Below are 71,494 nucleotides of genomic sequence, written 5' to 3'. Positions count from 1 at the left end.
TAGCTGGGATGGGGTTGTCAAAGAGTGCAGCCCTAAGATCCCCCAGTGCCTGAGTGCTAGGATGGTTAGGGAGGCGGAGCTCACAGGGACATGGAGAAGGCCCATTGGATGTGACATAAAGGATAAGGTAACTGGGAGGTGTGCTGGAGGTACCAGGGCACATCCGAAGGGGTGAGAGGCTTGGGGTAGGTGAGTTGAGGGTTGGGAAGGGAACAAAACCCATTGGAGCGCTGGGGAGGAGACGGGATGACTGCGAGGGCATAGGGAAGAGACCAGGACACATTGGAGAATTTTTAAGTCCCTGGCTGATGCAGTATGGCTTATGGGGAAGGGGAAAGTGCCCTATAGAAATTCAGGGACTGGATTATTTTATATGCTGATATCTCAAAATCTGTAACATTTTGGTGGCAGATAAGGGTTTCTATCTGTTCAGAAAAACTAAGGAAAGTAAGTCCACCATTAACACAGGACTGAGCGCTGCTCACTAATAGGCTCCACTGACCAAGCTTTCTGTTTTCTGACAAGTCTGGGATTCGCCATCTGTAAGATCTGCCCAGGTAGTCAGGCTGGAGGCAGGAATGATGAGGTGAAATTCTCCAGCCTGTGCTATGCAGGAGCTCTGACCAGATAGTCACAATTCAGTGGTCCCTGGTAGCCTGATAATCTGAGTCCTATGAGTTATTAGAGCGAGAGGCAGCTGGCAAGGGGCCAGTAAAGGGACTGGTTTACACGGAAGGTGAGGAATGGCCAGGTGGCCAGCTGAGAAGGGGGTGGGGAACAGACCAGGAAAAGCTGGGGAGAGAGGCAGGGCAGTTCCCAGGGGGTGAGGGAGGAAGGGAGGGAAGGGGCAGCTGGTGAATGGTGAGGAAGGGACTGAAAATTACTATGATCTCGTTTCTTCGGGCTCCCCCCATCTGTCTGTCTGTCACCTGTTTCTCTTGTCTTATAGTTAGGCTTGGTCTATACTAGAGCTTATTTCTGTATAACTTACATTGCTCATGGGGTGTGAATAACAGCCCTGAGGGTACGTCTACACTACGAAATTAGTTCGAATTTATAGAAGCCGGTTTTATTGAAATCGGTTGTATACAGCCGATTGTGTGTGTCCACACAATAAAATGCTCTAGGTGCTCTAGTCGGCGGACCGCGTCCACAGTACAAGGCTAGCGTCGACTTCCAGAGCATTGCACTATGGGTAGCTATCCCACAGCTATCCCACAGTTCCCACAGTCTCCGCCGCCCATTGGAATTCTGGGTTGAGATCCCAATGCCCGGATGATGCAAAACAGTGTCGCGGGCAGTTCTGGGTACATGTCGTCAGGCCCCTCACCCCTCGTCACAGCAACGGCAGACAATAGATTCGCGCATTTTTACCTGGGTTACCTGTGCAGACAACATACCACGGCAAGCATGGAGCCCGCTCAGCTCAGCTGAGCTCACCGTCACCATATGTCCTCTGGGTGCCGGCAGACGTGGGACTACATTGCTACACAGCAGCAGCTGCTAACTGCCTTTTGGCGGTAGACGGTGTAGCATGAGTGATAGTCGTGGGGCTGGCAGCCGTAGGGCTGCATTGCACCAGCCCCTTGCAGGTGATGGTATATTATGATTGGTACCCATCGTCGTCATACTGGTATGGCTGTCAATCATGGCCACCTGGGCAGACATGCTACTGTTTTGATGATGTTGGTTACCAGTCGTAATATACTATTTTCTGCCAATTGCCCAGTATTGTCTGCTAAGCACCCAGAAGAGGGCGAGGGCGATGCTGGGTGCTGGCGGACGTGGGGCTGGCAGACGTGGGGCTGCATTGCTACACAGCAGCAGCCCCTTGCCTTTTGGCAGATGATGGTATTTTATGATTGGTAACCGTCATCGTCATACTGGAGAGGCTATCACTCATGCTGCACCGTCGGCTGCCACCTTAAGATGTAAAAAATAGATTTGTTCTGTATTCATTTGCTTCCCCTTCCTCCGTGAAATCAATGGCCTGCTAAGCCCAGGGTTTCCAGTTTAATCTTTGGGGGGACCATTCTGTGTGACAGTTGTTTGTGTTTCTCCCTGTTCCTGTACCTGTACGCCATGTCGTCACTCGGCCCTCCCTCCCTCCCGCCCGCCCTCCCTCCTTCTCCTGGTCCATCAGATACTACTTTCGCGCCTTTTTTCTGACCAGGCGCCATAGCTAGCACTGGGATCATGGAGCCCACTCAGATCACCGCGGCAATTATGAGCACTATGAACACCACGCGCATTGTCCTGGAGTATATGCAGAGCCAGGACATGCCAAGGCGAAACCCGGACCAGGCGAGGAGGCGATTGCAGCGCGGCGACGAGAGTGATGAGGAAATTGACATGGACATAGACCTCTCACAAGGCACAGGCCCCACCAATGTGGAAATCATGGTGTCACTGGGGCAGGTTGATGCCGTGGAACGCCGATTCTGGGCCCGGGAAACAAGCACAGACTGGTGGGACCGCATCGTGCTGCAGGTATGGGACGATTCCCAGTGGCTGCAAAACTTTCGCATGCGTAAGGGCACTTTCATGGAACTTTGTGACTTGCTTTCCCCTGCCCTGAAACGCCAGGATACCAAGATGAGAGCAGCCCTCACAGTTGAGAAGCGAGTGGCAATAGCTAGGGTTACTATTCGTCCGGATTTACCCGGACATGTCCTCCTTTTTGTTCTAAAAATAGCGTCCGGGGGGAATTTGTAAAGCACTCAAAATGTCCAGGATTTCCCCCCTCCCCGGCAGAGCAGAGCGAGCAGCTGGGAGGGCTGCAGGAAAGTCCCGGGCTGGACTCAGGAGCAGCTGTAGAGGAGCCGGATCCACCCTGCATTCTGAGCCGGCAGCTCTCCCCTGCAGCCCGGTCCAGCAGCACTGTGCAGGGCCAGGGACCAGGTTTTGTTGTGCTGGGGAGCGCAGCCACGTGTCCGGCTCGGCTCACACAGAGCCCAACACCCGGTCTGAGCAGCAGGGTAAGGGGGCCAGGGGGCAGGAGAAGGGGCAGGGAGGTTCTGGAGGGGGCAGTCAAGAAACGGGGGGGGCTTTTTGGGGGGAGTGGAGAAAGTTTTGGGCAGTCAGGGTACAGGTAGGGGGTAGGGTCCTGAGGGGCAGTTGGGGGGGGGTCTTAGGAGGAGGCAGTTAGGGGACAAGGAACAGGGAGTCTTAGGTAGGGGGTGGGGTTCTGGAGGGCAGTTAGGAGCAGGGGTCCCAGGAGGGGGCAGTCAGGGGACAAGGAGCGGGGGGGTGGGGGGCTGGGAGTTCTGGGGGGGAGCTGTCAGGGGGCAGGAGTGGGGAGAGGGATCGGAGCAGTCAGGGGACAGGGAGCAGAGGGGTTTAGATGGGTTGCGAGTTCTGGGGGGGGCTGTCAGGGGGCAGGAGTGCGGAGAGGGATCGGAGCAGTCAGGGGACAGGGAGCAGAGGGGTTTAGACGGGTTGGGAGTTCTGCGGGGGGGGCTGTCAGGGGGTGGGGAGTGGTTGGATGGGGCGTGGGAGTCCCAGGGGTCTGTCTGGGGGTGGGGGTGTGGATAAGGGTTGGGGCAGTCAGGGGACAAGAGGCAGCGAGGCTTAGATAGGGAGTGGAGTCCTGGGGGGCAGTTAGGGGCAGGGGTCCCAGGAGGGGGCAGTCAGGGGACAAGGAACGGGGGGAGGGTTGGGGGTTCTGGGGGGGCGGGAAGTGGGAGGGGCTATGGCGGGGCTCCTCCTGTCCTCTTTTTTGCTTGCTGAAATATGGTAACCCTACGATAGCCCTGTGGAAGCTTGCAACGCCAGACAGCTACCGGTCAGTCGGGAATCAATTTGGAGTGGGCAAATCTACGGTGGGGGCTGCTGTGATCCAATTTGCCAGGGCAATGAAAGACCTGGTGATAGCAAGGGTAGTGACTCTGGGCAACGTGCAGTCAATAGTGGATGGTTTTGCTGAAATGGGATTCCCAAACTGTGGTGGGGCCATAGACGGAACCCATATCCCTATCTTGTCACCGGAGCACCAAGCCACCGACTACATAAACCGCAAGGGGTACTTTTCAATGCTGCTGCAAGCCCTGGTGGATCACAAGGGACGTTTCACCAACATCAACGTGGGATGGCCGGGAAAGGTACATGATGCTCACGTCTTCAGGAACTCTGCTCTGTTTCGAAAGCTGGAGGAAGGGACTTTCTTCCCAGACCAGAAAGTGACCATTGGGGATGTTGAAATGCCTATCGTGATCCTTGGGGACCCAGCCTACCCCTTAATGCCATGACTCATGAAGCCGTACACAGGCAGCCTGGACAGGAGTCAGGACCTGTTCAATTACAGGCTGAGCAAGTGCCGAATGGTGGTGGAATGTGCATTTGGACGTTTAAAAGCGCGCTGGCGCAGCTTACTGACTCGCTCAGACCTCAGCGAAAAGAATATCCCCATTGTTATTGCTACTTGCTGTGCGCTCCACAATATCTGTGAGAGTAAGGGGGAGACCTTTATGGCGGGGTGGGAGGTTGAGGCAACTCGCCTGGCCGCTGATTACGCGCAGCCAGACACCAGGGCGGTTAGAGGAGCACAGCAGGGCGCGGTGCGCATCAGAGAAGCTTTGAAAACGAGTTTTGTGACTGGCCAGGCTACTGTGTGAAACTTCTGTTTGTTTCTCCTTGATGAACCCTCCAAACCCGCCCCCCCCGACCCGGTTCACTCTACTTCCCTGTAAACCAACCACCCCACCCCACCCTCCCCTCCCGCTTGCAGATGCAATAAAGTCATTTTTTTTTAACATTCATGCATTCTTTATTAGTTCCTTACAGAGGTAGGGGGATAATTGCCAAGGTAGCCTGGGATGGGTGTGGGAGGAGGGATGGAAAAGGACACACTGCATTTTAAAACTTTAACTCTTATTGAAGGCCAGCCTTCTGATGCTTGGGCGATCATCTGGGGTGGAGTGACTGGGTGGACAGAGGCCCCCCCACCGTGTTCTTGGGCGTCTGGGTGAGGAGGCTATGGAACTTGGGGAGGAGGGCTGTTGGTTACACAGGGGCTGTAGCGGCGGTCTCTGCTCCTGCTGCCTTTCCTGCAACTCAACCATATGCTCGAGCATATCAGTTTGATGCTCCAGCAGACGGAGCATTGCCTCTTGCCGTCTGTCTGCAAGCTGACGCCACCTATCGTCTTCAGCCCGCCACTTGCTCTGTTCTTCCCGCGATTCAGCCCGCCACCTCTCCTCTCGTTCATATTGGGCTTTTCTCATCTCCGACATTGACTGCCTCCACGCATTCTGCTATGCTCTATCAGCCTGGGCGGACATCTGCAGCTCCGTGAACATCTCGTCCCTCGTCCTACGTTTTCTCTTTCTAATGTTCACGAGCCTCTGCGAAGGAGAAACATTTGCAGCTGGCGGAGGAGAAGGGAGAGGTGGTTAAAAAAGACACATTTTAGAGAACAATGGGTACACTCTTTCATTACAAGGTCGCATATTTCGGCTTGCAGGCAGCCATCGTAGGCCACAGTGTTTTGGCTTTTTTAACCTTCTTAACATGCGGGAAAGGTTGCAAACAGCAGCGCATTTCCCATATCAAGGATGAATTGGGTTGTCCATTTAAAATGGGGTTTCAATGTAAAAGGAGGGGGCTGCGGTTTCCCGGTTAACATGCGGCACAAACACAAGTAAACCCCCCCCACACACACACACACGATTCTCTGGGATGATCACTTCACCCCTCCCCTCCACCGCGTGGTTAACAGCGGGTAACATTTCTGGTCAGAAGAGCAGGAACGGGCGCCTCCGAATGTGCCCTTAATAAAATCACCCCATTTCAACCAGGAGAGCTTTCTGGAGATGTCCCTGGAGGATTTCCGCTCCATCCCCATACATGTTAACAGACTTTTCCAGTAAATGTACTGGCCGCGATTGCCAGGGCAAAGTAATCATTAAACACGCTTGCTTTTTTTTTGTACTGTTTACAAATAGTTATAAAGTTACACTCACCAGAGGTCTCCTGTGTGCCCTGAGGGTCTTGGGTGAGTTCGGAGGTTACTGGTTCCAGGTCCAGGGTCACAAACATATCCTGGCTGTTGGGGAAACCGGTTTCTCCGCTTCCTTGCTGCTGTGAGCTACCTACAGTACCTCCATCGTCATCTTCCTCGTTCCCCGAACCGTCTTCCCTGTGTGTTTCTCCAGTGAGAGAGTCATAGCACACGGTTGGGGTAGTGGTGGCTGCACCCCCTAGAATGGCATGCAGCTCCGCGTAGTAGCGGCAAGTTTGCGGCTCTGCCCCGGATCTTCCGTTTGCTTCTCTGGCTTTGTGGTAAGCTTGCCGTAGCTCCTTAATTTTCACGCGGCACTGCTGTGTGTCCCTGTTATGGCCTCGGTCCTTCATGGCCTTGGAGATCTTTTCTAATACTTTTCCATTTCTTTTACTGCTACGGAGTTCAGCTATCACTGCTTCATCTCCCCATATGGCGAGCAGATCTCGTACCTCCCGTTCGGTCCATGCTGGAGCTCTTTTGCAATCCTGGGAGGACTCCATCACGGTTACCTGTGCTGATGAGCTCTGCGGGGTCACCTGTGCTCTCCACGCTGAGCAAACAGGAAATGAAATTCAAACCTTCGTGGGTCTTTTCCTGTCTACCTGGTCAGTGCATCTGAGTTGAGAGTGCTGTCCAGAGCGGTCACAATGAAGCACTGTGGGATAGCTCCCGGAGGCCAATAACGTCGAATTCCGTCCACACTACCCCAATTCCGACCCGCAAAGACCGGTTTTATCGCTAATCTCCTCGTCAGAGGTGGTGTAAAGAAACCGGTTTAAAGGACCCTTTAAGTCGAAAGAAAGGGCTTCGTTGTGTGGACGTGTCCATGCTTAATTCGGTTTAACCCTGCTAAAGTCGACCTAAACCCGTAGTGTAGACCAGGCCTGAGTGATGCAAGTTACACTGACCTAAGCACAAAGGTGGAGTTATTATGCTGACTGAAGCGCTCTCGCCCGTCAGCATAGAGCATCTTCACCAGACTCATTACACATTGGTGCAGCTCCACCACTGTAGACAATCCCTGAGACTGGAAGCTATTTGGGGCAGGGACTATCTTTTTGTTCTGTGTTTGCACAGCGCCTATCACAGTGGGGTCTTGGTCCGTGACTAGGGCTCCTGGGCACCACGGCAATACAAATAAACAATAAATAAGTTGTCGGAGAAAAACAGAGTTCTCACTATTTGTTTAGGTATAGCAAGTCAGATGCTTTATTAACTCTCACAATTGCGCAGAGGGAGAGAGCTAAGCTGGTCTCTCAACAGGTAAACAATTACAGCAAGCATTTATACCTTTTGTTACAGACAATAATGAGCAACAGTTGCATTTTGTTTATACATAGGTCATTCTGATATCTTGTTTTGCTCACTAATGTAGACTCTTAGTCTACATTCCATATTATCTACACAAGGTCGCAACAACTTCTCACACAGTTCTTTCCCACTCGCCTCACACATTCCTCGCTTCTACAAATCTCGCGTTATTAGGGTTACAGTTAGCCTAACTCTTGCTAATGAACTGTCATGCATTGCATCCCCTTCCTGTCAGTTCTTTCTCTGCTTCCACAAAGTAAATGAATAAAATATGACTACTACTACTGAGACACATTGGAGGAGTAGGAGGGAGAGGGCAACAGGAATGGGGTGCAGATAGGGCCAGGGTACATGAGATATAAAATTCCCCGTTTCCTTAGGACACTAGAAGTTACATTTTATCCGCAAGCGAATCAGTGGAGGCTGATGACATGTTCTTCCTATTCTTATTCTTGCGCAGTGGGGACAACATGGCTGCACAGACAATTACATTGATTTGTTATTCTCATGCCCATGACGTACTTCGCCCATTGATGTGGTGCCCTCCTTTCAGCATCTTCACCTTCGACTCCCAGAGAACGTACTGGCAGAATCTGTCGCTCTGCTCCAGGAACTCGGACTGTAGGGCGCTGTCAGAGAGCGTCTCCAGTTGCTTCATGTCCCTTTCACTGCCCGGCCTGATAAACACGAAGCACTTGCGTGTGGGGAAGTAATCACGGATGCACTGACGCGGGAGGTTGTAGTCCATCACCTCCCTGTTCCGGCCTGCACCAAGGGGGAAACAGAGTACACAGCAATGCAGAGGAGAGAGAGAGAGAAAAAAAAACTAGTGAATTCAAAAAATTCAAATCCCTGCTCACCCTCAGCAGCAAGATCTCTTCCATAATGATCTCATCTTGTGGAAAGTGTGGGGACAGGAATGATGATCAGGCCCACCGTACAGTGCTGGCTCTCCCCAAGTGCCCAAGTGCCACATGCCCAGTGTACAGCAGGGTCCGGGAACAGTGATTTACCCTGCCCCTGCGGCTACTCACCATTCTGGGGTCTTGTGGCATATGTGCGCTTTCCTGGGGTCAGCCAGTGAGTGACAGGTGTGTGAGTACTGGCTGTGTTTTAAAGCACTGAAACAGTGTTGTCTGTGTTGCAAACAATACTGCTTCTGTAAAATGTTGCATTTAAACTTCACAGAGATGACCTTGGGAGCCTCCCTCTTTGTTATTGGCAGCAGAACAGTTGCGAAGAATTAGGAAGCATCAAGAACTCAGGAGGACTTTATGCGTGAGGTTATGATGCACTCCGCTGCCGAGAAAAAGGAATTGAAGGAGTGTTGGGACAGTGAGAAGAGGGACCAAAAGGAGAACGCAGCACACCAGAAAGAAGCCAGAGAACAGCTCTTAACAGTTATGGAGCGCCAAGTGAACACGCTCCAGACTGTGCTAGCTCTTCAAACCGAGCAGCTCTGTGCCCACCCTCCTCTGCAGCCGCTGTTGCAAAACTCTTTCCCATGCGCCTCACACACACACTGCCAACACACTGTTATCAACCTCCTGGCTCCAGTCTGTACCCACAGCATTCCTCTCCTTCCTCCTCACAGTCCAGCACTGTGGACTCCCACTACCCACTGCACTCAACACCCATCCCTCTGCAGTTTGGCCCTGCTGAAGTACAGCATCCGCTGCATCGTACTCCAAAGGAGAAGGTTGGGTATGATCCCTGGACATACACAAACCTTTAGCCATCCCAGAACCCCTCCTCCTCTGTAGATCTTCCCTTCCCCCACCCCCCTCCCTGCTGATGAATTTTTTCATTTGACTCTCTCCTCCAATTGTTGTCTTTTAATAAAATAGTTGTGTTTGTTTGAAAACAATCTTTATTCTATTAATTGAAAGCAAAAAGAGCCCTGCAAAGCAACATAAAATTATGTTAAGGCCCCTTCTTGCATCACATGCACCAATCACCTCCTAGCATTACACGCACAGCAACAAATATTAGTAGCTTTCAGCTTCAAATTGCCTCCTTAAGGCACCCCGGTTCCTTATGACCCTGCACTGTGCCCCTCCAATAGCCCTGGTCTCTGGCTGTTCAAACTCAACCTCCAGGCACTGAGCCTCTGTGGTCCAGCCCTGAGTGAAGCTTTCACCCTTCCCTTCACAAATATTATGGAGCATACAGCACATGGCTATAAGCACAGGAATATTGTCATTGGCCATGTCCAGCTTCCCATACAGGCATCGCCAGCAGACTTTTAAATGGCCAAAAGTACACCCACAGTCATTCTGCACTTGCTCAGCATGTTCTTGAAGCTCTCCTTTCTGCTGTCAAGTTGTCCTGTGTATGACTTCATGAGCCATGGCATTAAGGGGTAGGCAGGGTCTCCCAGGATCACAGTGAGCATTTTGACTTCCCATACGGTGATCTTCTGGTCCGGGAAGAAAGTCCCTGCTTACAGCTTCTTGAATAGGCCAGTGTTCTGAAAGATGCGTGCGTCGGGCACCTTTCCAGACCAGCCTGTATTAATGTCTGTGAAACACCGACGGTGATCCACAAGTGTCTGGAGAACCATTGAGAAATACCCCTTGCGATTAATGTACTCAGTGGCTATGTGGTCTGGTGCCAGATTTGGAATGTGCGTGCCATCTATCATCCCTACGCAGTAAGGGAAGCCCATTTGTGCAAAGCCATCCACAACGTCACACATGTTGCCCAGAGTCATGGTCTTTCGGAACAGGATGCGATTAATGGCCCTGCACACTTCCATCAACATGACTCCAATGGTCGACTTTCCCACTCTGAACTGGTTAGCGACTGATCGGTAGCTGTCTCGAGTAGCCAGCTTCCACAGTGCAATCGCTACGCGCTCCTCCAGCGACAGGGCAGCTCTCATTCTCATATCCTTGCACCGCAGAGCTGGGGCTAGCTCATCACGCAGTCCCGGGGCAAGCTCATCACGCAGTCCCATGAATGTGGCTTTCCTCTTCTGAAAGTTCTGCAGCCCGTGCTCATCATCCCAGATGTGCATCATGATGTGATCCCACCACTCAGTGCTTGTTTTCTGAGCCCAAAAGCAGTGTTCCATTGTGATCAGCACCTCTGTGAATGCCACAAGCAATCTTGTGACGTAGCTAGTATGTGTGGCAAGATCAATGTCACACTCCTCTTGCCTTTACAGTTTAAGGAATAACTCCACTGCCACTCGTGACGTGTTGGTCAGTGCTAGCAGCATACTGGTCAACAGCTCAGGATCCGTTCCTGCAGCCATAAAGAGGCAGGGCAGGGCACACAGTACCCAAACCTTTGAAAGATGGCACCAAATGGCGACGGAAGTATAGTGATTGCTGGGATCCAAAGTAATGCATCACGGGGCATTGGGACAGGACCCAGGATGTCCCGTGACTCCCTCTGCCTTCCCACAAGTCTTAGTGGCAAAAGAGAAAGAGGTGCTCTGTGGGATAGCTGCCCAGAGGGCACCGCTCCGAAAAGCGCTGCAAGTGCCGCAAATGTGAACACGCTATTGCACAGGCAGCTGTCAGTGTGAACACAAAACCAGAAGTTTTCCTTCTGCACTCTCTGAGTGGCATTGTAACTGCTGGTGCTGTAACTTTGCAAGTGTAGACGTGCCCTTACTCTTGGTATAAGGGGCCATCTATCGCAAAGATTTGCTCACCTGGGTTGTAAGAGAGACTGGAGAATTCAAGGCAACTGTGACTCTGTTTTGGCTGTTAGAATGCCTGAGGAATTTGCACTTGGTGCAGTTGGTTGGTGAAATCTAAGTCTAGAATTCACAACCAATTACGGGTTAGTGCCCTGGTTATTAACAGTCTGCCCAGATGTTGGTTCTCATGCTCTTGCGTCACTGCTGGGAGCACCACAATATTGACAGAAATATATTAAAGGGAAGATAGACTCACAGTATCTGTGGTCTGTGGGGCTCTAGGGGTGTTCATGTAGTGTGTCTTAAACCCTGGATTCCAGCAAGGGTGCTACCTGGGACAAATCATGAGCAGAAGGTCCCTCTAGGACAGCATTCTCATGGAGAATTTCTGCATTTACTGTGGAGGAGAAAGGTCCCAAGGTACATGAGTCTATTAATTAAATAAATGCCATGCACTCACATGTCTGAAGCTAGAAAACTCAACTCTGTCCTGTTTTCTAGATCCAGACAAGACCTAAATATATTCCACATTAATCCAGAAGGGCATTTGTCCCCCTCTCATGGGTGATTCAAGTGAAGAAATGTATGAGTCTGCTACTGAGTCTGAATGGGATTATAGGATAAGGTTGCCTGAGATGGCCAGGGACTAGACTTGATGACCAAGACCTATGTTCTCTGTTCCTATGTACTGCCTCCAAACTAACAACCTGACCCTTGAGGTCAGACTACAAAGGCTCATGTGTCTAGACCTAGACATCCCAAATTCACTCCTTGCTGATGACCAGTCATCACACAAACATCAAGCTTGGTAACAACAAAAATTGCTCCAATAATTTTAAAGATATGGAAGCTTATTTTGGAAGTGATCTCAAAAGGTGTTTAACTACAGAAGGTTGAAATGCCTCTTTCAGTCACTTTAAATTGATGAAGGTTTAAATGCTGTAAGTTTTCACCACAGGTGTCTGAGTTTACAAATGAGGAGGTATCTTGGTAGGAAGTTAATCAGTATTGCATATACGTGTAACATCTGCCACAGCTACTCAGATATACAGATAAAAGGTATTACACCAGTTCAGAAATGGTTTAACACAGTGCACAGTCTACCTATGTGAGAGCTTCAAACACGCATGACACCATCATATGAAAACTATTTTTTCCCAATCTACAGCCCAGTTTTCAATGGGGACCATTTTTATACAGGATCTCAACTTTCACAACTGAACCATCTTTACTATAGCCCAATTATACAAACCATAGTTGTTCCCTGACCTGGTATAGGTGAAAGGATCATCAACTTTGAGTGGTTCCATCACCTCTCCCTCCCCTCTTGCAGAGCCTGTTGTACCGTGCCTTCTGATTCCCTTGCCAGCAGTTCTGTCCGGAGTCCTGTCAGAGCACTTACCCTTATCCAGCGTCAGCACTCTCTCCAGATACTCATCCTCCATCACCTCCTTCCCAGCAATCTCCAGGTCAAGGGTGAAGTCCCGCACGGTCCAGATGAAGTTTGGGAAGAAGCTGATGTACTCTGTGTCGAGAGCAGAGTCATCTTGCTCCTCCCCCTTATCAGCTTTCACCTTTATGTGCTCAGAGAGCTCAGACACGAAGCTGACCAGGCAGCTAAGGAATCCAGACAGGTTCAGATGGGATGGCTAGAGACAGAGGCCAGGAGTAAAGCAGCATGGCCAGTCCCAGCCGTGCATGGAGTGTGTGTTCCACCCTGTGCTTTGGAAAGCCTCCCATGAAGCCAGGGCAAGTCTGTCATTCCCTGTGCACCAATGACCCTTCCCCTTGCAGACTGGGCACCAGTGGCAGCTGCAACACACACACACTCCCCTTCCCCCCTACTACTTGGGCCCTGTGGTGGCATATACAAACCCCACACTGCATCCAGGCCAGGTCAGAAAGCCATTAATGATCTATCCTGAAGACACAAGATGACCCACCTCTAGAGACATAGAGGGAGCTGGGAAATCTCACGACCATCTAGTGAGACAAGGGGCTTCCTGAGGGAAGAGAAAGCTCCATCACAGATTGTTTGACTATTCAGAGAGTGGGAGAGACTGATTAGGACTCCCTGAGGGAAGATTAATCCCAACTATGAACTAGGAGTGAAATCCTGGCCCCATTGACACAAGTGGGAGTTTTGACATTGACGTCACTGGGGCCAGGATTTCCTCTAGATGTTTCTTCCCCCCTCGAGCTCACCCCTGACCATACCCAACTCAGACATGGACACTCAGTTTATTGCTTGACTTGTTTGCTTTGAGTAAAGAGGGGTATTTCCAGCATCACATAAACTTCTTTTTGACCTTAGCTGTGGCCAGTAGACACCCCACTGTTGTGTTACCTGAACAACAGGTCTCCAACACTCCTCTGCTGGGGTCAGTGCCTCACAACTGTCCTGGATCTGGTTAGTGATGGAAGAGAGGACTCTGAGACTGAGCCAGGAAATGGATCCCAGCTTCTCTCCTTATTTGACTGGATCCCACCAGCCAGTTTTCAATATTTATATTACATAGAAATAAATCTGCCCCCAAAGGGCAATATCCCATCACAGCCCCAATACAGATAACTGTCCAACAGGTCTTCAAAACAGTCTTGATGTGGGCAAGTCATTTAACATCTTCCCCTCTGTGATGGTCTTTGCAAACACCACACTGAGCAACGCAGAGTTAAAGGGCTAATGGGGGCTCAGGTGGTTCTGCACCATCACACCTGTGAGGGATAACAGGATTGGAGGGGGGAGCTGAAGAGAAAGAGAACTAGGGAGCAGAGCAAACCTCAGTTCTTGGAGAGAGACTGCCTGACTGAAGCTGGAGCTCCCAAGATGACCTCTGCCTGACAAGGGAAGGGAGGCCAGATGCTGATTGTTCTAGAAAGGGAACAATTCCCCTCTATTGCCTGTGAACTCAGTTTAGGGCCACAGCCTGACAGGAAGAGAGCCTTAACCCAACTTTGGAATGACTTGTTTGTGTTAATTCCCCTTGTTTCTGTTCACTGGCTGCCCTGGAAGGATGCCATCATGGAATGATGTCAGATTGGAGGGAGGTCACAAGTGGGGATCCATAGGGATTCGTTCTGGCTCCAGTGTTGTTTAACATCTTTATTAATGAACTGGATGTAGGTATAGAGAGCATACTGATCAAATTTGAAGATGACACAAACTAGAGGGGGGTTGACAACACCATGAAGGATAGAGCTAAAATACAGAGGGATCTTGATAAACTGGAGAACTGGGCTATAGTCAACGAAATGAAATTCAACAAAGACAAATGGAAGGTGCTACACTTAGGGAAGAAAAACCAAATGCACAAATACAGAATGGAGGATAACTGGCTTGGCAGCAGCACTCTTGAGAAGCATCTAGGAGTTGTGGTGGATCACAACCTCAACCTGAGTCAGCCATATGATGCTGTTGCAAAAAGAACAAACACAATTTTAGGTTGCATTAACAGAGACCCAGCATGCAAGTCAGGGGAAGTGATAGTACCAGTCTACTTGGCACTGGTGAGGCCTCAGCTGGAATAGTGTGTCCAATTTTGTTCACTGCTGTATAAAAAGGCTGTAGAGAAACTGGAAAGGATCCAGAGGCAAGCGACAAAGATGAACAAAGGGATGGAATGCAACCCTGTCACATCCCCTTAGAAAATTAAAAACATGTTCTGATTATTTCTGTTTGCAATTCAGACCTCTGTGGTTCCATGTCATGTTGCACTGATAAATGTTTTAAAAAGTATATAACTACAGGATACAAAGGTTCATCACATGATCTATCCTCCACCAGTCCATCAAATATCCCTCAGTGACCCCCTCCCTCCTATCTTGTAACCTCCCTCAACCTATTCTTATCCCCCTTTACACTCTTTTCCTCAACCTCTCACTCCCATTAGGTTTCTTCTCTTCCCAGTGAAAGCATGCTCTGGTCTTTCCCATCTTAACAAAGGCCACCTTCGATCCCACATTGCCCTCATTCCCAATCTCTCATCATCTCCAAACACATCAATGGCACCGTTTGTGCCTGCTGTCTAGAATTCCTTTCCTCCAGTTCCATTCTAGATCCCTCCTCTCTGCATTCTACCCCCAGTTCTCCATTGAAATCCCTCTCACCATAGGCACTGACTTCCCCTTTAGCTGGGGGGTACTCAACACCCCCCCTACACCCCTGGACCTGTCCCCAGTCTACCCCTTCCTCCAAGCCTCCGCCCCGCCCCCATTCCACTCCTTCCCCCAAGCCCCTGCCCCAGCTTCACCTCATCCTGCTCCTGCCCCACTTCTTCCCAGCTTCCTCCCCCAAGCACGACCCGTCCCTGCTCCTCCCACTCCCTCCTGGAGCATCCTGGAGACACTGGGAGGGAGGCGGGAGGAGTTGGTTAGCAGGGCTGCCGGTGGCCGAGAGGCGCTGTGTGAGTGGGGGCAGAAGGGGGAGCTTGGCTGCCGGTGGGTGCTGAGCACCTGCTAATTTTCCCCTGTTGGTGCTCCAGCCCCGGAGCACCCACCGATTCAGCGCCTATGACTCTCATTAAGGCTATGTCTACACATAAACCACTACAGCGGCACTGCTATAGCACTTCAGTGAAGACACTACCTACGCAAACAGGAGGCCTTCTCCTGTCGACCTAGCGCTTTCTACTCTGGGGATTAGGTTGGTTTGACTGTGTCGCTCAGGGGTGTGGATTTTTCACACAATTATACTTGCCTAATTTCCTAGTGTAGACCAGGCCTAAGATTTCTAATGATCCCTTCAGGACCTCTAGTTCACCCTCATCCTCCTCAACCTATCAGCTGCCTACAAGACCATCAACCATATGCTTCTTGAAATCTTGTCTTTTCTCCGCTTTCATGACTCTTGCCAGCGCTACACAAAATGTTGCACTGGTTTAACTAAATGCACGTTTTTAAACTAGTTTAGTTAAACTAGTGAAAGTAGACACTCAAATTGATTTAAACTTATACAAGACAGTTTTAAATCAATATAGGAGTGTCCATGCAGGAGTTTGCCCTGGTTTATATAAATTGTTTTTAAGCCATTTTTAATTAAATTAATGGAACATCTGTGTGTAGACCAGGCCTCTGTCCTCTCACATGTCTCTTCCTACATCTCTATCATACTTTCAAGTTTTGTTCAGTGAATCCACCTCATCATTCCTCTAGTTTTTGGTGGGGGTTGCAAGCCCCATCCTTGCCCCTCTTCTCCCTCTACATCCTATCTCTGGGTGATCTTTTCTGAACACATGACTTTAGCTATCATCTTTATGCTGGTGATTCATAGGTTCACTGCTGTGCTTCAGACCCATCTCCCTCTGTCCAAACTAAAATCTCAGCCTGTCTCTCTGACCTCTAGTGTGGATATCCAGTCTCAACTCAAACTCAACAGTCAGAGTGGAGTACTCAGTCTTTCCCTCCAGGCCCTCCCCGCTCTCCTCATTCTCTGTCACTGAGGACAATAGCACCATATTCCCAGTCATTCAGGTCCATATAACCTGTGCCTTATCTTTGACTCAGTCCTCTTTAGACTCATATATCCAGGCCATGTCCAAATCTCACTGCTATGTCCTACATAACATTTCTAATATCTGGCCTCTCCTCCAAATCCAAACCAACAAAACTTATCCAGGCCCTTAGGTTCTCATTCACATCTCCAACTCTTGGAGGGTCAAAGAAGAACATTGATGAGTTTGCTGCCCAGCAGAATCAGCACACTGCCCCCTCCTCTGAAACAGGATGATCCTCTCATCCACTGTTAGTGCATGTGGGCGTCCTGGTGCCAGCTGGGGCTCTGCGCTCTCTGCGGTGTCTGCTTCCCCTTCATCTCCTGCTTCCCTGTATTTTGCTCACTCCTAAGTTCTTCTTGACCCTCAACAAAATTACCAAGTGAGACAAACAAACAAAAACAATAAAACAGGACTGTGGCAGTAATTAAGGCCTGGTCTACACTTCGGGTTTAGGTCGACTTTAGCAGCGTTAAATCGAATTAAGCCTGGACACGTCCACACGACGAAGTCCTTTCTTTCGACTTAAAGGGTCCTTTAAACCGGTTTCTTTACACCACCTCCGACGAGGGGATTAGCGATAAAGCCGGCCTTTGCGGGTCGGAATTGGGGTAGTGTGGACGGAATTCGACGTTATTGGCCTCCGGGAGCTATCCCACAGTGCTTCATTGTGACCGCTCTGGACAGCACTCTCAACTCAGATGCACTGACCAGGTAGACAAGAAAAGACCCGCGAATGTTTGAATTTCATTTCCTGTTTGCTCAGCGTGGAGAGCACAGGTGACCACGCAGAGCTCATCAGCACAGGTAACCGTGATGGAGTCCCAGGATCGCAAAAGAGCTCCAGCATGGACCGAACGGGAGGTACGGGATCTGCTCGCCATATGGGGAGATGAAGCAGTGATAGCTGAACTCCGTAGCAGTAAAAGAAATGGAAAAGTATTAGAAAAGATCTCCAAGGCCATGAAGGACCGAGGCCATAACAGGGACACACAGCAGTGCCGCGTGAAAATTAAGGAGCTACGGCAAGCTTACCACAAAGCCAGAGAAGCAAAGGGAAGGTCTGGGGCAGAGCCACAAACTTGCCGCTACTATGCGGAGCTGCATGCGATCCTAGGGGGTGAAGCCACCACTACCCCAACCGTGTGCTATGACTCTCTCACTGGAGAAACACACAGGGAAGACGGTTCGGGGAACGAGGAAGATGAGGATGGAGGTACTGTAGGTAGCTCACAGCAGCAAGGAAGCAGAGAAACCGGTTTCCCCAACAGCCAGGATATGTTTGTGACCCTGGACCTGGAACCAGTAACCCCCGAACTCACCCAAGACCCTCAGGGCACACAGGAGACCTCTGGTGAGTGTACCTTTGTAAATATTTGTAAACATTACACATGGTTTAAAAGCAAGCGTGTTTAATGATTAATTTGCCCTGGCAATCGCGGCCAGTACATCTACTGGAAAAGTCTGTTAATGTGTATGGGGATGGAGCGGAAATCCTCCAGGGACATCTCCAGAAAGCTCTCCTTTATGTACTCCCAAAGCGTTTGCAAAAGGTTTCTGGGGAGGGCTGCCTTATCCCGTCCGCCATGGTAGGACACTTTACCACGCCAGGCCAGTAGCACGTAGTCTGGAATCATTGCATAACAAAGCATGGCAGCGTATGGTCCCGGTGTTTGCTGGCATGCAGACAATATCCATTCCTTATCTCTCTTTGTTATCCTCAGGAGAGTGATATCATTCACGGTCACCTGGTTGAAATGGGGTGATTTTATTAAGGGGACATTCAGAGGCGCCCGTTCCTGCTCTTCTGAACAGAAATGTTCCCCGCTGTTAACCACGCAGAGGAGGGGAGGGGTGAAGTGATCATCCCAGAGAATCGTGTGTGTGTGTGTGGGGGGGGTGGTTTACTTGTGTTTGTGCCGCATGTTAACCGGGAAACCGCAGCCCCTCCTTTTACATTGAAAACCCATTTTAAATGGACAACTCAATTCATCCTTGATATGGGAAATGCGCTGCTGTTTGCAACCTTTCCCGCATGTTAAGAAGGTTAAAAAAGCCAAAACACTGTGGCCTACCATGGCTGCCTGCAAGCCGAAATATGCGACCTTGTAATGAAAGAGTGTACCTGTGGAAGCAGAGAAAAGAACTGACAGAAGGAAACTGCAATGCATGACGTTTGTTAGCAAGAGTCAGGCTAACTGTAACCCTGATAACGCGAGATTTGTAGAAGCGAGGATTGTGTGAGGCGGGTGAGAAAGAACTGTGTAAGAAGTCATGATGACCTCAGTATAGATAAAGTGTAGAAGACCTTGTGTAGATAAGGTATAGAAAATAATTGTATGTTGGCAAGAGTCAAAACAAGTGAGGAAATGAGATATCAAGATGGCCTATGTATAAACAAAATGCTGCTGTCCCTCATTATTTCTGTAATGAAAGGTATAAATGCTTGCTGTAATTAGTTACCAGGGAGAGACCTGCTTTGCTCTCTCCTCTGCACATGTGAGAGTTAATAAAGCTTCTGACTTGCTGTACCTAAACAAAATAGTGAGAACTCAGTTTTTCTCCGACAATTTGGGGGCTCGTCCGGGATGGCAACGCCCACTGAGGCAACGGCAGCTGCTACAGATCGTTCCCCTTCGAACCCCATGGCGCCACAATAGAGGTAAGAGACCTTTTGAAATCTCTATTGGGGTGTCGGAGGAGGACTGTCCGTGGGGCCGTCTGTCCCTGTTGGGCTCATGCCATCCGAACTTATTGACTGTGCAGCAAGGTCAGATGCTGAGCGGCGTAATAGGGGAATTGTTTGCCGCCCCCTGTAAGCATATGCTAGGTGCATAGGGTTTGCACCTGTGTTGAGGGGTTGTTACCGCCTCAAGAGGGGTTTTTACCGCCTCAAGTGATGCATCGAGGTACTTGGGAATAGTACCTGGAGGTACTCAGGAGTAGTACCTGGTAGAAGGCCTTGGTATGTTGGTGTGTGTGTGGTCTGTGTGTGTGTGTGTACACAGTGTGAATTGAGTGTTACCGGAAGACGCCCAGAGTACTCTGCGAAGTCTTTTGGCTCGTGACCAGAACTACTCTAACGCAAGCCCGGTAACTAGAGGATCTTTAGGAGATCCGACCCATGTAGGTTGACTCGGCCTGGCATCGTCCGGCGAGGAGGCTACCTGGGTCTAGGAGTGTGTGCACCCATCTTCCCTCCCCTTTTCCTCTCCGTGTGAGCCACTGACAGTCTGACCATCTCACTGGATGCAACAGAGTAAGCGGCGCTTTCTCTCTGAGATTAGCCGACGCTCTTTGCTGAAGGGAGGTGTAGGGGGTCATGGCTATCCTCGTTAGTCACTCCTGTGTGAACACCCTGTAGGGAGAGTCCTTAGTTTTTGAGCCGCTAGCGCGGACAGGGCATCCTTCCCCTTTTGAGTGTGTGATTGGAAAATGGGTGGAGGACAGTCTAAGTCTTCCTTTTCACCCCCTAAGGGTACCCCAGCTTATTTCATGTACGTACATTATGGCCCGAAAACCTGCAGGTATTTAGACAGTTGGAATCTTTACACGCGTGCTAATCCATCTAAACAATGTCCACTAGAAGGTACCTTTGATTTAGACAAACTTAAATACCTTAAAGAAACTCTGGCTTCACCAAAAGCCTCTGATACACAGTGGGAGCAATTTGTCTGTTGGTGGGAGGAAGCAACAAAGAGACTCCATGAGTCTCGAGTGCGGAGTCTAAAGGACTCCCAGGAAAAGTTAAAAGCTCAAGTGCAACATTTACAGCTTAAATGCAAGGCATCCAGCTGTCTTCCCCCTAGGGTGATTCCTTCAGCTCCTGTGTATCCTCTTCCCGCTCGAGCAATTCCTTCTGCTCCCCTTTATCCCCAATTAGTTAGATCTGACAGTGAGGAGGAAACTGCTGAGGATATTTTAGATTTCTTCAGTAACATTCAGCAGCAGCAGCAGCCCGTGCTGCCTCCTCCCCCTGCACAGCCTGGGTCTGCTAACGAATCTCACCCGGCAGTGCCAGTTTCACCACCGCATGTATCAGCTGCACACATTGTTCTCTCTTCCCCTGGGAGAGAAGCCTTCTCTTCACCACAAAGAGATGATTCTGAGCCTCCCAGTAGCTCCCCTGATTCTAATCTTTCTGAGGAAAGTACCCGTTATTTTACTAGAAGTGTGGCACATGCACTCCAGGTTCCTTTAAGAGACCTGCCTGGGAATGCAGGACAGTTGGTTACAGTGCATGCCCCGTGTCACCAGGAGATTTGAGAAACTTGGTGAAGGAATTTCCTAATATCAGGAAGAAACCAGAAAAGTTTAGGGACGAACTCCGGACGGTGGTTCAGTGTTATAATCCATCTTGGGCAGACATTAATCAACTCTTGCGAATGATTATGCCAGCCGAAGTTCGACAACGGCTTACCAGACAGGCAGCCTGGCCAGCTGCCGACCCTGGAATTGATCATAATTTGAGAGAGGCTAGGGACCGTCTCGTAAATTCTGTCACGGAAGTCTGCCCTAAGAAGACAGTTTGGACAAAGATCACCTACTGTAAACAGAATAAAGGAGAGTCCGCTGCTGATTATCTAGATAGGCTGACTAAGGTTTTTGAACAGCATTCGGGAATTGCTCAGCCAGCTGAAAATGCCAGAGAAGCCGTAGGGGCTGCTTTTGTTCAGGGACTCTTACCAAAGATTCAGCAGCAGTTAAGAACTATCTGCATTGGCTGGCAAACTAAACCCTTTCTGAATTGGTGACAGTCGCCAATCATTGTGCAGCTTGCATAGAGCAGAAGAAAGAGAATACTGAAACAAAACTGTTGACCCTGCAGTTAGAAACTTATCAAAACCAGGGCCGTGGGGGAATGAGAGGAGGACGAGGACGAGGACGAGGTCGTGGGCGAGGAAGAGGGAAGGGTCCCTCGTATCCTGCCCAATCTAGGTACACTGCATGCCACATTTGTGGCCAAGAGGGTCACTGGAAAGATGCATGCCCAGCCCGATTATCACAGAACCCTCCACCTCCTTTCCCAAATCCTGAAGCATCTACCTTTACCCCACCAACTACCTCATACTAGGACAGCCTGAGGGAACGTAACTACATCATGAATCCTTTAATTCCCATTGATCAAGAAGGTCCTTTTGTAAACTGTGAAATTGAGGGACAAACTGTTACTTGTCTTGTGGATACTGGAGCTACTAGATCTGCTCTAAGATCCGAGGAGTTTCCCTCTGTTCCTTTGTCAACTTTGTCTGTAAATGCTGTGGGCATTTCAAATCAACCTGTTTCGCATCCTGTCACAAAACCCCTTGCTGTCTCACTAGGGCCCCTTGCTGACAAGCATGCATTCTTGCTCAGCCCCTCCTCTCCTGTGAATCTGCTGGGAAGGGATCTTTTGTGTAAATTAGGTTGTACTATCTATTGCACACCAGATGGCGTATTCTTACAGGTTCCTGATGAGAATACCAATCTAGTGTTGGCTACACTCCACATAAAGGAGCCAGCTAAATTACCAACAACTCGTAGCCCTGACCTTGTGCATTTGTTATCACAAGTTCCTCCTCATCTCTGGTCTCAGCATGCCAATGAAGTGGGACAGATTCGGACCGCTGAACCAGTTAAGATTTTTGTTGATCCTTCTAAAGCTTTGCCAAGAGTTCCCCAGTATCCTCTGCGTCCTGAGGCAGAGGAAGGTATAGCCCCAGTAATGGAGTCTTTATTACAGCAGGGTATTATTGTTGCTACCACCAGTTCTTGTAATACTCCTATCTTTCCTGTAAAGAAGCCAGGAAAGAACACTTATCGGTTTGTTCAAGATCTCCGCGCGATTAATGCTGTTGTTTTACCTTCCTTTCCTGTGGTTCCAAACCCAGCTACAATTCTTTCTTGTATTCCACCTTCAGCTACTTACTTTACTGTTGTGGACTTATGTTCAGCTTTCTTTTCTATCCCCATTCACCCTGAGAGTCAGTATCTGTTTGCCTTTACCTATAAAGGATGCCAGTACACCTGGACTCGGTTACCCCAAGGGTATACTGAATCCCCTTCCTTGTTTTCCCAGATCCTGAAGAAGGATCTGGATGATGTGGTTTTTCCAGGTAAATCAGTGCTTATACAGTATGTGGATGATCTTTTGTTGGCATCCCTCTCTTTTGAATCTTGTAAAACTGATACTTTGATTCTTTTGACTGCTTTAGCTGCTAAGGGTCATAAGGCATCCCGGGAAAAACTACAGCTGTGTCAGCCCAAGGTTCATTACCTTGGTCATGATATTTCTCCTGGTACTCGTCATTTATCAGATTCTCGGATTTCAGCTATTCTAAATATGCCTAGGCCTGGAACTATTTCTCAAATGCGTACTTTTCTTGGCATGACTGGGTACTGTAGACAATGGATTTTAGGCTATGCAACAGTGATTAAACCCTTACAGGATCTGACTAAGTCAGGTACCCCTGAGCCTCTTCCTTGGTCTCCAGAGGCTGAACAAGCTTTTGTTGCTATCAAGCAAAGTCTGTCCAGTGCACCAGCCCTGGGACTTCCTGATTATGCTAAACCATTCACTCTTTTCTGTCATGAGCGTAATGGGTTTGCTTTGGCTGTATTAACGCAAAGGCACGGAGACAAACACCGTCCCATTGCTTATTACAGTACTGCCCTAGACGCTGTGGCAGCTGGATTTCCCCCTTGCCTGCGTGCTGTAGCTGCAGCAGCTCTTGCTGTTCAGGTATCTGAATCTATTGTCTTAGGATCTCCTTTGATTGTTGCTGTTCCTCATGCTGTGGCTGCTCTCTTGTTAAAATCTAAGACACAGCATCTATCCACGTCTCGTCTTACAAAATATGAGCTTGTCTTGTTGTCTTCATCTCATATTACTTTGGCTCGTTGCCCTGTTCTAAATCCTGCCTCCTTGTTGCCTGGGCCCGAAGATGGAGACCCACATGACTGTGTGTCTGTGACATCGGTTCTCTCTCGTCCAAGAGATGATTTACTAGATGTGCCTTTGCAAAATCCTGATCTTATTTACTTTGTAGATGGTTCGTGCTTGCGAGATTCTAAGGGCAAATTGGTTGCTGGTTATGCTGTGTGTTCTGCACATGCTGTTATTGAAAGTGCTTTTCTTCCTTCTGTGTTTTCTGCTCAAGTGGCCGAACTTGTAGCTTTAACTCGAGCCTGCATTCTAGCACAGGATCAAGCAGTCACAATCTATACAGACTCTCGTTATGCTTTTGGAGTGGTACATGATTATGGTTTGCTCTGGAAGTATAGAGGTTTTCTTACATCCACAGGTTCTCCTATTAAGAACAGTCTATGTCTCTGCTCTTTTAGATGCTCTTTTATTGCCCAAAGCTATAGCTGTCGTGAAATGTACAGCTCACCAGACCCCTCATGATGAAGTTACCCGTGGAAATGCTTTGGCAGACTCTGCAGCCAAAGCCGCGGCCCTTTCTGCACCTCAGGCTGAATATACTTGTGCTTTGATTGAACAGCCTCCACTAGCCTCCCTTGAGGATCTGGCCAAGATCCAGGAAGCTGCACCGGCAGCTGAGAAACGTTTTTGGAGTGCTAATGGCTGTATTCTACACCCTGATCATCTTTGGCGTGCCCCAGCTGGTCGCCTGGTTGCACCGAAGATGCTAATGCCCTATCTTGCTCGTGTATACCACGGAATGGCTCACGTGAGCAAAGGGGGGATGGTTGCTGCAGTTAACCGAGATTGGTGTGCGTTCGGGTTCCCAGTCATTGCACATCACTACTGTCAACAATGTGTGATTTGTCAGCAGCATAACATTGGTAAAGCTGTTAAAGTTAGGCAGGCAGCTCACCCTCCCCCTTGGGGACCTTTTGTAAATATTCAGATTGATTTTATTCAACTGTCTAAATGTTGTGGCTATGAATATGTATTGGTTTTGGTGGATGTATTTTCAAATTGGGTTGAAGCTTTTCCCTGCAGGAAAGCGGATGCCAGGACTGTTGTGAAACTTCTGCTTAAAGATTTTCTACCACGATTTGGCATCCCTGTGAGTATCAACAGTGACCGTGGAACTCATTTTACTGGACAGATTGTAAAAGAGTTATGTGCAGCTTTGCAGACTCAACACAACCTTCACTGTCCCCACCATCCGCAGTCTGCTGGGACAGTGGAACGCCAGAATGGAATTCTGAAAAATAAACTGGCCAAGATTTGTGCTGAAACAAACTTGAAGTGGCCAGATGCCCTTCCTCTGGCACTAATGAGTATGAGGGCCACTCCCAATCGAAAGACTGGACTCAGCCCTCATGAGATTCTGACAGGGCGCCCGATGAGACTACCAACTGCGCCCCCACTGACCCTAGCTCAGATGGACATTCATTTAATGGATGACACAATGCTTAAGTATTGTCAGGCACTAATGAAATGTGTTAAGTCTTTCTATACACAGGTGAAAGAAGCACTACCCAAGGATCCTGTGCAGCCCTGCCACTCGCTGGAACCAGGAGACTGGGTCTACATAAAGGTCCATCAGCGAAAGACTGCCCTGGCTCCACGCTGGAAAGGCCCTTTCCAAGTCCTGCTAACTACCAACACTGCTGTGAAGTGCCAAGGACTGCCCACCTGGACCCATGCTTCGCACTGCAAAAAGACCCCTCCGCCTGGAGAGGATTCTCCAGCTACTGATCAGCCTGTTTCTCCTGCTAGCTCTGCTGTGCCTCCTGGACAGCAGGGAAAGAGGACAAGGTGAAGTGCTAGTAACCTCTCCCTTGTCCACTGACAGATCTACTGTGCCTTTGAATTCTTTTACAGGAACCACACCAGTACAGGGTGAAGTGCTAGTAACCTCTCCCCTGTATTATGGTGAATCACAACTGCTTTTGAAGAAGAAAAGAAGAAACACTCGCTCTGCTGAAACCACCAAAGTCCAGAACTTTCTAACTACAAAAGACATTAAGAACTGGCCCTGGTGGAAGAAACGAAGCATTGTTTATTGGCAAGGAGGGAACTGTGGGGAACGTTCCTGGGAATGTGGGGTCCAGTGGTGGGGTGGATTCTTTCCAGGATCAGGGCTTTGTGCTTATGGACAGGTACCTTCAGGATGCACTGCCCTCCCTAATTGGCTTTCAGATGATGAATATCAAAAACGCCTTGCCACTACAAAGACTACACCCACCACTAGTCCCTTGACCCTTGCCACCACCACTGTAACTTATCCAGATACAAACAGTACTACACATTCCAATGAAACTCATTGGCCAAGACTTTCACATCTCAGTGATTTACTGAAATTTTGCTCAGAGAAATTATTCTTTAAAGTTCAAGATAATGTATATGAGCAAACAATTGAATGGAGAACAAATGGATCAGTAGAGATAAAAGTACATGATATCACTACTAGTGAACCCCAAGAATTAATAACTGTAATTGATGGGTTCTATAGTGAAGTAGATATGATGATTGTTCCTGGAATTTGTACTGTGTTAAATGAAAGAGGCCCTTATTGTTATTTGATCACCCAATTAGTGAACAATCAGACAAGCACTCAAAAAGTTTGTTCTGCCACTGGAAATTTTACCTGCATAGAAATGATTCCAGTGACTGATAATGTGACTTGTACCTTACTGCAATACACTCCATCTTATACCATTAATGTTAATGCCTCCCGGAAATACATAAAGGTATTTGACCAACAGATGTGGTATAGCACTACACCAAAGAGAGATGTAGTAGGATATCGATGGACTGTGATTAACACTACACTGGGAACTGTTAAATTTTCATTGCCCTTATCCAGTTTCCAGATTACCTCTACATATCCGAACTGCTCACAAGGAGCTGCCATTAGATTAGCACAACAGAGAGCTTGGGTTATTTCTTCTAGAAAGAGAAGAGACTTGACCGGATCCCTGTGGGATGGGGCCAATAGTGCAGCAGCAGTTTGGAATATTTTTAAGAACCAGGAACATGATGAGAAATTGGGCCAACTAGAGAAGGCCATAGGCCTTGTTTCTGGAGCACAACTAACCCAGGTACAGGCTGGAGTTGGTGAGTTACATGTTATCTCCGCCCTTAGTTCTATGACCCAGAAGTTACTGACAGAGATGGTATTGAATATCACTGAGGCTGGGAAGGCATTGCAGTGGGATCTAGCATGCTCAGAGATTCAGGATTTTTTGAATGACCAGCTAATGGCCATTCGGGATGATCTAGAGCACCAGGCTTGGCCCACTGCCCTTACAGACACGTCAGGAGTACCATCTGACCTGTGGCCATGGAGACATACTTGAAAACTTTCTGGGTGGAAGTGTGGACGTTCTCAGTGCTCCTTCCAAGCATATGGACCGGTACAGGGGGTGTGGGCTCCCACATACCGTATCCTGCCGGGTCCATGGGGAGGATGCATATGGGATTGGGTAATTCATCGAGACATCTGGGAAATTAGACCACCTGGTATGCCCAATCGATTTTTAGTTAGTGCTCCTAGGATTACACCTGACATTTGGATGGGGTTAGATAACCTATGGACATTCTGGCCATTAGAACCCCCACAGCTTCAGTGTACACGTAAACTGAAGCCAGGAGAAGTTGTCACTGTCTATGACTACGTTTGCTGGGAGGGTAGGGGACAAGGAACTACCCTGACAGGACACTTACTCTTCCAAGCTAATGATAGCTGTGTGTATGTTAATGACATCATATCACAAGACATACATTTTAATCTCACTACCACTGCAGGCAATCATATCATTTACTGGCCTGCAGATAGAGTTTTTCAAGTAGCCCTTAGGTTCCAGATACCCTTTAATTGGACTAGTTTACTATCTGATAGATTTCAAAATTTGCTTTCATTGTTACCTGAGATTCAGAAAATCTCTGAGGTACAAGGGCAAATTCACATGCTTCAAAATGTATATCAAGTGGAAAAGTATGCCTTTCACATTGCTTATAGAGTATCTACCTTATGTACTAAATATGATGTATTGTGCTTTATGACAAAGGCTGTACAACAACCCCATTATAGTATTGCTATGGGAATGTTATTGCTTGTATTGTTATTAGTTAGCTTAGGATTATGTTATTGTTGTTGTAAAAGATGTAATAATAGTAATACCTTTCATGTTCATGCTAATCATGCATTGTCATTGCACCCAATCAAAACCCCTAAGGTTGAAGCATCTGATTTAGAATCAGAAGTCCAGGACTTGATGCAAATAGAGATTTAAGAATGTTTGTTGTACTAGAAGTACAAAAGGGGGGGTTGTGGAAGCAGAGAAAAGAACTGACAGAAGGAAACTGCAATGCATGACGTTTGTTAGCAAGAGTCAGGCTAACTGTAACCCTGATAACGCGAGATTTGTAGAAGCGAGGATTGTGTGAGGCGGGTGAGAAAGAACTGTGTAAGAAGTCATGATGACCTCAGTATAGATAAAGTGTAGAAGACCTTGTGTAGATAAGGTATAGAAAATAATTGTATGTTGGCAAGAGTCAAAACAAGTGAGGAAATGAGATATCAAGATGGCCTATGTATAAACAAAATGCTGCTGTCCCTCATTATTTCTGTAATGAAAGGTATAAATGCTTGCTGTAATTAGTTACCAGGGAGAGACCTGCTTTGCTCTCTCCTCTGCACATGTGAGAGTTAATAAAGCTTCTGACTTGCTGTACCTAAACAAAATAGTGAGAACTCAGTTTTTCTCCGACAATTTGGGGGCTCGTCCGGGATGGCAACGCCCACTGAGGCAACGGCAGCTGCTACAGATCGTTCCCCTTCGAACCCCATGGCGCCACAATAGAGGTAAGAGACCTTTTGAAATCTCTATTGGGGTGTCGGAGGAGGACTGTCCGTGGGGCCGTCTGTCCCTGTTGGGCTCATGCCATCCGAACTTATTGACTGTGCAGCAAGGTCAGATGCTGAGCGGCGTAATAGGGGAATTGTTTGCCGCCCCCTGTAAGCATATGCTAGGTGCATAGGGTTTGCACCTGTGTTGAGGGGTTGTTACCGCCTCAAGAGGGGTTTTTACCGCCTCAAGTGATGCATCGAGGTACTTGGGAATAGTACCTGGAGGTACTCAGGAGTAGTACCTGGTAGAAGGCCTTGGTATGTTGGTGTGTGTGTGGTCTGTGTGTGTGTGTGTACACAGTGTGAATTGAGTGTTACCGGAAGACGCCCAGAGTACTCTGCGAAGTCTTTTGGCTCGTGACCAGAACTACTCTAATGCAAGCCCGGTAACTAGAGGATCTTTAGGAGATCCGACCCATGTAGGTTGACTCGGCCTGGCATCGTCCGGCGAGGAGGCTACCTGGGTCTAGGAGTGTGTGCACCCATCTTCCCTCCCCTTTTCCTCTCCATGTGAGCCACTGACAGTCTGACCATCTCACTGGATGCAACAGAGTAAGCGGCGCTTTCTCTCTGAGATTAGCCGACGCTCTTTGCTGAAGGGAGGTGTAGGGGGTCATGGCTATCCTCGTTAGTCACTCCTGTGTGAACACCCTGTAGGGAGAGTCCTTAGTTTTTGAGCCGCTAGCGCGGACAGGGCATCCTTCCCCTTTTGAGTGTGTGATTGGAAAATGGGTGGAGGACAGTCTAAGTCTTCCCTTTCACCCCCTAAGGGTACCCCAGCTTATTTCATGTACGTACATTATGGCCCGAAAACCTGCAGGTATTTAGACAGTTGGAATCTTTACACGCGTGCTAATCCATCTAAACAATGTCCACTAGAAGGTACCTTTGATTTAGACAAACTTAAATACCTTAAAGAAACTCTGGCTTCACCAAAAGCCTCTGATACACAGTGGGAGCAATTTGTCTGTTGGTGGGAGGAAGCAACAAAGAGACTCCATGAGTCTCGAGTGCGGAGTCTAAAGGACTCCCAGGAAAAGTTAAAAGCTCAAGTGCAACATTTACAGCTTAAATGCAAGGCATCCAGCTGTCTTCCCCCTAGGGTGATTCCTTCAGCTCCTGTGTATCCTCTTCCCGCTCGAGCAATTCCTTCTGCTCCCCTTTATCCCCAATTAGTTAGATCTGACAGTGAGGAGGAAACTGCTGAGGATATTTTAGATTTCTTCAGTAACATTCAGCAGCAGCAGCAGCCCGTGCTGCCTCCTCCCCCTGCACAGCCTGGGTCTGCTAACGAATCTCACCCGGCTTCTGACTTGCTGTACCTAAACAAAATAGTGAGAACTCAGTTTTTCTCCGACATACCCATTGTTCTCTAAAATGTCTTTTTTAACCACCTCTCCCTTCTCCTCCACCAGCTGCAAATGTTTCTCCTTCGCAGAGGCTAGTGAACATTAGAAAGAGAAAACGTAGGACACGGGACGATATGTTCACGGACCTGCAGATGTCCTCCCACGCTGATAGAGCACAGCAGAATGCGTGGAGGCAGTCAATGTCGGAGATGAGAAAAGCACAATATGAAGGAGAGGAGAGGTGGCGGGCTGAATGGCGGGATGAAAAGAGCAAGTGGTGGGCTGAAGACGATAGGTGGCGTCAGCTTGCAGACAGACGGCAAGAGTCAATGCTCCGTCTGCTGGAGCATCAAACTGATATGCTCGAGCGTATGGTTGAGCTGCAGGAAAGGCAGCAGGAGCAGAGACCGCCGCTACAGCCCCTGTGTACCAACAGCCCTCCTCCCCAAGTTCCATAGCCTCCTCACCAAGACGCCCAAGAACACGGTGGGGGGGCCTCCTTCCACCCAGTCACTCCACCCCAGATGATCGCCCAAGCATCAGAAGGGTGGCCTTCAATAAGACTTAAAGTTTTAAAATGCAGTGTGTCCTTTTCCAACCCTCCTCCCCCACCCATCCCAGGCTACCTTGGCAATTATCCCCCTACTTCTGTGAGGAACTAATAAAGAATGCATGAATGTGAAAAAACAATGACTTTATTGCCTCTGCAAGCGGGAGGGGAGGGTGGGGTGGGGTGGTTGGTTTACAGGGAAGTAGAGTGAACCGGTTTGGGGGGGGGGCGGTTGGAGGGTTCATCAAGGATAAACAAACAGAAGTTTCACACAGTAACCTGGCCAGTCACAAAACTTGTTTTCAAAGCTTCTCTGATGCGCACCACGCCCTGCTGTGCTCCTCTAACCGCCCTGGTGTCTGGCTGCGCGTAATCAGCGGCCAGGCGAGTTGCCTCAACCTCCCACCCCGCCATAAAGGTCTCCCCCTTACTCTCACAGATATTGTGGAGCGCACAGCAAGCAGCAATAACAATGGGGATATTCTTTTCGCTGAGGTCTGAGCGAGTCAGTAAGCTGCGCCAGCGCGCTTTTAAACGTCCAAATGCACATTCCACCACCATTTGGCACTTGCTCAGCCTGTAGTTGAACAGGTCCTGACTCCTGTCCAGGCTGCCTGTGTACGGCTTCATGAGCCATGGCATTAAGGGGTAGGCTGGGTCCCCAAGGATCACGATAGGCATTTCAACATCCCCAACGGTTACTTTCTGGTCTGGGAAGAAAGTCCCTTCCTCCAGCTTTCGAAACAGAGTAGAGTTCCTGAAGACGCGAGCATCATGTACCTTTCCCGGCCATCCCACGTTGATGTTGGTGAAACGTCCCTTGTGATCCATCAGGGCTTGCAGCAGCATTGAAAAGTACCCCTTGCGGTTTACGTAGTCGGTGGCTTGGTGCTCCGGTGACAAGATAGGGATATGGGTTCCGTCTATGGCCCCACCACAGTTTGGGAATCCCATTTCAGCAAAACCATCCACTATTGACTGCACGTTTCCCAGAGTCACTACCCTTGCTATCACCAGGTCTTTCATTGCCCTGGCAAATTGGATCACAGCAGCCCCCACCGTAGATTTGCCCACTCCAAATTGATTCCCGACTGACCGGTAGCTGTCTGGCGTTGCAAGCTTCCACAGGGCTATCGCCACTCGCTTCTCAACTGTGAGGGCTGCTCTCATCTTGGTATCCTGGCGTTTCAGGGCAGGGGAAAGCAAGTCACAAAGTTCCATGAAAGTGCCCTTACGCATGCAAATGTTTCGCAGCCACTGGAAATCGTCCCATAGCTGCAGCACGATGCGGTCCCACCAGTCTGTGCTTGTTTCCCGGGCCCAGAATCGGCGTTCCACAGCATGAACCTGACCCAGTGACACCATGATTTCCACATTGCTGGGGCCTGTGCCTTGTGAGAGGTCTATGTCCATGTCAATTTCCTCATCACTCTCTTCGCCGCGCTGCAATCGCCTCCTCGGCTGGTCCGGGTTTCGCCTTGGCATGTCCTGGCTCTGCATATACTCCAGGACAATGGGCGTGGTGTTCATAGTGCTCATAATTGCCGCGGTGATCTGAGCGGGCTCCATGATCCCAGTGCTAGCTATGGCGCCTGGTCAGAAAAAAGGCGCGAAAGTAGTATCTGATGGACCAGGAGAAGGAGGGAGGGCGGGAGGGAGGGAGGGCCGAGTGACGACATGGCGTACAGGTACAGGAACAGGGAATTAAAATCAAGAAAGGTGGCTGTGCATCAGGGAGAAACACAAACAACTGTCACACAGAGTGGTCCCCCCAAAGATTAAACTGAAAACCCTGGGCTTAGCAGGCCGTTGATTTCACGGAGGAAGGGGAAGCAAATGAATACATAACAAATCTATTTTTTACATCTTAAGCTGGCAGCCGACGGTGCAGCATGAGTGATAGCCTCTCCAGTATGATGATGACGGGTACCAATCATAATATACCATCGTCTGCATGGGGCTGCTGCTGTGTAGCAATGCAGCCCCACGTCTGCCAGCCCCACGTCCGCCAGCACCCAGCATCGCCCTCGGCCTCTTCTGGGTGCTTAGCAGACAATACTGGGCAATTGGCAGAAAATAGTATACTACGACTGGTAGCCATCATCATCGAAACAGTAGCATATCTGCCCAGGTGGCCATGATTGACAGCCACTCCAGTACGACGATGATGAGTACCAGTCATAATATACCATCACCTACCAAAGGGCAAGGGGCTGGTGCAATGCAGCCCTATGGCTGCCAGCCCCACGGCTATCACTCATGCTACACCGTCTACCGCCAAAAGGCAGTTAGCAGCTGCTGCTGTGTAGCAATGCAGTCCCACGTCTGCCGGCACCCAGAGGACATATGGTGACGGTGAGCTCAGCTGAGCTGAGCGGGCTCCATGCTTGCCGTGGTATGTTGTCTGCACAGGTAACCCAGGTAAAAAGACGCGAATCTATTGTCTGCCGTTGCTGTGACGAGGGGGGAGGGGCCTGATGACATGTACCCAGAACCGCCCGCGACACTGTTTTGCATCATCCGGGCATTGGGATCTCAACCCAGAATTCCAAGGGGCGGCGGAGACTGAGGGAACTGTGGGATAGCTGTGGGATAGCTACCCATAGTGCAATGCTCCGGAAGTCGACGCTAGCCTCGTATTGTGGACGCGGTCCGCCGACTAGAGCACCTAGAGCATTTTATGTGGGGACACACACAATCGGCTGTATACAACCGATTTCAATAAAACCGGCTTCTATAAATTCGAACTAATTTCGTAGTGTAGACATACCCTTAAAAACACCTCTACCAGAAATAAATGTGTGGACATGTTTTAAAAGTGGGGAGAGATGGACTGAGCTGGATTTCAAGAGGAAGCAAATCTCATGCCTTTCACCATGGCAAACACTTGATTGCCTGCAGACTTCAGCCATGACAGTGGAACCCTTGAACACTGGGTGGTATGGGAGCACAGGTGCCCATCAGATGGAGGCTCCAGGACGGGGTCTCAGATAGAGTCAGGGCCAGACCCATTCAAAGGTTAACAAACCATTAAAACTCATTTACATTGAATCCACCACTTAACAGGCAGCCAGTGCAAAGCACACAAAAGGGGCTGAATATGATCCTAACAGTCCCATGAGAAACTGTGCTGCTGCATGTGAACTAGCTGCAAGCGGTGGATCAGCCTTGCTGATAACCTCTCTGATGGGCTACACTAACCCTGCACCAGTAAGGAAGGGGTTAAGCAGCTGCTTTGAGCTCAAGTGGCCCTGCCTGCCACACTAGCCTGTCTGCTTCATCAGCAAACTCCTCAAGGCTCTCCAGGCAGACTCCAGCCCCTGAGCTCCTCAGAGATGTTTCTCTGCAATGCCCGGCCCCTAACACGGTGTGTTCACAGAAGATATTGAGTTTTCTGCTCTATTAAAGAGTCAGTATATCACAGCTTATTAATTTAACAGGGGTGAATACACCCTTCCCTTCAAACACAGCACTGCATTGGTGTAAAGTAAAAGTAGAACAAATTTGTTAACAGAAGAGCTGGTTTAAGTGATACCAAGTAAAAAAAGAAAGGTAGAGATGGCTGTGACACCCTATACCCATGTTCACCACTTTTATATGGTTAGGACATACTTTGTACAAAGTATGCCTTGTGAGGGATCATTTGAAAACTCATAATCAGCTGAACATCACTGTCCTATTAAGGTGTGTGTAGAGTCATGAGATTTTATTGTATGATTGTTACTGAAATGTGTTGTAATTCTGGGTAACAACCACAAGTCAATTTCTCAGAGACAAAGACATACTAGCATGCCAGCAAAGTGCTAAAGAGCCATTACCCGCTTAATTGGACATTCAACAATGGGGGAGGGGGTGTAAGCAAGAAATTTACAACTCATCCAAAGGACAGTTTGGAGCTCACATACACAATGGAACTACCTGCTCTCATAACCCCACAAGGATTTTCCAGCACAAGGGGTTGGAGAATAAGAAGAGGGGAAAAATGTCTCTAGCTGCCTCTTCTCACCTCTTCACCTCCTGCCTCTCTACTCAGAACATCAATAAATACCTAAGGACTCTCAACTGAGGGAGGGGTCCCAGGCTGAAAGAAAATTCAGTGTGTGAACTGAGAACTATGAACTGCCTGCAGCATCTGGTGGGGTGAGAAAAATGTTTGAATCTGATCTAGCTTGCAAAAGTTTAGGAATTAGCTAGTGGTTTTATCTTGTTATTTTCTTTTGTAATCAATTCTGACTTTTATGCCTTATCACTTGTAATCACTTAAAATCTATCCTTTTGTAGTTAATAAACTTGTTTTATTGTTTTATCTAAACCAGTGTGTTTTGTATTGAAATGTGGGGGAAACTCAATCTGGGACAACAAGGCTGGTGCATAATCATTTTCTTTGATAAAATATGAGCTTGTATTGCCCAGTAGAGAGCTGGACAGTACAAGAAGGTACATTAATGGGATACAAGGATGGGACTGGGAAGTTGCTGGTGTTGCCCTGTACGCAATTCCTGAGTGGCTGGAAATAGCCCTGTGTATATATATCTGTAGGCTAGTGTCAGTGGGTCAGGGGTGCACCCCAGATTGGAGAATTAAGGGGACACAGTTGTCTAACAGTCCAGATTAAACCCTGGCGAATGTCACAATGGCTACAAGCAAATGAGAGTGAAAACATGCATCTAAAAGTCTAAAATTTAATCTAGCAAGATACAGGCTTTGTTCAAAGTGGTTTCTCGTCAGCGCCAATCTCCTTTCTGCATTTTAGTGGCCAGTCTGGACAGGAGCCATCACAGAGATCAAATCACTTAGTTTCTTTGTCTTCTTAATGTGAAGGATAAACATGGAGTTTCTCTCTGTTCCTTATATTCCCAAAGGGATTTCTTTGATTTACAAGTCAGGAAGGTTTCCTTTGCCTCTCTGGGAGGCAGGAGCCCTGTTAATTCTCTGTTTCTCAAGTTCAGGATTAGTATAACCCCCTCTGGTTTAGCTTTATAGCTTCATTTACTGCTAATATGTAAAATGAGGTAAACTCACATTCCTAGAACTAGGGGTTTGTCTACACTTAAAACCCTACAGCAGCACAGCTGTATCGCTGTGGCACTTCAGTGTAGACACTACCTATGCCAATGGGTGGGGCTCTCTCTTCCAGGTAATCCATCTCCTGGACGGGCAGTAGTTCGGTCAATGAAAGAATGTTTCTGTCGACCTAGTGGCTGTCCACACAAGGACTTGGGTTGGTTTAACTATGCTGCTCAGGGGTATGAATTTTTTACATCCCTGACTGACATAGTTAAACCAAACTAACTTTCCAGGGTAGACCAGGCCTAGGACAGACCTGTTTAGCACTTCTACCTAGGCTAAGCTGTCTTTGTCTTAAACATGTCCTAGTAACATCACCCCGAGGGAATTCATTACTTCCCTTATAAGGTTGATGTGCATTTTACACTGATATTAATAACCAGCATGTCATTAGCTTTTATATGATATCTCACAAAGTATATTTTGTACAAATATTATTGCGGTTTTGTGTAGAGGGTGAATGCAGAGTTTCCTAGGATCACACCTTTGGTTTCAGTTATTTGACATTGTACTTTATCTATTAGGAAAGGGGGCACTGGGAGGAAATGAGGCAGCAGTCTCATTGGGGTGCAGGACTTAGATGCCAACCATTGGGCCCTGATTCAGAAGCCAGTGGAGAGGGCGGTCCTGGATTCCTCTGCTAACATCTAGAGGGTGCAGAAAGCCCACCCCTGAAAAGGGGAATTTGGAGGAAAGAAGGATCTGACGACAGAAGGCTCAAGACCTTGACACTGGGGAGATCTGGAACCCCTCACCTAACCAACAGAGCTACTCCATTGCTGGACTGTTTATATACCCTGAAAGGGATGGGCAGAAATGTGTGACCTGACTGGGGGGCTGAAGCACTGCAGGGCTGGATTTGCTGTCAACAGGGAGCATCAGGAAAGAAGAGAGCCTTCTAAGCCCATGCCTACCCACAAGTGGGCACCTGCAGTGAGTGATCTCCTTCATACCCCATGAAGAGGGAAGTACCAACATTGAGTCTTGAGATCATGAGGGCATGTGCTGCTGTTGCCAGGTTGTCACAGGATAAATACAGGTACACCAATGCACATTGTGTAGCTGGAATCCACACTCCTGAAGCATGTCCAACACACAGCTTTCCATGGATAGGGCGTGGTCAAAAATGATGCAAGTTTTTTATCTCTACTCTGTACGAGCCCCTTCAGTCAAAGCAGACATCAAGGATGAGTGAGTCATCTCATAAAAATGGTCCCTGTCCAACAACAACACTTCTGTCTGCCCAAGGCTGAGGGCAAGATGGCTCTGATGCCTCTGTGATGTTGGCAGGCCAGGTGCCAACTCATGTCAGAGCCCCAGGACAATTCACTTGTATATTATATAGATCAAGTGTTAAATGTATGAGTGTATTTGGTATTTAAACTGTATGAAAACTTGTGGGCTGCTACTTGCATTGTTTTCACTTATCTGGGTCCTGTTATAAAGTAGTAGCAAACATTAACATTGTGTATACCCCTGTAACTAAATAACCCATCAAATGAGAAAGAAGCCTTGTGGAATGCAAATGAAGAACTTTAACAGAAAAGTGCTCATTTCAAATCAAGTGGTCATTGTGTGTGATGAACGGAGGTCAAAGACTCAGAAAGCATTCCTCACTTTCTGTCAAAGGAAAAACCCACACGGGTAGGGACACTGGCAGCTTGATTGCTGTGAGAAGAAGCTATAGGTATGGATACAAGGAAAGATCCTTCATCTCTGAACGGTTTGGACTCTTACAGGGAAGAGTACCAGATGCAAAGTGAAGATCCCCAGAGCAGGGCCATCCTTAGGCATACACAGCTGCTTAGGGCACTCAAAAATTCACGGCAACCCTGGTGTCCCAAAAATTCGGGGCACCTTAGTGTCCACCTCCCACCTCTTCCTATCCCTATTCTAACCCTTCCTGCAGGCTCCCACCAAAACTAGCTGCTGCAGCCTGGAGAATCTTCCTCCAGAAGGGATCTAGTACTTAAAAGTGAAAAAGCCTTCCAGCCTGCCAGCCCTATTAGCACACCATTGAAAGTGTTAAAGAGCCATTCAAGTGGTAATGAAGCCATTTAAAAGGCATTTGCCAACGCCCAGGTATATACTGTCAGTTTCTGAATTTACTGAGAAGAACAGTTGTGCATCACTGAGTAACCGAGACCGCCGACCAGGGAAATAACCCACTTCCTTCCCTGACAGACCAAGGGACGCACCCCACCCATGTACTTATCCGCTACACCGATACTGACTTGGACTCCTTATTCATTCCATGGGTGGCGTACCCGAGCCCACTTATCCACTGACACTTTAAAAACTCTTGCACCCCAATCTGGGTCTATGCAGGTTATACGACATGTATGTATCTTTACATCTTTTCAAACAATACCTGTAAACCCCCATAACCCAAGCCTGACCCCAGATGTACAGTACCTTGCCTCTTAACTCGTGTCTATTTCATTTTAAACATTTACTCAAGAACATGTTAGTCTACAGGACCTTAGTTTAAAATTTGCTTTAAAAATATTTCATTAGTGTGTTGCTGAAGATTATAAAATCACATCTCTAAAAAATCCTTGCATAGATTTTTAAATGCGCAATCTGAGTATTCATCTTTAGCCTTAAATGCTTGGATCTTCAGACATACATTTTTTAAAATAAATCCTTCAAAAGACCTCCCATATCTAAAATACACACGCGAGCCCGGGCTGCCATTGAGCATAGGGGCACCAGTTTAACAATACTGCATAGGGCCCCATGAATCCTAAGGATGGCCCTGCCCCAGAGACAATGTGGGTACCATGAAAAGACTCCTGGGAAACTGGCAGTTTATTACATCACTGCCACCATTTGGAATTACAAACTGTGACTCACCCATGCATATATTTTATCTGATTTAACCTCTCATTAACCCTCATTTTCTTTTCTTATCTAATAAACTGTTAGTTATGTAAGCAGAGTCAGGATGAGCTCTACCCTGAAATCTGGTGGTAAATTGTGGCGAGTTGTGCAAAAGAACTTCAGGGGCTGATCTTGTTTGCATAGGCACACCCAGCCCGCCTAGCATGAGCCCACAGCAGCTCAAAGTGGTTACTTTGGCTGCTGTGGGATCCCCAGTTTCTCTGTTATTGGGGCAGGAAGAATAAAGTGTTGTTACCCTGATTATGTGAATCAAGGCTAGTGGAACTGTTGTATGACAGAGGGACTCACCATTAACTAAGTAGCACTCGCTAGACAAGGGGCATGGGTTCCAAAACCCAGTGAATTGAGAGAGATTGGGGACAGGTATATGTATCTGGTGGTGTGGGCCTGAAACACCATTGCACCTCCTTCTCTCTCCACTGTTGACTATCAGAGCTAATTTTGATTCTATTAGGAGTCTAGTTGAAGACTGCTGAGCTGACTTCATGTTGGGCCAATGGTGCACCACTGCACCCTGGGCTACTATGAGGTGAAATCACTAAAGAGCTAAAAAATCACTGAGTGCTATGTTACCTAGTGGGGGTGCCTGAAGAACTATTGATAAGTGGCTGGCAAAGCGGTGCAGTTTGTGGGATGGGGGGGTGGGGTGGGGTGGAGAGGAGCGGCTGGCAGAGTGGAGCAGTTTGTGGAACGGCTGGAGCAGCTCATGGGGCGGCTGGTGGCATGGAGTGGCTTGCGGTGAAGGCTGCAGCAGAACCCCATGGAGAGGCAGGGCAGTTGTCCTCAGACCACGTAAGGTGCCCCTTAACACCCCGCCTCCCCTATTTCTACCCAGGGAGGTAAAAGTGCTGCAGGTAAACTTTGGAACTCTGGGGCTGCATTGACTAGGGATAGAGACGTTTGGGTTGCTGGACTTTGGGGATTTTGGGTGATTTGTGGTTGCTGGACTCAAGAACGAAATGAAAAAGGACTTGGCTCAATTTGTTGGGGGTGGTCTTTGCTTGTGGTTTGGTCTTTGAACCCTAGTGTGGTGTTTTCCCAATTTAATGCTGATGTCATTTACCTCATGTCATTAAAAATTTTCTGCTACACCGAGACTCTGTGCTTGTGAGAGGGGAAGTATTGCCTCTTTGAGACACCCAGGGGTGTGTGTAAGATTTTCCCAGATCACTGGGTGGGGGCTCAAGCTGGTTTTGCATTCCATTATTGAACCCAGCCTTTGCTGCTATCAACTAGGCCTGGCAGAAGGGTTAGTTAGTTTACTATAGCATTGGCTACCAGCATTGTCTTTGGTGTAAGAGCTAGAGTACCAATTGATCTGCGGTAAGTGACTGGTCTCTTGTGACTGGAAGAAATCTAAATGTGATGTGATATTTTATTTAAGTGACCTTTTATCAATAAGTCCAGTTTGTCTGGGTGGCAAGATAGACTGGAGAGTCTAAGGGGACTGTCTGTGACTCCATGGTAAGACTGGTATAGTAATCCAGGAGTTCACATATGTCACTGACTTGGTGAAATCTAATTATAGAACACACCACCAGTTTGGGGTGTCTTTGTGTTTTCTGACAGTCTGCCCTGAGATAGGCACTCACAGTCATGAGCCACCCCAGACAGTGTGACACCCTCCAACTAGCAATAACATGGATGAGAGGATCAGCTCCTGAAGGATGCTAAATTTCAGGTCCCTTGGCAATGCGGAACAGTTCCCCATCACCACCCATCGACTGTGATCTTCCAGGTCAGAATGCAACCACCAATGAACAGTCCCACACACATTAGAAGTATCCCACAGTAACCGACGCAATAATGCATGATCAACTTTATCAAGAGAAGTGATAGGGTTTAAGAACGGGTTAGACAGACACCTGTCCAGAATGGTCTAGATAATACTTAGTCCTGCCTCAGCACAAGGGATGGGACCAGATGCCTTCTCAAGGCCCCTTCCAGTCCTATATTTCTATGATTCTATGATTCCCAGCTGCAAATCCCAAGCAGAATCTGGCATCTCCCTACAACATGGCCTTAGGAGTGGGGCTTAGCACCCACCACTCTTGTCAGCATCTCCCATTGGCCGGCTTACGCAGCTCCCCGCCTGGCCTGCTGGCTTTTGTGACTTGCACTCTAAGGTGCCTATCTCTCCCTAGTCATTGTACTCGACTGTAGGCACCTAGCTCAGGCTTTGTGTATCCCAGTGATTTTTCCTAGCTCCTTGTGGGCTCTCAGGCCTTTATCTACAGAATGCATGAACCATCATTACCCTCCAAGGAATGAGACCTCTGTGCATAGTGAGGGTGATGAAGTGCACACAAACTTTAATGGCAGTCAGGGCCAGGGCTGGGAGTAGAACTCCTGGGCCATAGACCTGCAGTTTAGTGCACGTTCCCCTAGGTTACAGAGTACAGCACAGAAGTTGCTCTCCTCCTCAAACAGTGTGTGAAGACTGCAGCTTCCTCTTCAAGATGTTTAGTCCATGTGAATCCCATTCAAGGTGCACGTGTGCCCCATGCACATGAGATCAGAATCTTTGCCCAGCAATGTCCATTTGGGCTGTGCCCTGCAGGCCTCTAGCCCCCATCCTGCACCAGAAGGCACAAAGAACACAGAGGCCCCAACCGTTCCTCAGCTCTCTCACACCATCTGTGCCATCAAGACAAAACTCAGCAGTGCCCATCTGCTACCCATACCATAACTCTCCCTCTTTCCCTCTGCCTTATCTTAGCTGGTTAGTCTAGTTTGTTGAGGCTACCTACCCCTATTTCATAATTCAATTTAATCTGTATTTAACAAAACACACACAAAAAGCCCATTTTTAAAAAAATGTTAGTTGCTTGGTGCTACTGCCTTTCCAATGGCGGACCCAGAGTTCTCAGCATACAGGGCTTTTCCATCATACAATAGACTCATTCCCCACACTGGCAGCCATAGCCAGTGTTTATTCTGTCTAGGTGAGGGCCATATGTTAGACCAATGCTCAGTCTGTCAGTATTCTTCATCTAGAACTCACCAGTCGAGGGACAGTCGTCAGAAGCTGTTTCTCTTGGAACAACTGATGAGGGGCACATCTGACCCAGAAGAATGGACAGCTGGCTCTTAAAAGGGACCTGCTTCCTCGAAGTCCCATTGGGCTAGTGATCAGGTGAGTTGACATTCGACCCCCAAGATTGGCTCTGACAAAAGGGCTGACTCACCCCCAACCAGCCCTTCGAATTGAGCCCTTCACTGCTGGCTCTGAAGGCTGGCATTGCTTCCTCAGCACCAAAGCAAGGCAGGTCAAAGCACCAATCGAAGGAGAGCTCTCAACACCATTCTGCCGCACCTGATGGGAAGAAATCAGAGAGGCCTAACAAGAGCCAGCAGCCTTCTGCCCACTCCCAGTGTCCAAACAGTCACCCAGCATGGGCTGCTGAGGTGGAAATGCTGGTGCACCTGGTGCTGAGTGAAATTACACCAACCCCAGTACCCAGGAGCAGCCCCAGTTATTTTGATGGCCAAGGCAGAAAACATTTTCAACACCTCCGCCCCCACCCGAGCCTGAGCCCTGTGCACTCCAGGCCATCATCCCCTGTGGAGAAGCCAATGATGTAATTTTCCAACATGTTCCAGGCTGCTCATAGCTGCCCAGGTGACAGTCTCCTCAGCCCCAACTCCTGCATGAGAGCTACTCTCGCCCACAGGTGTTTCACTCCTATGTTCAGTCTACCTTGGTGACTCCCTTTTTTCCCAGTGCCTTGCAGTACTGCTAGTACTTCAGGTACTATCTCCGGATACACAGTCAACTCTGGGTGGACGCTACTAAGCCCTATACCCTGATACATGACTTGGGGTTCTGTTGTCATAGTGGAAGCTCTCCCCAGGACTCTACCTCTCAGACTTTTGCCCAAGGTCTGGGCCAATAGGAATTCATGTCAGCCTGATGGTGGGGATTCCAGCATGTCTTCCAGCCCTTCCATTGGGTTCCTCTTTACCTGTACAGGAATGACCTCCAGGGTAGCATCACTTTCCTCTCCATAGTCACCTTGCACACCTGGACTTCATCCTCTGCAGGCATCAGGGCTAACTCTCTCTCTCTGATGATACAAAGGCTTCTCTTGAAGCTCAGGTCTGCCTTGTGCTGCTGGATGAAATCAATCCAAATTGGGGCTTCCTCAGAGGATGCGGCGACTGGGAACTCACAGGATAACTAGAGAGTGTCTAGACTCAATTATCTGCATATTCCTGTGGTCTCTAGATGACTTTGGTTTGCAACCCAGATCACCCAGTTGAAACTCTTCCTTAGGCAGTTTTTTTTTGCCATACAGCTGTGAGTGTGTGATGGAAACCTGTACCCGACTCCACCAGAACTGGGTGTCCACAGACCTTCTCTGGGATATGGTATTTCAGCAATATTTCACTGGCAGCTATAGTCTCTCACTTTGGGCTTAGGGGTCTTTAGGTGTAGGTCTGACCCTGGTATGGTGTCTGTAATGGGGGGAGGGAGATCTGCTCACTGCTTGGTGGTGCCTCATCATGGCTCATCTAGGGAATTAGCTCACCACTGTCCACACCCCTCCTGTAGTTGCTGAAGGCTTTACTCTCCCAGACCTTACTACTTCTTACACTCCTATTACAGGCTCCTACTGCCCTCCCCCCTTATATCAGGGAGCACAACTGCAGCTTTCCTCCCTGCAGCCCTCCTTTCCTGCTGCCAGCTGCCTGGCTTTATAGAAGCCCCACCTGCTTCTGCCCAGGTGAGCTTCATCTCCAATTATTCCTCATTTCATCCTAGCTCCTCTCCAGCTGCAGCCTATAGCTAATTGGCCTCTCTTGCTTCTACTAAACCTTCCAGAACTTGTGTGGGTAGAGCGCCCCCTCACAGGGTCAGATTCACAAGGTCTGTTCTACTCCCTGAACTTTAACCAGTCTCCTTTAGTGTGCTGGGCCACAAGAATCCACACAGTTCCAGAGGAATAGGCCTGTGGTCTCCATGACTTTGAAAGCTGAGCCTTCAGGGTCCAGCAATCTTGGTCCCTCTCTGTGTCTCCTGGTAGCAAGTCCTGCCAAGCCAGACTCCTGAAGGAAACTTGTTCTATCCTTCAGGGTGCAATGCTCTTCAGTCAGTATCTGCAGTGACCTAGTCATCTGGCATATAGGATCTGAAAGTCTTTGGGTCAGCATGAGAGAAGCAGACTTAGGATAGAGCTCACATTGGTGGAACCCAGGGCTTTGCTCTGCCTGCTCCCCTGAGCTCCATCCGTGCTATTCCTGCCACGTTTGTCCCTCAGCCCCTGAGAGCTGCCGTATGTCCTTGAACCCTAGAATCATAGAAGATTAGGGTTGGAAGAGACCTCAGGAAGTCATCTAGTCCAATCCCCTGCTCAAAGCAGGACCAACACCAACTAAATCATCCCAGCCAGGGCTTTGTCCAGCCAGGCCTTAAAAACCTCCAAGGATGGAGATTCCACCACCTCCCTAGGGAACCCATTGCAGGGCTTCACCACCCTCCTATTGAAATAGTTTTTTCTAAGTCGAACCCCTTTTCCATTTGCTCACCCGCTCCGTGCTTTTACTCTGCTTCCCTGCAGAGAGGTGGGGGCAGCAAGGCTTCCATTCCAATATCTTCATTCCTGCCCAGGCAGCACCAGTGACCATATGTCTTGGATACCTGCCTTGATCTCCCTGTCTAAGGGAGAAAATCAATCCTTTCTCCCAAGGGGTTGCAATGCCGAGGGGACAGGTACAGTGTCATGCAGATAGTTCATAAAAATATCACAGGACATTCCCACTTTTGTTACATATGGTCCCTGAGCTGCCACACTTCCATCACTGTATATCTTTTCAGTCCTTCCGATGGGACAGCTGTCAATCGAGCATGAGTCATTTCCGATGCCCTGTCTCCCTCCATCTGTTCTCTCTAGATCTAGGGCTCCCTTTCTGCGTCCAGCTTATTAATATCATGCTGCATTGTTTTCATGCACTCCATCCATTCTCAGAGGTCTGAGTCCTTTGTCTTCCCCATAGCATCAGTGATTACCAGCTGAGCCTCATGTTCTTATGTCCTGGGGCTGGGCCCCCTCCTCTGCAGCTTCGAAGGCTAATTGTAGCTCTGCAACAATCCAGATGGTATCTTACAGCCCATCAGGTTTCTCTTTAGGAAGAGTTGTCCAGATCTCTCTCTCAGCTGTGGGGGTCATAAATTGGTTCTTGGCCATTAAATCCCATTTTCAGTTTTCATAGTCCAGGAATGCCCTGGTGACCAGACATCAGAGGGCAGGTCCAGGATTGCTGACCGATTCTCCTTCCACTCAGGTCTGTGGCTTAATGCAGGAGCCGCTGTTAGGGCATCCCTAATGGAGGCATATTCCCCTGGAGTACCATGTCTGAGTCAAACACAAACCTTCTGGGCTTTGCCTTGGAGCAGTAGGCCAAAAGAAGTCCAGCCTGGAAGCCCCATTCCAGCCATTGGTTCAGGCAGGTCATTCAGAATGGTTGATCTGGCTGCCCAGCCTTGGAAATCCCCAGGACAAGCTCTGGACATGCTGATTAGATGCTGCATCTCACCGCCTGCACTGCCCTGTCTAGTTCCTGCCTAATTAATTTCTGCCCACAGGTAGCCTTCTGGCAGCTTGCTGACCTCACATCTACAGCATCCTAACCTTTGCCAGCCAAATTCACCAGGTGGGGCCTGCTTCCCAAGTGGAATGTCTTAATAAGGCTTCCCAAGTGCAGCAAGATGAGGGTCTGAAACATAAGCTCACATATCAGAGGCCTGGTATGAGGCCTGGGCTAACGTAGACAAAATTTTACTGATATAAAGCAAAATTAAGTTGTGAGCAAGAGGCTGACCCTGCACACAGAATCTGGCAAGAACAGGGCTGATATTGCAGAAACACACATTCCTAAGTAGTGCTGGGCACAAAAATATATACACAAACACATTCCAGAAAGGTGGTACCAGAAAACCTCGATACCAAACACATTCCCCAAAGAGAACAGGAACACACTGACCCAGCTTAAGGATAAGGTCAGGATGACAGCATGATGGATAGATATGTTTTGATTAAACCAACATGTACAAAGTAATGGGTGGCATGCTAGTACATCAGAGGGTGGCATTCTGATACATCAGGGGCAATACATAATTTGTTTGTATTGTTATATAAAGATGTAAAGAAGAATCCCATGCACTGCTACAGGCTGGGGACCGACTGGTTAAGCAGGAATTCTGCAGAAAAGGACCTGGGGATTAGAGTGGACGAGAAGCTGGATATGAGTCAGTAGTGTGCAAAGGCATATTGGGCTGCATTAGTAGTTGGGACGCAGTTGGGTGGTAGGGAGAGGAGGGGGCGGCCCGCGGGGCCAGGCGGCGGCTGTTCTCCCCCCTGGGCAGCGGGACTCGGGAGCAGCCGCTGCTGCAGCTCCCACTGCCGCGGGGGGAGGAAGCGGCCGATGGCCAAGCTCGGCGGCTGTGGCTCTGGTGCCCCAAACCCCCCGAGCCGGGGCCTGCTGCGGGGACCCAGCAGTGCGCACGCTGCACGCGCCCAGCCCCTGGCCAGTCGCGTCTGGGCTGCTGCCCAGCTGGTGCTATCCTGCAGCGGCCCCGGGGCGGAGGCATCGGCAGCCCAGCCCCGTTCGTTCCCCTGCAGGATCTGAGCAGAACGGGGGGGCTGGGGCCTGCTGCCCCCACTCCAGGGCCACCGAGGGATTGCATCAGCTGGGCAGCAGCCCACATGCGACTGGCCAGGGGCTGGGCACAGCATGTGCGCTGCTGGGTCCCCGCAACAGGCCCGGGCTTGGGGGGTTCGGGCCCGGGCGCCAGTGCCGCAGCCGCCGAGCTTGGCCATCGGCCACTTCCTCCCCCCGCGGCAGTGGGAGCTGCAGCAGTGGCTGCTCCCGAGTCCCGCTGCCCGGGGGGCAGAACAGCCGCCGCCTGGCCCCGCGGGCCGCCCCCTCCTCTCCCTACCACCCAACTGCGTCCTGCCTGCTCGGGGCCAGGCTGGACTCTTACTCACCCCGGCCCCGCACTTCCCCTGCGTCTCCCGGGCCTCCCTCCAGCGCTTGCGGAGGGAGGAGGAACGGTGAACCTGGGGAAGAGGCGGGGATTCGGGGAGGGAGCCAATCGGGGGAGGAGGGGGTGGAGTCGGTGCGGGGGGCGGGGGCGCAAGCACTTCCGGGCTCTGGAGCATTTGCTTGTTTGTCCAGTGTCCCGACCTAACATCGGTCGGGACGTGGGACAAACAAGGAAATATCGGGACAGTGCCGGTAAAATCGGGATGTCCGGTCACCCTAGGGCGGGGGGGGCCTCTCTGCATTGCTCCTGTCCACCATCACAGTACTTCCCGCCCAGCTCTGACTAGCGACTGCTGCAGCCCTTGGCAACAATTATGCTTCAAGCTGCCCACTACATAGTTCTCCTTTACAAGGACAGCACACCCTGCTCTTCAGAGCCAACACCCCGTCAGAGCACACTGAGCTCCCCCCAGCCTATTCTTGCTGTCTGTTGCTTCTTGGCTGCAACAGCCTCCTTCGGGCTCCTGTCCCTTCCACAGCCCAGGCTAGTTGCTGGGTCTCTGTCCCCAGCCGCTCCCTGGATGAGATCAGTGCTTATCACTGTGCCTGCAGGGCGTGGCCCAGACTCTGCTGTGTCTCCGTAACTTCTCCACACACCTGGTCTTCACTGCAGTGTCCACTGAGCCCAGGGTGTTCTGTTCACCAGGCACTATTACAGCCTGCCCCTGCCCAGCACCCCCTGTAGCTCTCTAGCTGCTACTACAGGCTATTTCCCTGCTTGTCTTCCTGGTCCCCAGGCATCTCTCCAGGTTTCTCTAGTGCTACATTTCCTAGAGATGCCTTCCTGGCTCAGATCTTTTCAGATAGAGTGAGAAGTTGGAAACTGTTGTCCAATAAAGGGTACTGGGTCTGTTCTTCCACTCTGGGCAGGGAGGATGACAGGTCAGTGTAGAAGGTGGGAAAAAGAGAACAGACATGAGTTTGCTGCTCCACAGCTTCATCTCACACAGTTCTGAAGTCCAGAATACTGATCAGGTTTGTTTCCATGGATGGTTAGATGGTATGGTGGTGTGTTCATGCAATCCCCTCGTCAGTCAGAGAGGCAGTTCTCTCCCTCTAGGTCCCCCAGCCCAGTTCCAATGCACAGAGATTGAGTCAGTTACAGATCAAAGCTCCAAACCCTAGAAGCTCATGGTTTTAACTCTGTACGTCCCCTGGTCAGTCCCTGCTGTGGCAGTCAAAGGGGTGGCTGCCACATCCACACAGTCACTTGTGTTAACACACACCTAGGGGTATGTCTGTGATGCCTCCCGTTTCCCCCATAGCTACATCCCTGGCTTCCTCCATAGTCCAGCTACACACCAGAAAGCAAGATCTTGCTGCTTCTGCTGCCCAGGCAGGCAATGGCCTATGCAGGACCCTGTGGCTGTTGCTGAGCCAAGGTCCAGAGCTAGATAACCAAACTTCATGTAAAGCACATGGTGAGTTGTTTTCTTTCTTGGTTTTCCTTATTATTGTCTTGTCCATATGGGGGGGGGGGGCTGAAAAAAAGAGGTACACACCACGGAGAGGGGTCTGGCAAAGGGACGGACCAGTAGAAGAAGGTTGGGACTGAAGGGAGAGAGGGTGCGTAATGTAGTGCAATCGTTGGGAACAGGAGATACTTTTCCTTTGAAGTCCCCTCCCTCCTCCTCTTTCTACTGGGGCTCATTTTAGTTTTCATATTGTCAGGGTCCAGACACCTCTTCAGATCTGATACCAGGGCCACCTCCGCCCCCGGTTACTTAGTGGTGAGAATGTGTCCACACATCTCCACGTGTGCATGTGGGTGGGAAGGTTATTAAATGACTGACCATCCTTCTATTATATAAATTCATATAAATGTATAGATAAATTATAGATGGAGGATAGGTCCATCAATAGCTATTAACCAGGATGGGTAGGGAAGGTGTCCCTAGCCTCTGTTTCACAGAAGGTGGGAATGGGCAACAGAGGATGGATCATTTGATTACCTTTCTGCTCATTCCCTCTGAAGCACCTGGCATTGGCCACTGTCAGAAGGTAGGATACCGGGCTAGATTGACCATTGGTCTGACTCAGCATGGCCATTCTTATATCAATCATTTATCTCCAGAGAGCTAAAGGGGTGGGGGAGAGAGACTTTTAGGGAAAGCAGAGGGCAGGTGTTGGCATTGGAGGGAAGCCCAGACATTCCCTTTTATTTGGGAATGACTCTGGCTTATGCATAGCACCCTGGAAACCCACCCCATCTTCTCCCCTACAGGCCCTGCAAACCTGGGTGCAGGTCCCAGCCCTTCATTGGCAGCTACAGACTCCAACTCCCCAGGGCAGCCCCCGCTGGAAGGATACTGCAGCTTATTCATGGAGTCCTGGTCAATGGTGCCTTTGCTGTTGTACACCAGGGTGCTGCTCAGCAGGATGGCCAGTGTGAAGATCCAGGTGTCATGCTTCGGGTCACCCTAGGTTCACAGGCACAGGGAGAGAGAAGGGGAATGGGGTTGGTTGAGAGCATCTCATTGTATGAGTTCTGTCAGTGTAACAAACAGTTCTCCTGGCCAGCAGCACTGCATAAGGGGGACGGAGGGATCCTCCCCAACAGGCATGACAGCAGTTTCCCATGGGGAGAAGACTGCTAGTTTGCCACCCTAGGAGGTGCAGAAGGCACCTGGCACCCCTTCAGCTATCCACCTTTCACCTGTAACTCCAATTCAGTGATGCCAATTATAAAAGCAGCCTCACACTCCAGCTCTGAACAAAGCACTGCTCTGTAATGAAACATGGTGCAATGCACTGGTATTTCTTTAAGCTCATTTGTAGAATCAGCAGGTACCAGTGACAGGGTCAACTTTTACAGGAAGGGGAAACTTAGATGCTATCATCCAGCTATAACCATTGTTCTCCCTTTGCTGAGCAGTAGCAAATCTGGAGCCATTTTCAGCATTTTCCCACAGGAGGTGAAATTGGTGAGAAAAAGTCAAGGTATTTCTTAGAGTAATTTGTTTACTTACAGAACATGCCCAAGGCCTGTTTGCTTGAATGGAGGTGCTAATAACAACCTCCCACTCTCCTCACATACACACTCTCTGAAACTTCAGCTAAGGCACAAGTGCCCTGTCACCTAGACTCCACTCTCTGAGGCCTCTCCCTCTCAGATTCTCCTCCTAACACATATTCCCTCTCACTGCCGCAGGCCCTGAGCTTTTCACCTGGAAAACCTGCAAGTCTGAAGCTGCTCACCCCACAGTCTTGTGAGGCAGCCTGGGAATTAACTCCTTATACATCTGCTCTTCTGTACAAAGGTACCAGGGAAAGGTTTCACTACTAGGGTTACACTGGTCTACAATTTTTGAGAAGTCGTCTGCTTCAGAGATAAAATGTGCTATTTATTATGTATTTTGATGTGCTGAATTCAAATATGACAATTAAAACAACTGATTGGCTACTGTTTCTAAGATAGTTAAGTTTTTACATTTTATGTCGATGTATATTGTGTAGATAGTAGAGTTTTAATCATAAATTGTAAACCTAGGTCTTTTCATGTGTTTATGGTTGCTTTACATGATAATATTTCACCTGTCCTGTTTATGTAACACTTTAAAAATCAGCAAAAGGGTTATATAAATAAAATGTATTATGAAACAAAAGGCAAAAAACTATTATGTACATAGTTTAGTCCTATTCAGTGTCTACTCGGCGCTTCTTGGCTTGTCTCTTCTTCGAGATGATGCATTTGACCATGCACTGCGTGGCAAGGAAAAGACGGCATGGAAAGCCTTCCAGTTAGTGGCAATACATTTTCTCGGAAACAGCAAGGCAGACAACTACAGGTTGTTGGTGGAAAACCTCCTCAAGGCATACAAAAGCCTTGGTTGCAACATGTCACTAAAGATACATTTTTTGCACTCTCATCTAGATTTTTTTCCACCAAACTGAGGAGCAGTGAGCGACGAGCACGGCGAGCGATTTCACCAGGACATTGCAACAATGGAGAAAGGCTATTAGGGCAAATGGAGCCCATCAATGCTTGCAGACTATTGCTGGACAGTGACAAGAGATGCTCCATTTAATGAATACAAGAGACAAGCCAAGAAGCGCCGAGTAGACATAAACAGGTAAAAACTTAAATATCTTAGAAACAGTAGCCAATCAGTTGTTTTAATTGTCATATTTGAATTCAGCACATCAAAATACATAATAAATAGCACATTTTATCTCTGAAGCAGACGACTTCTCAAAAATTGTAGACCAGTGTAATAAATGCCTACTTCCCAGAAGGCTGGAAGCCTCAAATAGCTAATGTTAATGATCTGCTTTGAAGATAAAAGTGCGACACACCTGCTAACCATGATTATTATTATGGGAGAGATGAATATGTCTTCTGACTTGTCATTGAAGAAGCCAAGGTGAATGGAGATGAAATGCAATGCAGACAGGTTGAGGGATGAGCTGGGGGAAAGATGATGGGGAGAGAGATATGTCAGCAGGTCATGGAACAGGTCACCTAAACCCCTAGTGGTCACCTACCACTGCACACTGGAATCTTTGACCCCAGGAGGGCTCCCTGCTGTGTGTTTCAGGTGTACCTCCATCGCAGAGAGACGTCCTGCTGCTCACCCTGTCGGGGGTGTGTGTGTACCCACAGCCGTGTGTTAACAGCTCCATCAACGCCTGTTCTACAGGGTGCAGCGGCTGCAGAGCGGTGAGATACCCCGCTCCTGCCATGGTGACCTTTGGGGGAGCATCGGGGGCTTGTCTGATTATGGGGGCCATGGGGGTTATGGATGGGGCTACGGGTACGTCCGTGGGGGCTGTGGGGGCTCTGGGCCATGTTAAACCCAGAAAGACCATCCCTGGGACAAGGAGTAACCAGGCAGTGAATAACGGGATCAGCTAAGGGGCATGGCTTTCAAAAGTGCGGAGCACCCACAACTCCAATTCAACTCAATGGGTGCTGTGAGTGCTCAGCCCCTCTTTAACTCTGCCCCACACACGTCTTTAACTCTGCCCCATATGTGTCTTTCCCATGTTGCGCTTTCCTCACATTTATGAGTCTTTCTTCTAATGGCTTCCCAGCCAGGGGCTTCTTCTAGTGTTAACGTGTTGGGCTGAGTCTCATGTCAAGCCAGGCTCCGTTACCCCACACGGCTAATGGCTGTGAGCTGCCCCTAAATGACATTTGCACTCACAGTAAGGCCCCTCCCACTGCTTCAGTGTGGTAAAGGGGCTTTAGTGTCAATGAGAATCCAGCCCTGTGAGTTGTGGCCTTTCCGCGTCTATTTACTGGGTGTTTCTGGCTTTGAACTCTCTCACAGTGGATGTATAATGGCAAAGCTGCTCGCTCCTCGGCCTATATTTTCATTTGTGGTATTTGACACTGACCGGGGAGAAATAAGTGTCTCAAAGTGGTTGTTGATGTCACTAGGCCTCACCCTAGGTAACTCGGGAGGGTGGAAGTCCAGTAAGTGTCAATGAAGCCTTCCTGCACTAGGCCTAAGTGAACCAAACTCTATCCTTCCATGTTTAAACTCTAATCAACCTCAAAAGCCAGGTGCAATTGGAATATGTAAGCAACCAGTTATCTGTGTGCAACCCCCTGCTCAAGCGGTAATAATGAGGCCTGCATGTTTCTGGCTGAAGGGAAAAAGGACAAGATAACGGTTTAAAGAAGTTACTAACAAGCTAGGCTTATAGCTGCCAAGAATGACTTAACTATTACCAGGGACGGGAGGGGTAGAGGGAGGAAGGGGGGGGGGAAAGGGAGGGCTAGAGGGGAAAGGGGGGGGGGGGTGAGGCTTAACTGCAAAATGTATAAAAGAAGAAAAACTGTTCCTGTTAATGTGCTTGATTTGAGACTTGCCAGTCTCCTTGCACCGCTTTGGGATCCCAAATAAACTTTGTTTGCTTCTCCCCCTGGTGTGTTTATTGGCGCGAAGCACACCGGGCAACGAACCCACTGTTGCTGTCCTCGAGCACACATGTGCTGGCAACAGTTTTGGCGCCCAACGTGGGGCTCGAGGCTGAAATTTAGCCTTGCCCGGACCCCTCTCGGAGGTCGACAGATTGCGGCGATGACCGACTCCCAGCGCGCACCGGTGACTTTACCGGGGGCCTCGGCAGAGACGTGGTTTGGTCGACCCCAGAGGGCACAACGGTGCAACACGCTCGAGCAGTGGAGAAGCAGCTGTGGGCGACGATGGGGAACCGGACCCATGGATAGGGCGACGGTGCAGAACCGGACCCTTGGATAAGGTAGGAAAAGTCCAGTGGGGACTTTGTCTTGACCTGGGGACGCCCAGTGTCTACCTGTTATGACCTGGGGACGCCCAGTGTCTCCCTATGGGGCAGGGACAGAGTATGGCAGGCAGGGCAAGGTGTACACCCTTGGAATGCATTCTGGTGAATTGGAAAGTGTTTGGATCAGATCCGTTGGTTAAAAGTAAACTGAAAAGATTCTGTACAGTAGACTGGCCTCAATATCAGCTAGAGGACCAGGAAAGGTGGCCACCGGAGGGATCACTTAATTATAATACGATCCTTCAATTACTTCTGTTTTGTCAGCAAACGGGTAAATGGAATGAACATATGTCTGTACAGTTGTTTATGTTGCTAAGAGATAGGTTAGATATTTTGCAAAAGTGTAATTTGACTCCGACAGGTTCGGTAGTAGCTATTGTTAGTCTCCAGAACCCCCCCACAGCTGTAATGGCAGGTCCGGTGTCCCCTTCGGCTATCACACCCCCACCATATAAAGACAAGGTGTCTCAGCTCCCAGAGATCGCCCCCTCGGTGGAATTTTATCCGTTGATCACTGAGACCGTGGTGTCCAGACATGGCTCAGATAGGAATCAGGCCACTACTATGCAGGTTTACACCCATGTGCCTTTTAACCCGGTGGACCTAGCAGCCTTTAAGGCACAGGCAGGGGAATTCTCTACGAACCCAAGCAAGTCTATCTCGGTCTTTGAAGGGTGCCTGGCTAGCTGTAAGCCTGACTGGGATGATTGTAATGTCCTTATGCGGACCCTGCTGTCTGAGGTGGAGAGTAATCAGGTTGTGTCTAAAGAAAAGGAAAAGAGGCAAGCGAAAATGATGGTCGCAGCAGTACATGCCGGTGGCAGGGGAATATTCCAGGAAGGTGGAAGGGGCCAGGGAATGAGAGGACGTGGGCGCCCTGGCTCACAGGAAAGGCGTCTGGGTCGCAACCAGTGTGCCATATGCCGGAAGGAGGGACATTGAAAAAATGAGTGCCCCAAAAGGGAAGGTACCCTTATGGTGGCAGCGGAGGATCAAGAATAGGAGTGTCAGGGGAGACGGACTATCCTGCCCCTGGAACCCCGAGTAAACATGAGGGTGGGAGACTTGGACATCAACTTTTTAATAGACTCTGGAGCTGCACGAACCACCGTAAATCAACCCCTGCAGCTGCCTGTGTCAGAGTCCCTCACTGTGGTGGGTGCCACAGGGAAAGGAACCAAATGCCCAGTATATGCCCCAGCGGAATGTGCTTTGGGAAACAGAACTCTATCTCACAGACTGGTTTACCTCCCTGATTGTCCAACACCTCTACTGGGACGGGACCTGCTTTGTCGCTTAGGAGCCACCCTGCATTTCACCCAAGATGAAATAACCCTCACCTTACCCCCAGAGAATACCTGGATAATGACCCTTGCAATTGAGCCCTCAGAGTGCATGCAAGCCCCAGAGTGGAGCAAGTGGGAAGACAAAAGGAGGGTTAAAAAGCAGCTTTGCTGGACAGTGTTGGCCCAGGGATTTAAAAATTCCCCCACCCTTTTCGGCCAGGCCCTGGCCAGAGACTTGGAGAAGTGGGACAATGAGGACAGGGTACTCCTCCTGCAATATGTGGATGACTTATTAATGCCTGCTGTGGGTCTCATCCCTTGCCTTAAAGCCACTGTGAGCCTCCTGAACTTTGTTGGACTCCTCAAAAGTGGGTGTGCTCATCCTGGTTTGTTGCTCCAAAGCTCTGTATAGAAGTTATTTTACTGGAAGGGTGCATAATGGCAATGTGTATGTGTTCATTGTTGGGAAAAGGTGTATTAGTGAAGAGTGGAAGTTTCCTTTGTAAGTTAAAAGAAGCCAAGAAGGAGAGAAGGAAAAAGAACAGAACGAGTTAACTGAGGGAAAAAATATAGCTAGCAAGCTCAGTCCAAAGATAAGATGCTGGCACCATCCAAGGACACTGCCCAGAGCTAAGACTTGGCCGACAGCCAAGAAAAGGGGGGGCCTGAATGGGCCCAAGCACCTATGAGATCTGCAAAACACTGTCAGGCATTAATGAAATGTGTTAGGTTTCTTTTCTCACACATAAAAGAAGTGCTAACCAAAGACCCTAGCAGCCCTGCCATTCATTGAAACAAGGAGACTGAGTCTACGTAAAGTCCATCAACGAAAAACTGCTTTGGCTCCACACTGGAAAGGCCCTTTCCAAGTCCTGTTAACCACCAACACCGCTGTGAAGTACCAAGGACTGCCCACCTGGACCCAGGCTTCTCACTGTAAAAAGACCCCTCCACCTCGGGAGGACTCTCCGACTGATGATAAGCCTATTTAAAGACAGGGTGATGTGCTAGTAATCTCTCCCCTGTATGATGCTGAACCACACTGTTTCAGGAAAAGAGAAGAAGGAACACTTGCTTCATTGAAACCACAAAGTCCAGGAATTCCTGACTACAAAAGACATTAAGAACTGACCCTGGTGAAGAAACAAAGAATTATACGCTGGCAGGGAGGCTCTTACACCCCTGGCCTCCCAGGTACAGGCTGAATGTCTAGTCTGCCAAAAGAACAACCCTCGAGCTGGAATGTCAGTGCCATCAGCCACTCTGGAACCTACCCCAGGCCCGGGGCTGGTTTGGCAAATAGACTTTACTGAGTTCCCCCAGACCCAAGGATTCAAATACCTTTTCGTCTTGGTGGATCGATTCAGCGGATGGCCTGATGCCTTACCCCTTGTTTTGCTCCGCATTCGCGCTCTCCCAAAGGGCAGGTTAGGGCTCAGTCCCTTCGAGATTATGTTTGGAAGGGCATGGCCTATGAATGGTACACCGGTTCTGGCAGGGGAGTGGGAAATGGGGTGTGGCTTTTTATCTCAGTACATGTGCTCTCTGTCTGCTGTTCTCAGTTCTCTCCACAGGTATACCAGAGATTTGCAGCCTCTCCCGCTGGATGCCCCTGTCCATTCCTTGCAGCCAGGCAATTCCGTTCTCGTTCGGACCTGGAAGGACAAGCCTCTCCAAGAGAAGTGGAAGGGACCCCACACCGTCCTGCTGGTCTCCCACACAGCAGCAAAGGTTAAGGGACACAAGAACTGGATTCATCACTCCTGTCTGAAGGCAGTGCCCGCTCCTGAACGGTGGACCGTCCAGCCTACGGAAAAGGACTACCAGCGATGACCTGAGACTTAAACTGTTATTCAAAAGACAATAAGGCCTGCTGGGAATGCCCTGTGGTCTCTCTGGACAGTCGCAGCGCACTCCCCGCGAGAACTCTGAGCGTTGGTTGTGTTTATTTTCATAGGGCCGGCCTAACCTGGTGGCCTGGCCCTTTTGTTTTTAATCTGCCTACTATTGGTAATTGATATTTTGTGGGTATTTGGGGAATTGTAATTGTTAGGCCCTAGGGTCACCTGCCCAGCATGAGTTCAGGTCCAGGGTCTGCCACAGTGGTACTCTTTGCCATAGGGACACTCCTCTCGTTACCTCCCGTTTCCCCCCAGGCACATGTGGGTTGGAAAGGGATCCCTACTAACTTGGAAACAAACACATATGAGTCCTTGAAGGTTTGCTTTGCCCAAGAGTTTAACCTCTCTAACTGCTGAGTATGCTCCCAAGTCCCGCACCACGCAGCAGGGTTACCCTGAAGGGTAGTTCCCCAAAATTGGTCAGATATCTGTTGGGGATGGTTCAGTAGGGGAAGAAATACCTTGGGTACCCCCTTGTCACAAAACTGTACCATTGAATCCCAGTATGCATTAAGGGACAACCCCTGGCCGCCCCAGGCAGCGTTAATCTTTGTATGCCACCTCAGAGCCCATTAAGGAAGGAGACAGGTTGGGTATAATCCTCCTCCCATCCCATGGGGTGGGACGGCTAATCCAATTTTATCGTAGGCTCTCTGTGTTTCTCACCAAGTATGCCAATAAGACCTTAGCCATAAAAAAACTCAAAGCTATACCAGCTCCGGTTGCTGTCCCTGCAAAACAGACAGGCCTTAGATTATGTTTTAGCCTCCCAGGGCGGGGTGTGTGCCCTTATTGGGAATGAATGTTGTACTTATATCCCGGAAAACTCACAGGACATTAACAAGCACGTCCTGTCAGCCAAACAGGCTTTCAAGCAGTGGAAGGCCCAGGAAAGGTTTTCGATTCCCTTTGAAGTTGGTTGCCCAACCTAGGAGGACTGGGGGGTGGCCTTGTGCGTCTCCTCACCGGTGTGGTATTGTGCCTGGTCACCCTCCTCCTAATTGCTTGTTTTAAAATGCTCCTCCATAAGCTTTGTGCCCCCCGTTCCTCAAAAATCCCAGCATACCCTCTCATTGAAAACCCCAGCTTCATAGCGCTTAATCATATCTTGTCCACAGAATATGAGAAAACTCAGCCAAAAGCTTGTTGAGTATTCTCAAAGGAGGGAGTTGTTGACGTCACTAGGCCTCACCCTAGGTAACTCGGGAGGGTGGAAGGCCAGTAAGTGTCAATGAAGCCTTCCTGCACTAGGCCTAAGTGAACCAAACTCTATCCTTCCATGTTTAAACTCTAATCAACCTCAAAAGCCAGGTGCAATTGGAATATGTAAGCAACCAGTTATCTGTGTGCAACCCCCTGCTCAAGCGGTAATAATGAGGCCTGCATGTTTCTGGCTGAAGGGAAAAAGGACAAGATAACGGTTTAAAGAAGTTACTAACAAGCTAGGCTTATAGCTGCCAAGAATGACTTAACTATTACCAGGGATGGGAGGGGTAGAGGGAGGAAGGGGGGAGAAAGGGAGGGCTAGAGGGGAAAGGGGGGGGGTGAGGCTTAACTGCAAAATGTATAAAAGAAGAAAAACTGTTCCTGTTAATGTGCTTGATTTGAGACTTGCCAGTCTCCTTGCACCGCTTTGGGATCCCAAATAAACTTTGTTTGCTTCTCCCCCTGGTGTGTTCATTGGCGCGAAGCACACCGGGCAACGAACCCACTGTTGCTGTCCTCGAGCACACCTGTGCTAGCAACATGGTTGCAGACAGGTCTTGATTGTGAAAATCCTCAGCAGAAAGAAAGAAAGAAACAAACATCCTGTGTGAAATGCGGCACCTTGGAGAGGGTGAGGTTTGCAGCCCTCGCACACAGCGGGGTAGATATTCTCTCCACTCTGCAATGGTTCTCCCTGTAACTCCACACAGCTTGTCAGCTGCACATTAACAATTATGTCGCATCATAGCTGTCGTCTACACTGGCAACGTTAAAGCTGGTTGTTGGGGGGGTAGGAGAGGAGGCTGAGCGACAGGGGTGTGTGGGTCTCTGTAGCTCCAGACAAGAGGCCCTACAACGAACTGGCTCTCATGTAGCAAAGCAGCCGAGAACTAGCCCGAAGCGCAGGCAGGAAAGGAGGAAGCCTGCCTGTGTAGGGAAGCTCGGTGGACTGTTTGTTGTACTATCTAACAGGATGAGAAATGGCTTGATTCAAATCCTATCCAGTTTAGAGAACTTAGATTGCAGTTTTGTTTTAGTTCTTATGGTGATCTACTTTGATCTCTATGCTATTACGTATAATCACTTAAAATCTATCTGTCTGTAGTGAATAAATCTGTTTTATATTTTTTTACCTAAAACACTGTGGTTTGCTTGAAGTGCAAAGGGAAATCTGTTCAGGAACAGGGGCGGGGGCATTGTCCTCTCCACATCGAGCGAGGGGCGCACTAGGAAACACACATATATGGGTCAGGCTGTTGCCCAGGGCAGGATGATAGAGCTTTGGGGTCCTACGCTGGGGAGCTGGGGAGGCGCTAACTGGAGTCTCTCTATTGTTAGTTCATGAGTGGCTGAGGAGAAGCATTCACAGAACTGCAGCTGGGTGTGTCCCTGCCTGTGTAAGGTCGGTGTGGATGCAGGACCAGGAGCGCTCTGCAGTTTGTCACAGCAGCACAGTGTGAGGGGGGCCCAGGGTGGTTAGTCACAGGGCTCCATGGTGCCCCAGTTCCAAGTTACACCCCGGGGGGAGGAGGGGAACCCGTCACAACGGTGTAGCCCAATGTGCTAACTTGTCTTTATTATATTCACTGCTTTATATTATATTCAGCTGTTATTCAAAGAACCTACAGGCCTGTATCCTGTCAGACATTCGCTTCAGCAAGTTAGCATAAGGCTTGAGGCCTATGAACTTCGCACAGATAAATGGCCCAACGGAAAACAACAAGTATTTGGGAGCTGAAAATAGAGTGTTACAGGTAAGTTCTGACCACAGGTTCATAATCCAACTGCAGAAGTGTCATGGCAATGAACTGACGTACATAACGGGTACATGAGCTACATCTGCAGATACCTGACCAGTAAAGGGACATGGTAACAAACTGACCTATGTGATAATAAGTTAAGATCATTGATATTCTGGCCTATGGAAAAAGACACTCCAACATTGGTAAGGGGAGGAAATACAAAGAAGGGAGAGGAAGAAACCCCTACTGCATATGCATTAGACATGGTAACCTCAGCATAAGGCCGGGGTGGCCAACCTGTGACTCCGGAGCCACATGCGGCTCTTCAGAAGTTAATATGCGGCTCCTTCTATAGGCACCGATCCCGGGGCTGGAGCTACATGCGCCAACTTTCCAATGTGCCGGGGGGTGCTCACTGCTCAACCCCTGGCTCTGCCACACCATGAAACAGCTGATCGAGAGGTGTGGGGAGGGAGGGGGAGGCGCAGATGGTTGGGAGACCCTGCGATGGCTGTGGGGGAGCTGATGCGGGGCTGCTGACGTGTTACTGTGGCTCTTTGGCAATGTACATTAGTAAATTCTGGCTCCTTCTCAGGCTCAGGTTGGCCACCCCTGGCATAAAGTATTGTAATAGTGGCATTCCAGCCCAGGGATGGTAGGAGAAGGAGATGTCATCCTTTGGGGGTGCCAGCAGGACGGCCACTGGGTTGATGGGGAAGGTGTTGGTGATGAGGAAGATGATGGCTAATACTTCAGGTTGTTCTGCCGGAGATGAGGTGAGCAGATGGATGTCCAGATGGATGTTCGGTACTATCTCTATCTACCTTGCCAAGTTGGGGTGCTTGTGACTGTGCTAAATGTACTATAAACTATAGTTGTAAATATAAAAGAGTTCCGCTAGTGGGAGTGTAGCACCTGTGCACTTCGGGGTTCCCAACTACCTAATAAATTAAATAAAATTATACCTGATCTTGGGCTCAGAACCTGTCAACCCTCAAAGTATTAAGTGGGGATTCTTAAGTAATCAATATAATTAATACATCATCTAAACATCGGGCAAGAATGGGGAGGATCAGGGGGAGCATGTGGCCATGGACGGGCAGCACATCACTTCAGAAGACGAGGTCCCGGGGCTCAGTCAGCTCCCGTCCACCCCACGGCTTCACGTCCACCCATGACTCTGTGCCCTGCGCTCCCAGCTCTCTCTGCTGCTCCGGTAGCTCCCCCTCGGCCTCGCCCGGGGTCACCACATCCCTGCACTCCTCCTGGATGAGGGGCTGCCCGTCCCACAGCTTGTCCCGCAGGCGCCAGTGCTTGCCGATGCCCAGCTTGGGCAGGCCGCGGTCGAGCCCCTCCAGCAGGACGCAGGCCTTGCACAGGGGCTGGCTGGCCACGTAGCCACAGCGCTGGCAGGTGCCGTGGGCCGGCATGCAGAGGTCGGGGCGCAGTGAGAGATGCTCGCCCGAGTGGCCCAGGTGGCCATGGCACTGGGCCGGGCGGCCTCCAGCTCCTTGAGCAGGGCCCGGGCGTAGCCGCGGTAGGCCTGGGGGGCGTAGATGCACTCAGTGCTGAAGTAGTCCAGGCCCTGGAAGTAGGCGCAGAGGCAGGGCGGCTTTATGTATTTTGCCGCTCCAAGCACGGCAGTCAGGCAGCTTTCGGTGGATTGCCTACGGGAGGTCCGCCGGTCCCTTGTCTTTGGCGTACCCGCTGCCGAATTGCCGCCGAAGCCGCGGGACCAGCGGACCTCCCGCAGGCATGCCGCCGAAGGGAGCCTGACTGCCGCCCTCACGGTGACCGGCACGCCGCCCCAGTCACGTGCTTGGTGCGCTGGTGCCTGGAGCCGCCCCTGCGTAGAGGACGATCTCCTTCTCGTAGACGTGGCGCAGGGGCTTGCAGTGGGGCACGGCCCCCTCCCCCTCCTCCCTCTCCCGCCCGCTCCTGCCCCCCAGCGCAGCCGGCCCACGTCACCCTGCAGGAAGTTCATCAGCTCTGTTCTAGCTCCACCATCAGATTTGGGCTTGAAAGTTACAAAGGGGTGGAGTTAAGGGTGCTCTAGCTCGACTCCCATATTGGGACTGAGGCAGAGAAACTGAGTCAGAGAGAGGCAAAATTGACTTCCCTACAGACACTGAGGGACCTGGAAATACAACCCAGGTCACTCCCAGGACCCCCACCCCGCTCTAACCACTAAACCCCACTCCCCTCCATGACGTAGGGATAGAACCCAGACCCCTCCCTCTCTAACCCATTAGCTGTTGCCAGACATTTCCAAAGCTGGCCTAGAGGTGGGTGGCACTGCCCTGCCAGCTGCCGATCCCCCCAGCTGGGGATTCCACTTATACACCAGGCTCCCCGGCTCCTGACTCCCACCTTAGCTTGGGCACTGGCAGGAAGAGGTGCAGGGTGTGAGGCAGCAGCCCGGGGAGTGGTAAACACACCAGGTGTTCCCGTGGTGCAGCGCGTTCGGCTGCTAACCGAGAGGAGGGTGGGTCGAGCCCACCCAGGGACGGTGCTGAGACGTTGCACCTCGGCTGCTGGTCTGCTGCTGCCTGCCCCAAAGACATGGGCTCAGTTTGACTTCTATATTATGCGGGGGTGGGGGGTGACAGGGGATCCAGGTAGGATGACCAGATAGCAAGTGTGAAAAATCGGGACAGGAGGTGGGGGGTAATAGGTGCCTGTATAAGAAAACGCCCCTATATTGCAGGGAAGATAGGGTATCCGGGGGGCTCAGGATGCCCCGGGTGGGGATTAAGGTGCGGGGGTTTCTGGGTGGGGCAGGTCCGATGGCAGGTGCGTTGGGCGGATGTGGGGGCAGCTCCCCAGACAGTGATCCTTCCCCTCCACAGCTGAGGAGTGATGGGGGCGGGAAGCAGGGCTGGGGGGCTGCAGCTTCCTGCAGCCGGGGAGGTCTCTCGGGCTGGGCCTGAGCGGACCCCTTTGGCTCAGCAGTGGAAATCCCATCCTCTCCCCCTCCCCCACACCCCGCACAGCCCGGGTTAGCAGCTGGGCGCTCACCTGGGAGCCTGGCTCTTATGAAAAACAGCCCCAAAGTGGAGCTCTGCCAAGGGTCACGACTCTTCTGCTCTCCCTGTACCCAGCCCAGGGGGAAACTGACCAGCAGGGACAGAGCTCCTGGCATCACCTCCCCACCACCCCTCCCAATGTTCCTCTGGGGGGAGGGAGCAGGACCAACTGCCAGGGAGAAATCTAAGTGCCTCCCCACACGTTGCCTCTGGGTTGTATCCGGTTTGGGGGGCCGTGGCCCCCATGCTCTCCCCCAATCTCCGCCCATGTTAATGGTGCATCCAGACCGATCCTTCCCCGCCTCGTCCTTCTCCCAACGTCCTCTGGTATTTAACCCCCTCCCAGCCGGGGAGCAGAGTTTCTGGGCTACAGAAAGTGTCCTTCCTTCCCCGGCCTAACTACCTGCTGTGACGAACTGGGCCTGTTCTCACTGTGGTCTGTGAATGCTGACAGGGGAGTGTGGCTGGGATAGTCTGCATTGGGGGATGGGATCTGCCCAAGGGCGCATACCTGAGTGTGTAACATGAGAACCCAGGAAGGGGTTGAAGGCCAGGTGACTCCTTTGCCCGGGAAACTGAACAAAGGCTGTGGGAGGGGTCGCTGAAGGGAGAGTGCTGGAAGCGAGCTGGAGAGATGGCTGGGAGGCAGAGATGGCTCTGACCCCCCCCCCAAAGGGGGGTGGGCTGGGAGGCCCTGGGACCCCAAGCTGGACTTAACTGAGGGGGTCCTGTTGTCTGTGCCTGCAAGACCTGTCTTGGACTGTATTCCTGTCATCCAAATAAACCTTCTGCTTTACTGGCTGGCTGAGAGTCATGGTGAATCGCAGGAAGCCGGGGGTGCAGGGCCCTGAGTTTCCCAATACTCCATGACAACTGGTGGCAGCGGTGGGATCTACTGCACCCCGTGGACGGCGCTTCCTGCAGTAAGTGACTGGGGAGCAGTAAAACGAAGGGGGATTGACGGGGACCAGGCGTGCTGAAGAGTGAGAGAGAGACGGTTATTACCCCTGGGAGTGTGTGACCAGCGAGAAGGACTTTTGCAGTAACAGGGTCCCCCGGGGGGATCGCAGCGAGTGGTCCCAGGGGCGGAGGAGTCTGCAGCTCGACCCTGGCAGAGAGGTGGTGACCTCGAGAAGGGCTGGCACACTAGGGGGCCCCCTGGGAACTGTGGGGAGCTGTGAGCACACAGGCCGGTGAGTGGCCAGCAGGAAGATGTATGCCTAGCGGCTTAAGAGCGACCTGGTGGAGCTGTGCAAGCAGAGGGGGCTGTGCATTGGGAGGCTCACCAAAGAACAGCTCATTGCCCGGCTGGAGGCGGAAGATCGCGCGAATGAACTGAACCCTGTGTCTCAGGGAAGCAGCCTGGCAAATGCAGCGCAGGCACCAGGGTCTGTCCCAGCTGGGAGTGGTCAGCCGGCTGCTGAGGGCTTCCCAAGACCCCTCCTTCCTATGCCTAGGGGAAGGGTGGGGAGGAGCCCAGCAAATACCGAAGGCGCCGTGACCCTCCCGGCCAGCAGGGGATCCCCCCGGCGAAGCTCGCCGGCCAGCAGAGGATCCCCCCGGCGACGTTCGGCATCCGTGGAGCGGAATTGGCTGGAATGGGAGAAAGAGCTAAAACTGAGAGAGCTGGAGGATCGTGAACAACAGAGACAGCATGAAGAGAGACAGCATCAGCATGAAGAGAGACAGCGTCAGCATGAACGGGAGGAGAAAGAGAGACAGCATCAGCGTGAACGGGAGGAGAAAGAGAGACAGAGACAGCATGAACGGGAGGAGAATGAGAGACAGCGTCAGCATGAAGAGAGACAGAGACAGGAGAATGAGAGACAGCGTCAGCATGACCTGGAACTGGCGAGATTGAAGGGCAGCGAACCCCCGGCTGCGGTGAGTGAGGGGGGACCCAGGACTGCACGGAGCTTTGATAAGTGCATCCTGGCCCCACGCAAGGAGGGGGAGGACATGGATGACTTCCTGGAGGCCTTTGAGACGGCCTGCGAGCTGCACCGGGTTGATCCCACGGACAGACTCCGGGTCCTTACCCCCTTACTGGACCCCAAAGCCGTGGCATTGTACCGCCAACTGGAAGAGGCAGAGAAAGGGGACTACGAACTATTAAAAAAGGCCCTGCTACGTGAGTTTGGGCTGACTCCTGAGATGTACCGGGAAAGGTTCCGGAGTCAGGATAAAACCCCTGAGATCTCATATCTGCAACTAGCCGCCCGCATGGAAAGATACGCCAGCAAGTGGGCTGGTGGGGCCCAGACGAAGGAGGACCTGATTAAACTACTGGTACTGGAGCAACTGTATGAGCGGTGCCCATCCGACCTGAGGCTGTGGTTGGTGGACAGAAAGCCAGAGAACCCGCGACACGCAGGGCAGCTGGCTGATGAGTTTGTAAAGAGCCGGTCAGGGGGTGGCAGGGAGGAGCCCCAAAGGAACAGGCCCGCCGCGATGCAGAGAGAGAGTCACCCTGGGACCTCCCAAAGGGGGAATATGGGGAATCCCCTCCCACGGGGAATGCCCAGCGTCAGGGACAACCGACCGGCTCGAGGGGACCCACGGGACATGAGCTGCTATTACTGCGGCCGAAGAGGCCACATTCGGGCCCAGTGCCCCAAGCTCAAGGACAGACTGAGCAGACCGAACCCGCACCGGGTTAACTTGGTAGAGGCCCAGACGGACGAGGGGCAGGCTTCTCATGCAAGAGGGGCTGGCAGCTTATCAACGGCTCAAGAGAGAGAAGGGCCCCAGGCCAGCTTCTCTGGGGGGCCAGATGCTCCGGACTCAAAGTTCGCCGTTTACAGGGTTGGCGCGGGGCTGTCCCTGCGGAGCGAGTGCCTTGTTCCCCTGGAGGTGGATGGGAAGAAAGTTTATGGATACTGGGACACGGGCACAGAGGTGACACTGGCCCGGCCCGAGGTGGTGGCCCCAGATCGGGTGGTGCCCAACACCTTCCTGACCCTGACCGGGGTGGGCGGGACCCCATTCAAGGTTCCCGTAGCGAGGGTACACCTGAAATGGGGGGCCAAGGAGGGCCCCAAGGACGTGGGAGTGCACCACCATTTGCCCACTGAGGTGTTGATGGGGGGGGACCTAGAGGACTGGCCAAGCAGCCCCCAGACCGCCTTAGTTGTGACCCGCAGTCAGAGCCGGCAAGGGGCACTGCGCCCTGGCCTTGGGGGGGGTGCCTTGCCTGAGGCGCAGGACCCTAACCTGGTGGGGAGGGAACGCCCAGGGACACGGCTCAGGGAGGCTGCATCTTCGGACCCAGCGGGCGAGAAAGAGCAGGTGGCCATCCCTGTCCCAGCTGCTGAGTTCCAGGCCGAGTTACAGAGAGATCCCTCCTTGCGGAAGATAAGGGACCTGGCCGACCTCAATGCGGTACAGACCATGGGACGAGGTGGCCGGAAAAGGTTCCTGTGGGAGAAGGGGTTCCTGTACCGAGAATGGGCTCCCCCAGGGAAAATGGAGTCAGGGGGGATCAGGAGGCAGCTGGTGGTACCCCAGAAGTATCGCCGCCAGCTGCTGTGCCGGGCCCATGACATTCCCCTCTCAGGGCACCAGGGAACCTGGCGCACCCAGCAGAGGCTGCTACGGAGCTTTTACTGGTCTGGGGTCTTTGTTACTGTCCGACAGTACTGCGGATCCTGTGACCCCTGTCAGAGGGGGAGGAAGGCCTGGGACAAGGGGGAAACAGCTTTAGGACCCTTGCCCAGCATAGAGGAGCCTTTCCGGAGGGTGGCCAAGGTTAAAAGGGCGGCTCTAAACCAAGAGAGCCCAAAGCACAGACCTCCAGACTGGAGCGCTGGGAGAAGACCACAGCCCAGTTGGAGCCCCAGAGGTATGGGGGTGGGGAAAGGGCACAGGCCGCATAAACCTTCCCACAGGCGAACTGTGAGTGCCATCAAGCACCCCCAACCTAAGGGGGGGGCGTGAAACTGAAGGGGCCTGGTGTAATTATCACCAAGGAATGGGAGGGATGCGGGGGCATCCATGGGAACGGGGGTAGGTTCGAACTTCCCCGGGTCACTGGCTAAAGTGACCCTGCTCAGTTCGGTCTCGAAGGGGGGAGAGATGTGACGAACTGGGCCTGTTCTCACTGTGGTCTGTGAATGCTGACAGGGGAGTGTGGCTGGGATAGTCTGCATTGGGGGATGGGATCTGCCCAAGGGCGCATACCTGAGTGTGTAACATGAGAACCCAGGAAGGGGTTGAAGGCCAGGTGACTCCTTAGCCCGGGAAACTGAACAAAGGCTGTGGGAGGGGTCGCTGAAGGGAGAGTGCTGGAAGCGAGCTGGAGAGATGGCTGGGAGGCAGAGATGGCTCTGACCCCCCCCCAAAGGGGGGTGGGCTGGGAGGCCCTGGGACCCCAAGCTGGACTTAACTGAGGGGGTCCTGTTGTCTGTGCCTGCAAGACCTGTCTTGGACTGTATTCCTGTCATCCAAATAAACCTTCTGCTTTACTGGCTGGCTGAGAGTCATGGTGAATCGCAGGAAGCCGGGGGTGCAGGGCCCTGAGTTCCCCAATACTCCGTGACACCTGCTATAGGTGGGTTGTCCCCATTTTGCCTGGCACCGTTCCCATTGTGTGGGGGTCACGTCGGGTACAGGAGCGAGGCTTAGATGTGTCGTTTAGTGGATCCCCAATGGTTGGTGCCAAATCAACTTTTCTTGGCACCCACTGTTGATGAAAGGAGCATCAGAGAGCATCTCCCCTAACGGCCAAGCGCTCTACCCGACGGTCGAACACTCTGAGAGTTGGCAACTCCCAACGGTTGTGCATTCTAAGGGGTGGCATCTCCCACTGGCCATAGCACTGCCCATGAATGTAAGTCACTAACATCCCTAATTTGCTACAGACTCTTTGATAACGGCCAGCCTTGTGTTCAGAGATCCAGGAGATCTGGGTTCGAATCCACCACTGACTCCTCTTGTGACCTGGGACAAATCACGAGATTTTGAAGGAGAATCAACCCACCATGAGCGCCCAGTGCACTGGCTAAGAGAGGGACACGATTCATGTGGGTAGGAGTTACATGGTGGGGGGCTGTACCCTGGAAAGCAGCAATGCGGGAAGGACCCAGAGATCCCGGTGGAACCGACTGCACCGCAGCTCCCCGAGTGAGAGGATGAGCGCGGCCCTGGGCTGGAGAAGCAGGGGATTAGAGAGTAGGAGCTGGGACATAGGGTCCCCTCTGGATACAGCATGGGGGAGACCCTGACTGGAGACTGCGCCTAGCTGTGGGGAGGAGCCACATGTCCAACAGGACATTGGAGAATTGGGGAGGGTTCTGAGAAGAGCTACAGAAATGATTTACCCCCAGGTGAGGGAGAAGGGAATCAGTCCCCATGGCATTACTCCTGATTTACCCCAGGGTGACTCCAGCCAGTGTACGGAGCACCTGGGGCCAGGCTGGGGAATCCCAAGACTTCAAGCTGTGGGTCCAGCCCAGGGGAATGGCAGGGAACGTGGGTGAGGGGCTGGGCCATGGCCCAGAGCCAACAAGCCAGAGGTGGACACATGGGTTTGGGTCCTGATCCTGGGCCTCAGATCTCCTCCCTTCTCCTCCCCCCAACCATCAGGTGCCCGGTGCCTCCTCATTGCCACCCAATAGGGCGAGTGGGCCGGGCAGGGACTGGAAGATGGGCCCGCAAACGTGTAATGACCCTGGCAGAACTGCCCAAAAACTCTCCAGCTGCGGTGAGTCCTGGAACACAGTCCCCCTACTCTAACCACTAGATCCCACTCCCCTCCCCTCCCAGAGCCGGGACAGAACCCAGGTGTCCTGGTTCCCAGCCCCCACTGCTCTAACCATTAGACACCACTTCACCCGGCAGGCTGGGGCATATACCCCAGTCACATGAGAGGAATCTCTGGGTGGGAGGGGGCTTATCTGATGCACATAGGAACCCCTTGGACATAGAGATGCTGTGTGTGTGTGTGTGTGCATGTGTGTCTGCTGGAGGGGACGAGCCCTGCTCTGTGTGTGTGTGTGTGTGTGTGTGTTGCCCCACACCCAAGACACATGGGGGCGGGGGAGTTACTCAGTCCCGTGGCTGTGTCCATGCCAGCGGGCAGTCGTGGGAGCTCTGCTCACATGCGTTTCCTATGAGTCTCAGGTTGCACCTGCATGGAGTAGCACAGTGGGAAGTGTCTGCACTATTTTTTATGAAGACTGTCTGTGCCTCAGTTTCCCCTATGTGCCACGCTGGCCCCTAGGGGCTGGAAAGGGCTGTTTTCTCTCGGGCAGGCTACCACCCAGGGGCGGCTGATCCTGGCTGTCTTGATTTGGGGCCCGTGTCGCTGGCGAGTCCATGAAGACAGTGGCAAAGCCAATCTGCCGGGACATTGCCGACCTAGCAACTAACACCCAGGGTGACACCGCCCCCCCCTTGCAGGAAGCCAGCTGGAAGAGCGGGAGCCAAGGACGGACACACTTGGCTGGGGCCCAGAGCTGTCCATGGCCCAGGCTGTAGCTTCCGGCTCTCTGGTTGACTGAGGACTGGCCATGCTGGGTAAAGCCACCTAACAAACCCGCCTGCCCTTCCCCCACCGGCTGGGAGCCCCAGCAGATGCTGGGGGCAGTGCCCCCTTTGGGGGTACACATCTCCCTTAGGTGTCTGTGTCAGGCGGAGTCGCTGGAGGGAGGGGGCTGCAAGCACCGAGGTTGGGTCCCAGGAGGTGGTGAAGCCAAGTGGCTTCCCCTGGTGACAGAGCGAGACCCTAAGGGGGGCTGGCCCCTGTACAGTCCCCCAGCGACTGTCCCAGAGCACTGGACCTGTGGCTCCCTGACCCCAGCATCTGTTCCCTGCTGCTGGTTCCACTGCAGTGTGACTCCGGAGCCCCCTGCTCCACCCCGGGGTCCTGTGCGCGGGTGGGTTCTGGCCCAGCCCAGCCCAAAGTGCCACAGGCCGGGTCAACGCCCAGACCTGACCCCCCCGCCAGGGGCTGGGAGCCCCCGCTGGGGAATGAGTTCTGACTCACACCCACCCCTGGCCACCCCGCGTCCTGCCCGGCCTGGGGGGTCCCAGACAAAGCCCCTGATATCGGGGGATCTGGGCTCCCAGTTTGCACATGAAATGAGGCAGTTTGCAAACCCTGGAACCAAAGCTGGGACCAATGTGTCAGTTTTGAAGTAACAAAGAAAAAATCAGGTTAAGGTTTTCAATTCCTTTTTGTTTTTGTTTTGTTTTTTTTAAAAAGGAAGTTTTTAAAAAACCCAAACCACAAACTTTCAATCCAAACCACCACCTGGGTTTTTATTTTTACCAGAAAGGGGTTTTGAAAATGAATTTTTTTATTATTTTGTTTTTTCAGCAAACGCCCCCACAAAAAAAATTGCAGGAAAAATAACCGTAACCAGATCATTTGTGGTTCAGGTTATTGATCCCCCTCCCCCGAGTTACTCCTGATTTACACCAGAGAGGGGAATTGGCCCCATTGGCCCCCCTCTCCCCAAGTTACTCCTGATTTACCCCAGGGGCCGGGAGGGGAGTCTGGTTCTAAGGCTGTTGGGCCAGCACGCCAGCCGGGACAAACCAGTAAGACTCAGGCCCGCCATTTTGCTCAGTTCCCTTTATTAGCTGCGGTTCCCGGCTGCCAGCCCCACACGCTGGGCTCTGCCGGGCTCGTTAACCAGCGCAGAGCCCGGGGCAAAGCCTGCCCGTGCGTGAGCTGTGGTGAGGGGACGCTGTCACGGCTCTGCCTGTGTGGGTCAATGGGCGACGCCGGCAGGATTCTGGCCCGGCCCCTCTCCCGTTCCCGGCTGCTGCTCCGTGATCAGGGCCATGTAGACCTCAGCTGCGGCAGCTGCCAACTGGAAAGACTTGCAGGCCGGTGCCAGTGCCCGAAGCGCCTCCTCCAGGTGCCCAGCGGCCGCTGCCAGGGCGTTCCTAGCACGACGCCCCGTGAGGACATCGGGCAGGTATTCGCCCAGACTCTGCACCACGCCGGTCCCAGAGAAGGGGCCATTCTCGGGGGGCTCTGCAGCCGTTTCCACAGTTGGGCTCCCAGGGGTGGCACAAGCGGACACAGCCCTGGCAATCTCCTCGCTGCTCTGGCGCAGGGCGTCCATCGGCAGGTGCAGGACCGGGGAGGCCTCCAACTCCCGCAGAGCCGCCTCCAGCCACTCCGGGAGGCCGGCGTTTTGCAGTAGCACGGCCACCATGGGGCCACCCACGCTACCGAAGTTCCACATGGTGGCCTGGTGGAAGTCCCGGACGATGGCCCCCTTCTCCTGCAGTGAGGTGTGGGGCGAGGCCATGCGGGCGTACAGGTCCCGGCTGGCGTTCTTACGCACGTGTCTGTCCGTCTGCTCCGCCGCAATGCGCATCTCCCACGCAGGCGCTCCAGGCTCTCCCCCACGCCGACGCTGCCCCCCACCGGTTCCAGGGACACGCTAGTGTCAAGATGCTGGTTGAGGATGCGGAGCAGAGCGTGGGTGCCCGAGATGCATCCTTCCAGGGAGTCAAGCAGGGACTGGCTGGCGCGCACGAGCCTCTCTCTTTCGCTCTCTGTGCCGGAGAACAGGGACAGCATCACGAGGCTGGGAAACAAAGCAGAGAGCGCAGGTGAGGGGCTTAAAGAGTTTCCCCTCCAGGATCCCCAGCGCAAGGCCAAAGGGATGTGCGGTGGAACCGACAGGGAGCCCCTATGAAATGGAGTAGAGGGAATGCTATTTCACAACAACCCTGAGAGTTGCCTATGGAACTCGCTGCCTCATGATCTTGCTGATGCAGAGAGCCTAGCAAGACCCAGAAAGGGATCTGACGTTTATATGGCTAATGAGGAGAGTGCAAAGTAGGGACGTAGGAGGACAGTTTGCACCCAGGCCAGAGAGACGAGGACAGAGCTGAAGCCAATGCAGGCTCTTACCAGCCCAGCTCAAGAGACCAGGTAGGCAGCAGGGTGGAGGGCGCCAGCGCGATGCCCACTGGGGCTTCAGCGCTGTTGATGCAGGATGGCGATTAGAGGCTTCATTCAGTTCTCCTCTCTGCCCAGTGATTTGCTAACACTTGTGGGGCATGTGGTGGGGTCGTCACAGCCTGAACTATTTTCAAAGGGGGCCCGGCCCAGCCATAAAAGTTTGCGTCCCCCCCGCTGGAAGCAGGTTCTTGTGGCTAAGGGTGCAATGCACTGGCTGCGCTCAGCTGGTCCGTATCCCGGGGGACGGGATTTAAAGGGCTATTTGGTGGCGTATAAAGGCCGAAGCAAAAGGATTCAACCCCGAGCCGTGTCCCGCGTCGAAACCGATCGGGTCGGAATCGACACATTCCTGCAAAACACTTTGGTTCTGTCTGTATCTCCCAACTGGCCCGGCCCGGCCCGGCCCGGCCCTCCGCAGCCAGATCAGACTGGGGCGGGGGGGGGGGGGTCCCGGCTGCTGCTCAGGTGCTGACTGCGACCCAGAGAGGGGAAGGGGGAGGGGAGGGGATGGGGGCTCTCACCTGTAGCTCCGCAGCGCGGTTGCTGTCCCGGCGGGCGAAGGAGCGGATGACACCGGCTCTCCGCCTCTCCATATAAAGTTCCCTTTAGGGGAGAAAGGGGAAGTTGGCACAAGCCAAAGGGCGGGGTGGCAATTCCCCCGGGCAGGGCCAGCAGCAGGCGCTCGCAACGGGGGCCCGGCCGGGCTCGCTGGCTCATGGATTGATTCGATCCTGGATCTTTCTGCCCTTCGTGACAGAGGCGCAAACCGGGGCTTGGAAACCAGCCAGACTCGAGTTCCTGGAGCCCAGGCGGGGAACTGGAAGCCACAGGCACGAAGCAGCCACTTGAAGGCCCATGTGACATCCACTGGCACCGCGCTCCTGACCATAGCTGGGCTCCGGGTCTGCCAATGGGATCTCGGCGGCTGACTGGGGAAGTGACAGCAAGGACCAGCCTCCTATAAAGGCGAGAG

At 51.1% G+C, this 71,494-nt stretch overlaps 1 protein-coding gene and 1 long non-coding RNA gene across 3 annotated transcripts; one reads left to right on the top strand and one right to left on the bottom strand.

Moving 5' to 3' along the window:
* The first annotated feature begins 51,898 nt into the window (after nucleotides 1–51,898).
* LOC135977547 (uncharacterized) lies at nucleotides 51,899–57,286 on the top strand. Of its 2 annotated transcripts, none has more exons than XR_010594998.1 (2): nucleotides 51,899–52,389; nucleotides 55,295–57,286. It is a non-coding gene; the product is annotated as an uncharacterized LOC135977547 (long non-coding RNA). The 2 variants fall into 2 exon arrangements; XR_010594999.1 differs by having other exon boundaries at nucleotides 54,450–57,286.
* Nucleotides 57,287–59,681: 2,395 nt separating this feature from the next.
* On the bottom strand, nucleotides 59,682–60,553 carry LOC135977546 (cytoplasmic tRNA 2-thiolation protein 1-like). The gene is given in 4 exon segments (XM_065578808.1): nucleotides 59,682–60,046; nucleotides 60,049–60,167; nucleotides 60,421–60,488; nucleotides 60,491–60,553. Coding segments are annotated over 4 exon segments (615 nt in total).
* Between the last annotated feature and the right edge of the window lie 10,941 nt (nucleotides 60,554–71,494).

The sequence above is a fragment of the Chrysemys picta genome, unplaced genomic scaffold (genome assembly GCF_011386835.1).
Source record: "Chrysemys picta bellii isolate R12L10 unplaced genomic scaffold, ASM1138683v2 scaf3, whole genome shotgun sequence".
NCBI classification, from domain to species: domain Eukaryota; kingdom Metazoa; phylum Chordata; order Testudines; family Emydidae; genus Chrysemys; species Chrysemys picta.
The sequence above is the reverse complement of the archived record's forward strand: the minus strand, read 5'-3'. Positions and strand labels throughout refer to the sequence as shown.